We start from the raw sequence: 72,089 nt of genomic DNA, 5'->3' as shown, positions 1-72,089 counted from the left end.
AGATAGCCCCTCCCTACAGCCCCTAGCACCAGGGACGCATGCGCTCTGTAACTGGCAGCCTGAAGGAGGAGGATGGGAAGACCTGAAATATTTCACTGACTCTGATTTCAGGTTTGTCCTCTGCAGCTCCCGAGAGGGGTGAACTGGATAAAGACCGGAGAAACAAATCAGGACACCTGCTGGCTATTGTACCCGTGCCCATGGGTTTTCTGAATGGAAGCTCATCCTGGCAGCTATACACAAGCCAAAACACAGCCTTTGGAAGTAGTTTAAATAGATATCTTCCTGATTTTATATTCGTAAACTGGGGCTAAATTAATTTTAAAGAAAGGAAATACTCAAGCATTTGCGATCCTGCTACCAAGAGATAGATGCCACCAACATCTTGTCAATTCTTGGCTTAATATTTTAACTTCATGTTTTCTTCCAGGTTTTCACCTAAAATAAATATGCAAATGTACATTAATGCTGGTGTGTGTGTGTGTGTGTGTGTGTGTGTGTGTGTGTGTGTGTGTGTTGAGAGAGACAGAGAAGGGGAGAGAATAGTTTTACATCCTTCTCAAATAAGATTATATAGTGAGTAATTTTCCATGACAATATTTTTTTGCGGGGGCGGGATGGGGGTGGGGACTTAAAATCAGGACCTCGCTGGGTGCCGTAGATCATGCCTGTAATTGTAGAAATCTGAGAATCACAGTTCAAAGCCAAACTGGGCAGAAAAATCCCCAATAGTCTTTTATCTCCAATTAACCACTCAAAAAACTAGAAGTGGAGTTGTGGCTCAAAGTTGTAGAGTGCTAGCCTTGAGCAAAATGAATTCAAGCCTCATGCTGACAAACAAGTAAATAAATAAGTCGGGGCCTCACATCTGCTAGGCAAGCATTCTACCACTTGAGCCATGCTCTCAGTACTCTTCCCCTTCAATAATTTTTCAGGCTGGCCTGGACCTCAATCTTCCCACTTACAGCTTTCTGTGTTTGGGATGACACACACAATCACCAAGCCCAGGTTATTGATTGATATGGGGGTCTCACTAATTTTTCCCCCAGGTTAGCCTAGAACCACCAACCTTCCGAGCTTTACCTTCTAAGTAGCTGGATATACAGGAATAGGCTACCATGTTAGGCCTGGAAACATTTTTATGACTTTTTTTTGTAAACATTTCACCATATGGCCCCACCATCTTTTATTGACAAGTTCCCTATAATTGGACCTTTTCAATATTGTATTTATACTAAGTTCAGATCTGATATAAATAATGTGTTGTAAACAGCACTAGATGTCCATCTTGAAGAATGTTTGGTGAGATGCTTTAAGATAGAATGTCTGGAGGTAGAATGGCTAAGTTACACTATGGGATCATGTGTAAGTTCTCTGATAGATGCATCACGAAAATACTCTTCTGGAAAGCTCGCCAATTTACACATCGATCAGCACTGTGGTGTCTATAAACAGCAGCTGTGAGAAATTATAAATGTAGGAATGACAGAGAGGATGCCTCCTGCTGAGGTACAGCCCTTGCTTGAGAAATTGGACTCCATCATCACTTTTCAAGCTTTGAAAGCTTGTGAAGCCAGGCTTTTATGGCCCAGTTCTGACCACAGAGTTGTTTGTTTGTTTGTCCCTCCTCCCCTCCCTCTCTTCCTTGTTAAGTTGTAGCATTGGTTTTAATTACCATACTAAGGCATTCTGCTAAAATCCACCTTAGTTACAGGACCTGGCTTATGATTGGAGATGCAAAAAACCATACAGGGAAAAGAGAAATCGCATTTATACTAACATTTAGATGTTTGTGGCAACATTGTGGGTTTATGAGACACAGATAGGTCTTTGCTTGAGACCCAATAGTTACATGCATGTATCTATATCTATATCTACATCTACATCTAGCTATGGTTTTATCAAAGAGATCTTTCTTGGTCAGATGCTGGTGGCTTATGCCTATTATCCCAGCAGGCTGAGATCTGAGAATGGCAATGCAAAGCCAGACCAGGTAGGAAACTCTGTGAGACTCTTATCTCCAATTAACCATCAGAAAACTGGAAGTAGGGCTATGGCTGAAAGTGGTAGAGCTCTAGCCTTGAGTGAAAAAGCTCAGGGCCAGTGCCCAGGCCTTGAGTTCAAGCCCCACAACAGAAAGACAAAAAAAAAAAAAAAAAAGAAAGAAAGAAAAATAAGAAGAAAAAAAAAAATCTTTCTCAGGATTCTGTTTTCACTTTCTTATACCATTTAACATCCCCCCTTTTAGTAAGCTTAATGAGTTTCATTATTCTATATCTACATCAGTCATATTCATACCCAATATCCTCATTTTGCCCCACAGGTTCCTTCCCCCATGATTTCATTTTCATATTTATTATTTTTTATTTATTTTGGGTCCAGCATCCACAGGTAAGGGAAAACCTATTCATCCTTCTGAGTCTGGAGTTGTTCACTTAACAGGATAGTCTCTCCCTCCATCCATTTTTCTGCAAACCACACAATTACAGTTTTCTTTATAGCTGAATAATGCTCCACGGTATGTTTTTACCACCTTCTCTTTATTCATCCACAGATAGGCCCCTCTGGATACCTGGCTACCACAAATAGTGCTGCAACCAACACAGGTCCCCGGGAGTCTCTGTTGGGTGATTCTGATGCCTTTGAGTCCATACCAGGAGGAATAGGGCAGGCTCACATAGCGGTGGTAAAACAGATCATCAGCTCTAGCTTTACCTTCTCGAGGAGCCTCCGTACTGAGTTCCACCGTGGCAACAACAGCCGTTCTGACTGGGGTAATGGCGTCTCAGGGTTGTTTTGATTTGCATTTTCCTCAGAGCTGAAGTTGTTGGAGATTTTTCATGTATTTATGGACAGGTTCACCTTCGTTTGAGAAGTGTCTGTCTAGTTCAGTTGCTCATTTGCTGGCTTGCTTGTTCTATGGGCGTAAAACAAATTTCAATCATTTAAATTCTCTGGATCTACATCTGACGCTACACTGACTGACGTTCTGCTTCTCCACAAGGCCTGGACGTGCAGCTGACAGGAACGCTTCTGACGCCCTCCTCAGCCTGCTTTCCCAGAGAGCCACAAACCTGATCATGCCTTCCTGCCTCAGGATCGTGTCCACACTGGAGCCTTGCTTGACAAGCAGCGACCTGGATCCTTCTATCCCATCCTCCAGTGTGTCATTCTCTTTTTTTCTCTCCAGTTCCATTGCTCCTTCTGCTATCCTCTCTAGATCCATGTTCATCTTCCTGTGTCTACAGCTGCTCGGCTGTGCGCCCTGAAAAGTCTTCCTTCTGTGTGTGCGGCTGAGAAGTTTGAGCCCTCAGTCAGAGTTACTTATCCTTCCAGCTCACAAATACTGATGACTTAGAAATAAGAAAAAAATAAATAAAATCTGATCATGTGTCAATGTAGCACTTGGAAATGCACGGTAAATTGTGAACTATAAGAACTTTGATTCAAGATTCACATTCTGCTAGGTCCTTTTGATTCTAAGGAATGACACTTCAGCTATTCAAGTAATGGAGTTTGCTATTAACATGTCTGTGGTGGTAATAAAGAAGTAAAGAAAGACAGGCACCAGTGGCTCACTCCTGTAATCCTAGCTACTCAGGAGACTGAGATCTGAGGATTATGGTTCAAAGCAAACCTGGGCAGCAAAAAACCAAGAGACTCATCTCCAATTAACCATAAAAAAAAGCCAGAAATGGATGTGTGGCTCAGGTGGTAGAGCAAAAGAACTCAGTGCCTGGGCCTCCAGTCGAGCCCTAGGACTGGCAGAAAGAAAAGGAAAGAAAGAAGGGGGGGGGGGGGGAGGGAAGGGAAAGGGGGAGGGGGAGGGGGCAGGGGGAGGGGAGAGGGAGAGGGAGAGGAAAGGAAGGAGTAAAGGAAGGGAGGGAGGGAAGGAAGGGAAGGAAGGAAAGGAAGGAAGGAAGGAAGGAAGGAATGGGGTAGAGAGTCCCAGGGAAACAAGAAATAGACTTTGATCAAGAGCTGAAACAGGCTGAGGACATAAATAGTTAGCTACCCACTTTAGTTCCAAAACCTAATGATCTCCATTTTCCTCCTCTTGTTGTTTTGGTAACTACTGGTCTCTAGGATCTTGTGCCTCTCTGTATCCCTCCGTATACTTGGCTCTTTTCATAACTGCTCCTACTGAAGTGGCTTCCTGGGAAGAACTTCTCAGACAAGACCATCTCACAACTACGTCACCAACTCCCAGCCTGGCTAGCCCAGCTACCCCACACTGATCCAGTCCACTGGCCACCTTCTTTCAACACCAACTTTGCCAGACACAGCACTCTAGATTGCCGATTGTTTTCATTCAGGACATTCTATGCCCTTGGGGCTTTTACAATGACTGCTGAGAATTCTGCTGTTGATCTGATGGATTTGCTTTTTAAAATGGCTTGGTGATCTCTCTGGTAATGTTCAATTTGTGTGTGTGTGTGTATGTGTGTGTGTGTGTGTGTGTGTGTGTGTGTGTGTGTGTGTGTGAGTCCTGGGGCTTGAATTCTGGACTCTATCCCTGAGAATTTTTTGCTCAAAGCTAGTGTTCTACCACTCCACTTCTGGCTTTTTTTGGTAGTTAATTGGAGGTACAAGTCTCATGGATTTCTTCCTGGGCTGGCTTTGAACCTTGATTCTCAGATCTCAGCCTCCTGAACAGTAAGGATTTCAGGCCTGAGCCACTGGTGCCTAGCTCAATACTCTTTGTTCTATAGTTTTGGTGGTTTAACTCGAATATGTCATGGAAAAGTTCTTTTCTGGCTATATCTATTTGGGGGTTCTCCCCTATCTGTGTGTCCATATCTTTCCCAAGATTTGGGAAATTTTTCTTAGAATATTTCACTAATAGGCTTCCTGTGTACCTCTCTGCTTCTCTTTGTGTGGCATAGTTCTTGTATGTGAGCTAGTGAGCAATGTAATGAATTTCTTCTCTAAAGCTAGCTTACCATGCATGTGCATGCAGCTATTTTCAGACCAAATCACCAGACTGGATTTAAAGCTTATAAACCCATATGACAATGGGTTTCTTTTGGAGGTGAATCTGGTTCTCTCCATCGTTACCCTGTTGGTGCTGGCTAGAAAAACTCTGTCCAGAGCTGAAGCCCAACCATCATGACCCCATGAAGGCAGAGGTCTTCCTGTACTGGTAGAGGGAGCTAGGGGAACACAGGCTCTGACAAACACTGATCAGCCCAAGGGATGGCAACATGGCCTCAAGTCTTCGGTGAGCATGAAAGTTCTTTCACATATATGCAATCGGAGTCCACATAGTAGAGGCCAATTTTACCCCAAATGAACTGATTTCTGTTGAATCCAATCTCTTCTTAATTCAGTAGGATGTTTCAAAAGGAATGTGGTAGCAACTCTCTTAAACTACCATGGTTCCAGGCTGGTCAGACATTTTATTAACACTTGTAAACACTTAGAATGCCCTAGGAGTGGAGCAGAGGATCAATGAGGACACATTGACTAAAGGTTAATTTAACAGAGATCTGAGCTGAAGCTCCTCCTGTCCTTCCAGCTCCAAGGACTAACAAGCTGAGCTACTTTGACTGTATAAACAGCATGAAAGGATACCTGATCATTGGCCCACCCTTCCATTAGAGGAGAGTTTAAAGAAGCCGATTCAAGGAAGCCATTGGGTGTGAGCATGGGCAGCCGAGGGGAGGGTGGATCTTTGAGTTACTGAACTCTAATTGAACTAGAAACAAGGGTTTATGATAATCCCAGTACTCTTCCCATGCGACCCTCTTGGGGAGTTTCAATTGAAGCAGAATTTAATCGCACACCTGTCTTTCCTGGGCAGGGTGCCATTCCACTTGCCTTTGGTTCAAGTGACGGAAAGGTGCACATGACAGGCTTTGCAGTCATGGTGCTCTGAAGATGGATTATGGATTTGGCACTCAAGCAGCCAAGACTGAGACTTCTCCAAAGGCGTCCCAGAATTCAGGACTCAGTTGGGGAGGCAGGCCCAATCCCAGGAGATCCTCTGCAGCACTGGCAGCCATCCAGATGAAGGACAGCCAGGGGGATTTCTCAAGGATTCATTGCCTGGATCTCCTCTTGTCCCCAAAGAGGTAGAGTAAGCCCCAGAAGCACCTGGGTCCTCCTAGCCACCTATCAGAATCCCACGGGGATCTCTTGCAAAACTTGAGGCCTTTAAGGAACTGGCTGGGTGGACTAATGCACAGTCTGAGAACAGGGCCCGCCCTTCACCAGGAGATGGCTAGTTCACCACTAAATACCCTGGATATGGGAACAAGGACAGAGGTGAGCCTGAAAACCTTCAACCATGACTAAGCCGTGTTTGGATGGGCTTACTGTGCCCCACACTTTGAAATGAACAGAGAAGGAGCTCTAATCACAAGCTGTTAGCTCTCAACACAAATCCTCTATCATCTACCATCGATCTATTTTATTTTTTGTGCTCCTCCTGGGGCTTGAACTCAGGGCCTGTGCACTGTCCCTGGGCTTTTTGCTCAAGGCTGGTACTCTACCACTTAAGCCACAGTTCCACTTCTGGCTTTTTGGTGGTTAGTTGGAGATAAGAGTCTCACAGACTTTCCTGCCAGGGCAGGGTTTGAAACATGATTCTCAGATCTCAGCCTCCTGAGTAGATATGATTACAAGTGTGAATCACCTGCGCCTGCCAAATCTTTTTGCTTCTTCCTGCTACATGGCCTTCTTGCCACACAACAATTTGATGACTATTTATATAATATTTTCTATATGTCAGGAATGAACTGGGGCCTGCAGGAGAAAGGAAAGGAGAGAGAAGCATGGATCTTTTCCTAAAAGCACTTTTACCATCTTTGTTCCAAGGAAGCAAAAGCCAAAGTGTGGAAATTAGTGCCTTAACAGTTCTTATTAAAGATTTCATGGGGTGAGATTAAAAATGTACAATTTTTAAAAGTGTTTTGGAGGTTTTTGATGCTTTTCCCATTGCAGAGCTAGTTAACAGTTGTCAATGTCTTTTATTTTGGATACCAGTCACAGACCTGCTACCTTTTATTTTTATTTTGTCAGTCATGGAGCTTGAACTCAGGGCCTGGGCACTGTCTCTGAGCTCTTTTTGCTCAAAGTTCACTCTCTACCACTTTGGGCCACAGCACTACTTCTAGTTCTCTGGGGTTCATTGGAAAGAAGAATTTCACGGACTTTTCTGTCTGGGCTGGCTTTGAACCCACAATCCTCAGATCCTGAGTAGCTAGGATTACAGGTGTGACCACAAGCACCTGGCTTGTTGCTTTTTTTATATGGATCCTATTTGTAAGAAAACCTGAGGGCTGGGAAGATGGCTCAGTGACAGAGTGCTCGCCTCGCATGCATGGGGTCCTGGGTTGGATTCCTCAGCACCACAAAAGCAGAAAAAGCTGGAAGTGGTGCTATGGCTCAAGTGGTAGAGCGCTAGCCTTGAGCTGAAGAGCTGAGGGACAGCGCCCAGGCCCAGAGTTCAAGCCCCACGACTGACCAAAAAAAAAAGAAAGAAAACCTGAGTGAGCAAAGACTCAAGGCAGGCCCTGGAGTCCCTCTAATTAGTCCCAAATTAACAGGAGCCCCCACCTGTATGTTAATTATGCCTTTTCACATGACAGTTTCAGACTCTTCATCCATTCAGTCAAGGAAGATTCGAATCCTATTATGTACTAGACACCATGCTGGACATTGGAAATCTAGGTCCAAAAGCCTACCCCACTCTACTGATGCTTACCACCAGGAAGATAGATGTCAATATACTATCACTATTGTGGAAGTAAAGGTGCATGTGAAATCAGGTGCTGGTGGCTCATGCCTATCATCCTAGCTACTCAGGATGTTGAGATCTGAGGATCGTGGTTCAAAGCCAGCCTGGGCAGAAAAGTCTGTGAGACTCAGCTTCAATAAACCACCAGAAAACTGGAAGTGGCTCTGTGGCTCAAGTGGTAGAGCGCTCACCTTGAGCTGAAGAGCTCAGGAACAGCACGCAGGCCCAGAGTTCAAGCCCCATGACTGACAAAAACTAAACAAACAAACAAAAAAGATGTGTGTGAGTGATGTGAGAATACTGAAGGCAGAGCATAGGAAATGGTGGAAGCACCGTGGAGAACTTGGTCATGAATCTAGGGTAGACAACACCATGTCTGCTGACCAGGAGACAGGCAGGTGCAGCCAGAAGGGAAAGAGGTTTGTGGTTCACAGACACATAGCCCACTGGAGCACCAGAGATCCCTCTAGGGGTTCTGATAAGTCAGAACCATTTGTGGGATGATACTAAGATGTGATTGCCCTTTTCAATGATTGACGTTTGCATTGATGATAGGAAAAGCAGTGGAAGGTAAACTTCTGGTGCCTTAGCACAGATCAAAGCAGTGTTACACCACTACATTCACCATCATTATATTGATATTCTTCACTGCAGGCTCATGCATGGGGAAAAAACTAAACAAAACCTGTCACTTAAAAATGCCTTTGATGAAGCAGTACAAGTTATTTCTCTTATTAAATCACTACCCCGGTGTATACCTTTTTAATATTCTGTGTGGCAGAGAGGAAGTATGCATAAAACACTTCTGTTGCACACAGAGGAATGGCAGTTGTCTTGAAGAAAAGCACTTGTTTGATTTTTTTTTTCTGGTTTGAGTTGCAGACAGAACTAGCTACTTTTATTGTGAAACATTGTCTTTTACTTAAAAAAAAAAAACCCTGACAAAATATGGTTATTCAAACTTGGGTCATTGGCTGATACATTTTCTTGAAAATGAATAAATTGAACTTGTCACTTCAAAGAAAACAACTGGCAGTGTTTGTTGGCAAAGATAAAATTCAAACAAAAAAATTATAATGGAAAGCTATCCCCACACCATGGATCTGACAATTTCCAAGCACTTGAGATTCTAATGAGATTAATGGTATTATAATTAATTTTTTTTTGTCTGGTCGTGGGGCCTGAACTCTGGGCCTGGGCACTGTCCCTCAGCTCTTCAGCTCAAGGCTAGCACTCTACCACTTGAGCCACAGCGCCACTTCCGGCTTTTTCTTTTTGCTTATGTCGTGCTAAGGAATCGAACCCAGGGCCTCAGGCATGCAAGGCAAGCGCTCTACCACTGAGCCACCTTCCCAGCCCCTAATTAATATAATTTTGAATGACTGTCAGCATTTGGAAAAATCTGTATTACTTGGCACACTACTCTTCTCCATGAGGTTACCAGATTAGGTATGGGATCCAAAAGTTGAAAAGGGCCTAATGGATTTTATTTTCTTTTTCCCGTCCTTCCTTCCTTCCTTTCTTCCTTCCTTCCTTCCTCCTTCCTTCCTTCCCTCCCTCATTCCCTCCTCCCTCCTTTCCTTCCTTCCTTCCTTCCTTCCTTTCTTTCTTTCTTTCTTTCTTTCTTTCTTTCTTTCTTTCTTTCTTTCTTTCTTTCTTTCTTTCTTTCTTTCCTTCCTTCTTTCTTTCCTTCTTTCTTTCTTCCTTGTGCCACTACTGGCACTAAAATTTGGGGCTTGGGCACTGTCCCTACACTTTTTTCCTCTCAAGACTGGTACTCTACCACTTATACCACACCTCCACTTCCAGCTTTTTGGTAGTTAATTGGAGAAAAGAGACTCTTGGAGTTTTCTGCAGAGACTGGCTTCTTGAGTAGCTAGGATTATAGGCATGAACTACCAGTGCCCAGCAAACCTAATAGATTTTAATGTAACAGAATAGGAAAAGCTCACTGACATGGCTTCAGATTCTACATCACAACTACTTTAAAAAAAGAGTTGCCATGTTTTCTTTATTTGTTTTGTTTTCTTGTGATGCTGAAGATAGGAGGCAGGACCTTGTACATGCTAAATCACGGTTCTACCACTGAGCTAAATCCCATAAGCTTACAAGTAACTTTTTAGACACTAACAGAAACTTTGGTGTAGTATCCAAAATTAATACCTATAATTACCAGAAAAGGCTTTACGCCTTGTTTGCTTAGTTTCAATGCTGCTGATGAAACCCAAGTCCTGTGCACATTGGGCAAGTGTTCTGCCCCTGAATTGCATCCCTCCAGCCATAAAATACATATCTTTTAAACTACCTTTTCTGTGTGAAGCAGATTTTCTTCACATAATGCAACGACAAAACAGATTGCAACTGATTCAATTCAGAAACAGATACGGAGATTCATCTGTCTTCAATTAACTTGAAAATTGGCAAACAAAAAAAAAAGCATGCGCCATTGCCATTCGTCTGCTATGGGAACTGTGTTTCGTAATCATATTTATATCAAAGGGCAATGGTTGTATTATTGTCATTTTTAAATGAAGTAATAAATGCACCTTTAAAATTCCTGTTGTAATTTCTGACATGATAATATTGATAGATACAATCTACTTAATCCACCTCTTCTGTCATCAACCCTTTATTTTATTTTTTAATTTAAAGGAGTCCTTTGACTCAAATCTTTGGGAACTTCTGGGATAAATCATTTTGACGTAACCCAACTGTTTTGAATTTCAGTGGCTAAACACAACAAACATCTATTTCCCTCTTCTGCATAATCAAGCAGCCCTAAAGGCAGATGGAATTCAAGAGCTGACTCAGCAATCTAGATTGATCATTTTATGCTGTGACTCTGTTGTCTCAATACCAGGCCATACCAGAGCTGCAAGATGGCAAACCAGCTATGGCACATTCTGAGTTCTGCTCTGTCACTTCTATGCCAGCTCACTCAGCAGATCAGGTCACATGACTGCACCCCACCACAGGTGACCCAGGAAAAGAAAGGTGAGAGGGTTGTTTGGAGCAGCCAAGGAGGCTCCACACATCAGGTGCAAAGAACTTGTGATGGGAATGATAATGAATGTCGGGGACAGGAGTGAAGAGAGGTGCTGGTCAGATCTTCAAGGGAAAACAAAAGCCTTGATTGGTGGTGTTGGCCAGTTTCTCCTGTGTAAATAGCCACCCCACCCCCACTCCCTAAATCCCAGCTGGCTAATTTCAGTTGTACCTGTAGGAAGGTATGTGTACCATCAGTTCTTAGGAGGCCAGAGTCAGTGGCATCAAGGCTTGAAGACTGGTTTGGGAGCTTGATCAGACCCAAGTGATTGTAGTCTAAAGTGATTATGGTAGCCTAGTTGATTGAACCCATTTCAGTAACTGAGCCGCCTGCCCATCATAGACACAGCACCAGGACTGCTGCACATCACCATGATTGGCAGGCTATGGTTGTGTCACCTGCCAGGGAGGGAAGTGGTTTGCATCTTCCATCGTGAACCCAGCTTTACCTCGGTTACAAAGCCTGGCCATCTGTCCACTAAGGACCACCAGCTTCCCAGAGCTGTGCTCCAAACCCCAGACATTCCTGCATAGCATCCTTCCCCAGCTGACCCAAGAAGGGGATAGATAACCTGCAAAGATGCTAGAAATATCCCCACTTAGGGTTGGGTGGTTTTTTTTTTTTTTCCTTTGCCACCTCTGATTGAAGTGCAAAGATTCACAAGAATCTGAACAGTTGCAGGCTCTGTAGCTCAGGTTACAGAGCCACTTGGCATGCTGGTGAAAGGAGGGAAAAGCTCAGAAACAGATGCCTCACAGGAGTAGCAGGGGTATGGGGGCGCAGTGTGTCCCCACCCTAGGGTGCCCTTGCTGAAGTAACCTCCCCTCCCCCTGCTCATACACGCAGGTTCTTTCTCCTTCTTCCTCTGCACCTGCTCTGGTTTGAAGAGCAGAATAACAGCTTGGAGTACCTGAACGGGTGCCTGACAACGATTTAAATAACTCAGCTCGTGTTCGCTTCGGCAGCACATATACTAAATAACTCAGCTCTGAACACAACAGGTGTTGCTTGGGCTCTAGTGCCCAAATTACTTTTTTTTTCCTTTCATCCCCTTTCTTTCCTTCCTCCCTTCATTTCCCCTTCTTTCCTTTATTTCCTTTCAAGCTCCTTGTTCTGTCTGAAGCTGCAGGCTGTCACCCCTTTCATTCACCTTGCCCTTTCCTCTGGCTGAGTTCAGAAGTCATCAGCCCTTGAACTGAATGAAATGTTCCAAAGTCCTCTTCTCTTGGTTCTGCTAGATGCTTCTGTGGTGCAGTGGTTATCTCTGCATCCCCATTCTAGGGACTTCCGTCGTCGTCGTCGTCGATGTCCCCAGATACCCAAATATTCAAAGAAAGGCAGCAGAGGTAGTCAAGGGGGCAAATGAAGAAGAAAATACCACAAATGCCACAAGGCTGCCTCATGCTGCCAGTGTCTCTTGAAGTGCATCAGAAACAGGAGATGGAATAGCACAAACTTAAACCTTCTGATTTACACATCTCTGATTTTATTCCTAAAGTCACTGAAACCACTCACCAAATAGAAGACCAAGAAACAAATAAGAACTCACCTCTTTGCTAGAATCGTCTGATACAAATATTCCTGGCTGCACAGGCACACATATGCATTCAATAGGTTAGAAAACCAACTTCACGTCTAGCATAGGACTTCATTGAAGAGATAATCTCTTTCTTTTTGATTTATTGGGGATGAGTCCACTGGGGATAGAACCCAAGGCTTTGTGCATGGTAAGCACACTCACTTTACCACTGAGCTCCACTCTCCATCCCAAAAGGTGACTTCTTATCAATACCTTCTCGTGAAATTGTTTGATAAGTATAGCACTAAGGGAAAAAAAGTCACTTGTTTACTTAGCAAAGGATTACCAAATATTATAGACCACTTAGCTGCTTTGAGAACCCAAATCTCTGAGCATTCATCTTCTAAGGGAGTGAGATTATACAGATATTCTCCTAAGACCTACAGAGAAATGGGGGAGAGGGGTGTCTCACAGAGGCCTTAATAGCCTTCCCTGGGAGCCCATGTCTCATGTCTATAATCCTAGCTACTCAGGAGGCTGAGCTCTGAGGATCATACAGTTCGAAACCAGCCCAGGCAGAAAAGTCAATGAGACTTTGATCTCCAATAAACTGCCAAAAACTAAAAGCCAGAAGTGCAGCTGTGGCTCAAGTGGTAGATCATTAGCCTTGAGCAAAAGAAGCTCAGGGACAGTGCCCAGGCCTTGAGTTCAAGTCCCAGAATCAGAAAGAAAAAAAAAAGAAGGTAACAGAAGATTTTCCTAGCCCTCAAATTTATATGGAATAGATTTTAGTAGGCCCCTTCTACTTCTTCTTGCTTAATTTTCTGCCCATCAGATGATCGTCCCATTGTGCTTTTATTTTCCAAGGGTGCCTATTCGAAGCTAAAGAGATTCTGGGGGAGAGGAGATTTCTGTAGTAAATGATTACCTTTGTTCTTTACAAATCGACCTCAGCAGAGTTTGATCATCTTATTTTCTAGGTCCTTGAGGCACTAATGGGGGAAAGAATAGGTTCTGTGGTATTTTTAGACTTGAAAAACCTGATTTTACAGTCTTAGGATTCAGATGCAACACACATGCTGACGAGCACCAACAGGGTTGTGTGGAATGCCCCAGTCAGGCTGCCACTAAGAAAGACAGACCCTCCACCTGCCAGTCAGATGGCTCTCCAGTAGGTATGTCTGCCAGGTGATACCAGCACCTGCCTGCAACCTTGAGCATGTCACCCCAGCCTCCAGCAAAGCCCCAGTCTCTTCCTGTAGGAATGGAAGAGACTTTAGATAAAATGATCTTGAGGGCATCTTTTGGGTTAACAAACAAAAATCCAACCACCACCACCGTTTTCTCCTGCTGAGCATAGGGATGCTGCAATGGTAGAACCAAGCTAGGCTTTGTCTCCTTCATTTTCCCCTCACATTCTCCACTTCCCACTCTCCTCATTGAGACAAACAGCAGCTCCTTTCAGAAATTTGTAGACTTAAGTGGGATGAGAAGATGGTTGTAGCTAGGTGCCAGTGGCTCATGCCTGTAATCCTAACTACTCAGGAGGCTGAGATCTGAGGCTCCTGGGTCAAAGCCAACCTGGGCAGGAAAGTCCAAGAGATTCTTATTTCCAATGAACCACCAGAAAGCTAGAAGTGGAGCTGTGGTTCAAGTGGTAGAGCACCAGCGTTGAGCAAAAGAAGCTCAGGGTCAGTGTCCAGGCCTTGACTTCAAGCCCTAGGACTCATTCACTCACACACACACACACACACACACACACACACACACACACACACACACGAGTGGTTGTAGTTCTTGTTTCACATTAGTACATGGTTTGCTGCAGCAAGCCCTTCCTAGGTGGTGATTATGACTTCCAGAGCCTATGCCTACCATTTGATTGCCTCTATTCACTTAAAAACTTGATCTCAGCCCACACTCTACAGTGTCCCCAGAAGGGATGTGTTTTATAAAGCTGGTCAGCTGCTGAGACGACACTGCCTCTTCTTGTATGTGGCATCCTTTTGTGCGGGGAGTGGGGGGGGGGAGATGAGGGGGTGTGGTTTGAACTCAGAGCTTGAACATTGTCCTAGAGCTTCTTTTGCTTAAGGCTAGCACGCTACCACTTGAGCCACAGCGCCATTTCTGGTTTTTAGGGGGTTAATTTGAGATAAGAGTCTCATGGACTTTCCTGCCCCAGCCTGCTTCAAACCTGCGATCCTCACATCTCAGCCTTCTGAGGAGCTAGGATGGCAGGCGTGAGCCACCAGCACTGGGTGTGGCATCTATTCTTGTGTTGAAGCTAGCAGCTGCATGGACTTTTGCCTTAAGATGACTCAGAGAAGCAAAGGCTAAAGTTCATCAAAAAAGGAAAGCCTGGGCACCCCCAGCCCTTCTGGTCCCAGTATGAAAACAAGGCTGGGCAGGCCTCATGATAGCTAAGGAGGAAGATGGACCCACCCAGGCCAGCCTGGCAGATATCCAGGACTTCAGTCAGCGCCTCTCAACTAGTTAGGTCACCTGGCCTTTAACTTCCTGTCCCCAGAGGGTCCAGGAAGGCCATTGCTGTTCATTTCATTGCCTCCTCAGTTCCAACACACACACACACACACACACACACACACACACACAGACTTGGGCTTTAAAAAGTTGACCTGGAAATTGAATAGTGAGCAACATAAAGGGGGAAGTTGTCACCAAGAGGGAAGGAAGAAAAGGGAGGTTGGATTTGATCAATGTATGCCATCTGTATTCCTCGAAATATCGCAGTGACTCCTTTTGATATGTACAATTAATATATGTTAATAAACAGGACCCAGGCTTCAGAATTAGTTTCAATTCCTCTATCTATCATATCCTCACTGATCTCTTTAAGCCTTAGTTTATTCATCTGCAAAATAGAGATAGTAATGTTGATCTGAAAAGGTAAAGTTTAAATAAAATGAAGTATGGATGGGCCTCAGCAATGTAACCTACACAGGGAAATAGTCTCTAAGTTGAACCTTTTTTTCTCTCTCTTTCTTTTCTTTCTTTCTTTCCTTCCTCCTTCCCTCCTTCCCTCCCTCCCTCCCCTCCTTCCCTCTCCTCCTTCCCTCCCTCCTTCCCTCCCTTCCTTCCTTCCTTCCTTCTTTCTTTCTTGCTTTGTCGTTGTGGGCTTGAACTCTGGGCCTGGGCGCTGTCCCTCAGGTCTTCAGCTCAAGGTGAGCGCTATACCACTTGAGCTACAGTGTTACTTCCAGCTTTCTCATAGTTAGAGTCTTAAGGACTTTCCTTCCTGGGCTGGCTTTGAACTGTGATCCTCAGATCTCAACCTCCATTGTAGGTAAGATTACAGGTGTGAGCCACTAGTGCCCAGCTTAAGTTCAACCTTTTTCTATTGTAATCTTTGGTGAATATATAGTAAGAAACAATACCCAGTGCTTGAAAATATGCATGTATCTTTAAAAAATCTTCATCTTTTTCTTTGTGGAGAAATTTTTATTTGCTTGTTTGGTGGTAGTAGGAATTGAACCCAGGGTCTCAGTACATGCACTCTACCATCGAGTTCTGCCTTTAACTCTCATCTGGTTATCTGGTCTTTTTTAAGAAAAAAATTTAAAATTGTTATTATGAAGGTATTGTACAGAAGGTTACAGTTTCATTAGTCAGGTAATAAGTACATTTCTTTTGGGGCCATGTCATCCTTTCCTTCACTCTCTTGCAAGTTTTCCCTCCCTCCTCTAATCTTTTTTGTTGTTGGTGGTGGTCATGGGGCTTGAACACAGGGCCTGGCTCTGTCCCTGAGCTCGTCGCTCAAGGCTAGTTCCTTACCACTTTGATCCACAGCTCCACTTGCAATTTTCTGGTGGTTAATTGGAGATAAAAGTCTCACAGACTGTGTTGCCTGGGCTGGCTTTGAACCATGATCCTCAAATCTCAGCTTCCTGGGTAGCTAGCCACCAGCGTCTACTCATCTAATATTTATAAGTGTTCTGTACCTTCTCATGCATACTTTTTTTGTCTGCTCATTACAATGCTCTTATATGAAGAAATTCACTGGAAAGGTAAGAGAGAGAATGAGAGAGAGAGAGAGAGAGAGAGAGAGAGAGAGAGAAAACACTCAAAAATTTTCTCTACAGATCTGGGGTGTGGCTCAGTGCCTAGCTTATGTGAAACCCTGGGTTCAATCCCCAAGACCACAAAGACAAAAACAAATCTACAATGGGAAGATTCTTCTATGATTCATCACCTAGTTATCACCCACAGAAAACCTTGAGATGACAGAATTGACTAGAACAGACATAATCCTTTCCCTCAATGAAATGCGGAGAGTATGAAAATCCAAGCCTGGTTTGGGCTGAAACTCCTTTGTTTTCTCAGACTCAGAGACTGGCAAGAAATCGTGCCCCTCCATCCTCAATTCCTCTTAAGTTTGGGTTGAGTGTATGCCAACAGGAAGAGGGGAAATAACCCAGTTGGGTAAATTACAGGATTATAGTATGCTTGACAGTTGTGGAAGGACAGCCATACATTTAAGAATTAATCTCTGCCTGGTGTTGGTGGCTCATGCCTGTAATCCTAGATACTCAGGATGCTGAGATTTGACGATTGGGGGTTCAAAGCCAACCTGGGCCGGAAAGTCTATAAGACTCTTATCTCCAATTAGCCACTCAAAAGCTGGAGGTGGGGCTGGAGCTCAAGTGACAAAGCACCAATCTCGAGCAAAATAGTTCAGGGGCAGAGTTCAGGCCATGAGTTCAAACCAACAAGAAAAATAATGAGTACAGTCATTTTGAAGGCCATTGGGCAAAAATAGCTGAGAAGTTTACAGCAAACCAAAGGAGTGGCATCAAATAACTCTGAACAGAGGGAAGGATGGAATGTTGGTTCTGCATTTTTTAATATGTAACTCACTTGGCACACATGCTAAAGGAAAACTGGATTTTCTAAACCCCAACCCAATGTTCTCTCATAGTGCCTTTATCACCTCTGTCATATCACTTTTGTTTGTGATTTGTAGCTTTTGGGGAATTACAACATCGGTTCATTGTTTACTGAGTTTCACAATTCACAAGAACATACCAAGAGGCACATATAATAATTGCTTTTTGCATGAAGAATTTAAGTTGCATTTTGGTTTGCAAACTTTATGACACCTCCTTGGAGATAACTGGAAACACCTGTTGTGAAAAAGGCCTCTGTGGCTTCATCTTACAGACAGGTCCTTGCTCCAAAGGGTTCTCCTTCATCCCTGCCGCTTCTCCATGTTCAGCTCAGTCAGAACCTAAGGACAAGTAGCACCAATAGTCCAAATTCCCAATGAGTCACAGGTCTATCCAGAAATAGTCCTCCAAAACAGTCCAACATTTAGGCAAAGATTTTTTGACTTGAATTATCACACTGCTTCTCTTCCTTACTTGGCTTTGTGTTGTACTTTGTGGTTTAATACCGTAGCCATGGGTTACTTCTGGCTACCAAACACTTGATGGGTGTCACTTTTGAAGACTTAGTACAAAGAGAAAATGGAAAATATCACAGTCACAATTTTTACTTTGATTACATTTTCAATATAGAATATCAATATATTGGTAAGGCCGAATATGCCATTGACATTCATCTAGGCTTTCCTTGACCTTTCTTAAATGTAGATACTAGAAAAATTGATATTCCATGTGTGGCTTGCATTATATTTCCATTAGATGGGTACACACAATGCCTATTCATACTTAGTAGACGACTGCAGCAAAAGTCATAAAGAGGGGCTGGGAAGGTGGCTCAGTGGTAGAGTGCTTGCCTTGCATGCATGAGGCCCTGAGTTCGATTCCTCAGCACCACATAAGCAGAAAAAGATGGAAGTGGTGCTGTGGCTCAAGTGGTAGAGCACTAGCCTTGAGCTGAAGAGCTGAGGGACAGTGCCTAGGCCCAGAGTTCAGGCACCAAGACTGGCAAAAAAAAAAAAAATGAAGTCATAAAGACTGGTCTACCGCCAGTGTGAAGGGAAAATGCATTCCAGAGGGGGGAGAGTTTATTTCAGATGTTGAGGGGGAGAAAACAAAACAAAACTGTTCTTCAATCTTACTTTTGTAGATTTAAGACAGTTTGATCATGGAGAAGCATACAAATATTAAATATAAATTGTATATTACCTAGGAATCTTAGGAAATGCAGGGTAAGGGTTGCTGAAAGGAGACCGCAACATGTTTCAGGCAGAAAAGAGTTTATTGGGAGAGCCAAATTGCTGGGCTTCCCACTAGAGCAGGATGTAGCAGCAAAGAGAAATTAGATAGCAAACAGCGGGAAGGAGGTGTGACCTCACAGGATGAGGAAGTGACCTCCCACTGCCCCCAGGTATACCAGTTACCTGGGTCACAGGTGCTGGGCAGGGTCTTCTAGGGAGGGCCATATGCAGCCTCACATGGAGAGAAAACAAAGAGAAGGGGTCATTGCCTGGAAGACATAACATGTAGAACTAAAGAAAAAGTGTAACTTGCCTGTTTATTTAAAGGAGTAGATAGTCATGTAATTGGAGAAAGAGGATCTTATCAAAAGTGATCATAGGTGAGGAGAGCTTAGCAAGGCCTCAGACTCCCTCTTCATACCTGTGTGATATTCTTTTGTTGTTGTTGTTGTATAGTTAGTTAGTTAGTTAGTTAATAGGGCTTGAACTCAGGGCCTCAACACTATCCCTGAGCTTTTTTGCTCAAGGCTAGCACTCTACCACTTTGAGCCACAGCTGCTCTTCAGGTTTTCTGGTGGTGAATTGGAGGTAAGTTTCATGGATTTCCCTGCTGGGCTGGCTTCAAACTGCAATCTTCAGATCTCAGTCTCCTGAAAAGCTAGGATTGCAGGCATGAGCTACCAGTGTCTGACTTTCTTCTTCCCTCCTCTTCCTCCTCCTCTTCTTCCTCCTCCTCCTCCTCCCCCTTCTTTGTCTCCTTCTTGGTATGGGAGGGGTGGGTTGTCACCTCTGCAAGAGCTTATGATGAAGTTCAGAGGAAGAACAGAGAATTCTTTTCATGGTCTGCTTCAGGAGAGGGTCAAGGAGAAGGTGACACTTATGCTCCTGTCTCTGCTGTTTCTTCAGCTGCCAATGCATCACATATTGGGTTTGCATTGCTGCGTTCCATTTTAATATTAATGGCTAAGCCAGGCAAGCACCTTCAGAGGAAAACTCCTACACTCCCACACGGGAGAAACCTGCTGTTTCTTAAAAAATTATTCAAATGATTTTATAGCCAGGCACCCACAGCTCATGCCTGTAATCCAGCTACTCAGTAGGCTGAGATCCAAGGAACTGTGGCTCAGAGCCAACCGGGGCAGGAAAGTTTGTGAGACTCTTATCTCCAATTGTCCACTCAAAAATACTGGAAGTGGAACTGTGGCTCAAGTGATAGAATGCTAGCCTTGAGCACAAAGAGGCTCAGGGACAGCTCCCAGGCCCTAAGTTCAAGCCCCATAACCACCACCACCAAACAACAACAAAAGGATTTTTAATCATTATTCTTTCTTTTTGTCTCAACTAAGACTCTTTGAAGAAACTTACCTTCCTTCCCAAAGAGCTGATTTAGAACATTGTTCTGTGTTTGTGCAGGAAAGTGTGCTTTCTATGTGAGTATATATGTATGTACATAATGTTCTCCATTATAACTCCCTTGTTTTCTTTGGCCCTAGGGGAGCCCTGATTTGCAAAGAGCTCCAGTGTTCTTCTCACTTGATACAAGTAAACCACTTTTATCTCTGTTTTTGCTCACTGGCTTGGCATTGGCCAACTTGCAAACCCATTGCATGCAATTACAAGAGGTTATTCTGAAGAACAATGAACTGAGGGAGATAAAGTCCTTCATGCTATTCCTGAACAGGAGAAATGCTAGCTGTGAATGACAAAAAGAATGACTTATCCTGCCCATCCATTACAATCAAGAGGGAAAGTGGGCACAAGGAAAAATTATGGGCTTTGGTGTCCGACCTAGAAATATTGTGGCTCAAATCCATACACTGTGGTCTTAGACAAGTAATTTAATCTTTCAGTGCATCTGTTTACACATTCTCCAGTTAGACTTCCACCTTGTAGGATTGTTCTGGAAGTTTAATGAGATAACAGGACTATGAACTGCTGTAGTTGAACATGAAATGACCCCCACAGACTCACTTTCTGACTACTTAGGAGGTGGGACCTAGCTTGAGAAAGTAGTTCACAAGGTCTGTGTTCTGGAATTTGCCCCCCCTGACCCTTCTTCCTCCCCTAGGAGAGAGGAAAGAGTCCCTGCTCTACCACCAGCGAACCAAACGATCATGGATTGAAACCTCTGAAAAGTTTAGCCAAATTAAACATTTCTTCCCTTGAAGTTGTTCCTCTCGGGTACTTACTAACACAAAGTCTAATACATGGTGATCAATTCTGATTAGGGCTACTAAAACCTCTGTCTTCAGATCAACTCTCCAAACTGAGTCTGCCAGATCCACCAGGTTTACTGTTTTTTAGCTCCCTGTGCATGCCACCGGCTTCCAGGCCTGTGATCCTCCTATCTCACCTTTAGCCAATGACTGCAAAAGGATCAAATTCTGCCTTACATTCTGGATCTTGCTCCTGAAACATCCTGTCCACTTCCCACAGAAAAAAGGTGGCTCGCTCTTTGTCACTCATTGTCTTCTCGTTCCATCCATTTTTTTTTTTTTTTTTTTTTTTTATTTCAAGTGATCTTTAATATGGTAAATTATAGATTATCTTTTTTTTTTTTTTTTTTTTGTTTTCCCCCTACCATCCCCTCCCTCCCTCCTTTCCCCGAGGTTCTTTTTTTTTTTGATTGTGATTAAATGATTACATAATTTCAAAGTCACAAGTTCATTCTAACTTCCCTGGAGCAAATTGTCTACCACAGTCTGTAATATATAACAGTGTTCACATGTTATATACCATATTTGTGATCAGCAGCATGAGGATATTTAGTAGTGGTTCAACCAGATGAGCGGGAGTTCTTTGTTTCTTAAGTCCTGTTAGTTTTGTCGTATCACTAACCTTTTGGATTTAGCATCCACTTATGAGGGAGACCATGTACCGTTTGTCTCTTCGTTCTTGGCTTACCTCGCTCAACATGATTCCTTCTAGCTCCATCCATTTCCCTGCAAATGCCATTATTTTGTCATTTCTAATGGCTGCATAATATTCCATTGTGTATAGATACCACAATTTTTGGATCCATTCATCTGTGGTGGGGCACCTAGGTTGTTTCCATATCCTAGCTATTGCGAACAGTGCTGCAATAAACATGGAGGTGCACGTGTCCTTGTATATTGGTTCCTGTTGTTCAGGGTAGATGCCTAGAAGTGGTATGACTGGGTCGTAAGGGAGGTCAATCTTTAGCTTTCTAAGGACCCTCCAGACTGCTTTCCAAAGTGGTTGTATAAGTGTACATTCCCACCAGCAGTGTAATAGGGTTCCTCTTTCTCCACATCCCCTCCAGCATTTGTCGTTGGCTGATTTGTGGATGTGGGACATTCTGACTGGGGTAAGGTGGTATCTCAGGGTTGTCTTTATTTGCATTTCCTTCACCACCAGGGATGATGAACATTTCCTCATGTGTTTCTTTGCCATTTTTATTTCTTCATTTGAGAAGTCCCTCTTTAGTTCCCTTGCCCATTTAGTAATTGGTTTGTTAGGTTTGGGAGGGATTAGTTTCTTGAGTTCCCTGTATATACAGGATGTTAACCCCTTGTCTGATATATTGCTGGTAAATATTTTTTCCCAATTAGTTGGTTGTCTTTCTAGCTTAGTTGCGATAGATTTAGCTGTGCAGAAGCTTTTTATTTTAAGGTAGTCCCATTTGTCGAGTCTCTCTCCAACTTGTTGTGACCCTGGGACTCTGTTCAGGAAGTTCCTTCCTGTGCCTATTAGTTCAAGTGTCTCTCCTACTCTGTCCTGCAGTAGTTTCAGAGATTCAGGTTTAATGTTAAGGTCTTTAATCCATTTTGAGTTGATGTTGGTGCATGGTGATAGGCTGGGGTCCACTTTTAGTTTTCTGCATGTGGCTGCCCAGTTTTCCCAGCACCAGCGGTTGAAGAGGCTGTGTTTCTTCCATTGTATGTCTTTGGCTCCTTTGTCGAATATCAGCTGGCTGTAGGCCTGTGGATTTATATCTGGATCTTCTATTCTGTTCCATTGGTCTTCGGGTCTGTTTTTGTGCCAGTACCATGCTGTCTTTGTGATTATAGCTCTGTAGTAGAGTTTGAAGTTCGGCATGGATAGCCCTCCCATATTGTCTTTATCCCCTAGAATTGTTTTGGCTATTCTAGGTCTTTTGTTGTTCCATATAAATTTTTGGACTGTTTTCTGTATTTCAGTGATGTACGTCATTGGGATTTTAATAGGAATTGCATTGAATTTGTATATTAATTTTGGAAGTATCACCATCTTTACTATATTAAGTCGGCCTATCCAGGAGCATGGGAGGTCTTTCCATTTCCTAGTGTCTTCTGCAATTTCTTTCTTTAACTTTTTATAGTTCTCATTAAATAGTTCTTTTACATCTTTGGTTAGGTTAATTCCTAAATATTTTATTTTTTGGGAGGTTATTGTGAATGGGGTTGCTCCCTTTATTTCCCTCTCTTCCTGTGCGTTATCAGTGTATAGGAAGGCAACTGATTTTTGTGGGTTTATTTTGTATCCTGCTATTTTGCCGAAGTGACTTATGATTTCTAAAAGTTTGGGGATGGAGTTTTTGGGATCGTGGAGGTATAGTATCATGTCGTCTGCAAAAAGGGATAGTTTCACTTCTTCTTTCCCTATGCGGATCCCTTTAATGTCTTTTTCTTGCCTTATTGCCCTGGCTAAGGGTTCTAGGACTATGTTGAAGAGGAGTGGAGACAGTGGACATCCTTGCCTTGTTCCTGTTTTTAGGAGGATTGGTTGTAGCTTTTCCCCATTAAGTATAATATTGGCTATTGGTCTGTCATAAATGGCTTTTATTGTTTTTAGAAATGTTCCTTCTATTCCTATTTTCTCCAGAGCTTTTAGCATGAATGAATGTTGAATTTTATCAAAGGCCTTTTCTGCATCTGTGGCGATAATCATGTGATTCTTGACCTTGGCTCTGTTGATATGCTGGATTACATTTATTGACTTACGTATGTTAAACCATCCCTGTGTCTCTGGGATGAAGCCTACCTGATCATAGTGTATTATTTTTTTTATGTGTTTCTGGATTCTGTTAGCTAGAATCTTGTTAAGGATCTTTGCATCTGTGTTCATCAAGGAGATTGGCCTGTAATTCTCCTTTTTGGTTGGGTCTTTGCCTGGTTTGGGGATGAGTGTGATATTGGCTTCGTAGAATGAGTTTGGGATAGCTCCCTCCTTCTCTGTTTCTCTGAAGAGCTTGAGGAGTATGGGTATTAGTTCTTCTTTAAAGGTCTTATAGAATTCTGCTGTGAATCCATCTGGTCCTGGGCTTTTTTTTGTTGGAAGACTTTTGATAGCTTCCTGTATCTCATTATAGGATATTGGCTTATTTAATTGGTTAACTTCTTCTTTGCTCAGTTTGGGTAACTTGTATTTCTCTAAAAATGCATCCATTTCCGCCAGATTTTCTTCCTTTAGAGAGTATAGCTTTTGAAAGTAGTCTGTTAGAATTGTTTTCGTTCCATCCATTTTAAAGAATCAAGTCACATTACCTTTGGATACAGTTGGCATTCTACACCAATAGTTCTGAGAAAACAGTAACCTAATGAAAAATAATGATAATATCATGAACTTACTCAGTCAGATCACATATCCTTCCTTCTTTTTAATATTAATGATAAAAAATCTTCTTCCTTTTATATTGCTGTAGTATTAATAGAGGAGAATTGCTATCTTTTCAATGTGCTTGAAAAAAACAAAGTACATAGCCCTCTGTTAATGACTGAAAAGTGTTTTGGTTTACTGATGATATATATATATATATATACACACACATATATATCATGTATACACATATGTATTCTATATATATATGTATTCTATGTATATACATATGTGTTCTGTTTATACACATAAATTCTACATATACTTAATATACCTAATATGTATATATGCATGTAATGCATTATGTATACGGACATATATTATATATGTAAATCATCTACAAATCACTTCTCACAGTGTACAGCAAGAGAGAAGGAGATAGAGGAGGAGAAGAAGGACAGATGTAAGAGGATTTGGGCAGAATCCAGAATCTCAGAGTGTCCACCTTCTGCTGACACATTCTGTAGGGAGGTGAAGCAGAAGCAGGCACCCGCAGGAAACAAGGCTGTGGTTGATACATTCATTTGTTAAAACCAACGACTCCTAGTTGAAACAGGCAAGACTTGCTCCACCAGTTCAAAAACAATGATTTCCAAACTTCCAGGTGAATGAGAACAGCTGAGCTCAGAGCCACCCCCTGAGATTGATTCAGGAGAACTGGGGCTTCTGCATTTTAAGGGAGTCTCTGCGGAAGGAGGTGGCCTCCTGTTTGGCAGGTGGCCAGCCAACCATTGGAAACACTGCTGAATGGCCAACACTGTCCATTCTGCTCGCCCATGTATCCAAAGGCTCGTCCCAGCCTTGCTTTCCCAGTATCATCAGTCCAGTCAGATATGCAACTCTGACCCTCACACTTTTTTCTTTTTTTCTTGGCACCTTCACAATAAAAAGGCTGTCGCAATCCTAGATGACTAGGTCTTCTGAATGAACGGGGGTGGTGTGCTTATGTCTGTTTTGGACAGCTTGTTGAAAACTCACACATACTGAGTCTTGAGACAAAGCATCGTCTGGGTGACTTCCACCTCCCATGGTGACCTCCACCTCCTATAGCTAGTCTTTTCCTTTTGAGAGGCAAATACTTTTCCCCAGCGCTGGTGATCTTGTGCAGGTGGTAAGGTTCCTTTGGTTAGAGCAAATCTACTCATGTTTGTGTCTGATCAGCTACTTGAGTTTAGTATACCCAGGTTCCCAGAAGCCATGGGACTGAAGATGTGGCCAAAACCCTGAATCTGTCCCATTTAGAAAATGGAGAAAGAAGCTCATGCTGTTGAGTTGTTATGAAAATCACCTAGGTGCACTGACTTTAGCTTCTGCTCATGGCACCCATCCATTTCCTTGTTTTCACCATCTCAGAGTGTTGCTGTCGGGTTTTAATCCCCCCTTTGCAAATACCCAGGCCAATATTCATGCAAACAGGCTGAAAGAAGGGGAAAACAACTGATCCTGAGGCCCCTCAGCTGTTTGCTTCCTGGGGCTGATACAGAATCGGGAAGACTTTTGAAAAGGCTTTGCAGGTAGATAAAGCCCTCAAAAAGATTAACTTACAAAATGCCAGCTCGGGGGCCAACCACACTTCCTAAACACTTGAGCTTCTGGAGGAGTGAGTTTTAACTGTCTAGGAACAAAGCCTAGATTTGGCATGCTTAGGAAGGAAAACTGCAGCACAGAATTTCTTTGCTTATAAAATAATTGGAAAAAAATAGAGGTGTGTGAGTGAGGTATGTGGGGGAACTGTGCTGAAAGAAGAAAAAAAGGGAAAATATTTTGCTTTAAAAAAATTTCTGTGAGGCAGATAAGTATTGGTCTTTACTAAATCCTGGAATAAATGAATCTCTCTAGCAACAGGGATGGGTAGAAGCAGAGGGAGCTTGGGATAGTGGGAGGGTCTTCTGCATATGGAACAAATAACTTGAAAAGGAAAAAGGAGATTAAAAACAAGAACCTTAGGGCATTTAATAACTGTGGCATTATATTCTTGCTTCAGGTGGATTATTAGGGATTATCTGATAAAAGCCCAGTGTAATGTTATCTTTGGTTAGTCCTTCATTTTCTCTCATTTAAAAAAATCTCTCCTCCGCTCCATGTTTTTCATTTGGTTATTGATAGATAAACCTTGAAAGCAAAAAGTATTTCATTTATTTTTAGAGAGTGGTTGTTGAGGATGGAAATCAAGGCCATGAGCACACTAAAGTACCCCACTCTATCATTGACCTATATTCCAGCTATGCACAAATATTGTCCCGATGGGAATGTGGCTTAGTGGTAGAGTGCTTGCCTAGCAAGCATGTAGCCCTGGGCTCAAATCCTCAGTACCACATATACAGAAAAAGCCGGAAGTGGCGCTGTGGCTCAAGCGGTAGAGTACTAGCCTTGAGCAAAAGAAGCTCAGGGACAGTGCTCAGGCACTAAGTTCAAGCCCCAGGACTGGCACAAAAAAGAAAAGAAAAAGATTGTCCTGATAAATGGTAGACTGTATACACCAACCTCTGGTATAGAAGAGAAACAGGCTTTACTGTCAGAAACCTTTATAAAAATCAAAATGGTCGGGCGCTGGGGGCTTGCACCTGTAATCCTAGCTACTCAGGAGGTTGAGATCTGAAGATCATGGTTCCAGCCTAGGCAGGAAAGTCTGTGAGACATTTATCTCCAATTAACCACCCCCAAATCCAGAAGTGAAGCTGTGGCTCAAAGTGGTACAGCATTAGTAGCCCTGAACAAAAGAGCTCAGGGACAGCACCCAGGCCCTACTGTCACCAGACAGAGATGAAGGTTAATGAAGTTTTCCTTCTAAATGTAGGAACTCTTCACTTCCTTGACTTGGATCAAATAAGAATATCTGGACAAGCAAAAGGGCAGGGACACCCTCTAACAGAGTGTGAGTGCTTTCACAGGGAGAGACAGAGACAGAGAGACAGAAATAGAGACAGAGAGACCCAGCTCCTTGGGCTGTTGAAGTGTTTATAGGGTAAAGGCAGGTTGTTTGGCTTCAAAGTTAGGTAAAGATAGGTGCTTTGTCTTTGCTCTAATCACACGTGGTATTACTTCTGAGTTTCCAAGTAAGAATGTGTCCTGCCACAAAACAGATCCTTATGCCTGAGGTAAGAAAGGTGCTTAAGTTTGGGGGAAACATTTTTTTTTCTCAGGAAAGTATATGTCCTGCCAGGCAAATATTACTTCTTGGGGTGAGGAATGCATCCCTCAGGAAGGAACACATCCTGTTGTCTCTCTTTGAAGCAAATATGGCATACCATATTTCTTCATACCGTATTTCTGAGTTGCCTTCACCAGGCCTCAGTTTCCTTAAGTTATCCTTTTTCATTTTCCCCTAAATGACTTTGGAGCACTGAAGATGGCTGGAGATGCACTGAAGTGTTGTCTTCCCGTGGCTATCATGTAATAAGTCTCCTTTCTCTCCCCTTCATTAGGTCCATTTGTCATATGGGAAAGAGTGCCTACATCTCATTTGGGACTCTTGGACTCTGGACCTGGGGTCTAAAACCTCAGTTTCACCCAAAATTTCTATAGCAGTGGTTTGAAAACAGAAATTTGTTTTTTTAAAGGTGTTTTGAAGCTCTGTTCACAAAGCACAAATTTTTTAAAGACACAAAGTCAGACCCAACAAAGATGGTAGAAGGAAGAAGAATGGAGTTTAATGGGAATGAGTGGCCAAGCAGCTGAAGTGCTGGAGAGGAGGAGAAAAGTTCACTAACTACTAAGAATGGAGATGGGGGAAAGGAAACTGAGCTGGTCCAGTAAGTGGCACAGGGGATTGGGGCCTTGAGTACCTGAAGAAGTCTGGCCTAAGAGTATGTAGTGGTGTGTGTGCGTGCACACATGCCTTGGAACTTGAACTCAGGGCCTTGGTGCTGTCTCTGAGCTTTTTTGCTCAAGGCTAACACTTTCCTACTTGAGCTCCACTTATGGCTTTTTTTGAGTAGGTTATTGGTGAAAAGAGTCTCCATGGAGTTTCCTACCTGGGCTAGCTTTGAACCACAGTCCTCAACTCTCATCCTCTTGAGTAGCTAGGGCTATAGGTGTGAGCCACTGGAACCTGGCAAGTCTGTAGGTTTTTTTTGTTTGTTTGTTTTTGAGTCCAGTCGTGGGGCCTGAACTCTGGGCCTGGGCCCTGTCCCTCAGCTCTTCAGCTCAAGGCTAGCGCTCTACCACTTGAGCCACAGCGCCACTTCTGGCTTTTTTCTTTTTGCTTATGTGGTGCTGGGGAATTGAACCCAGGGCCTCATGCATGCAAGGCAAGCACTCTACCACTGAGCCACCTTCCCAGCCCAAGTCTGTAGTTTTAAATGCTTCCCCAAAGATTTCAAATTGCCTCTCAATTCAGAAGTTCCTCTATTAGGGTGTCATGTTTTGTTAGCCAGCATAACCATCTGCCCAGGCTAGATTCTTTCCTTCATTGTTCATGGTTTTATCTTCTGCAGAGACATGAACTAGACATTACAGGCACAGTTGCCAAGGACCTACGCAAATATTTCACAGATGAAAAAAAAAAAAAAAGACTCTAACCGGGGCTCACTAAACAATACCTCAGCAGGGTGCATAGGTGCTGACCACTAATCCCAAAACTGGGAAAGCTGAGGAAGAGGTAAGGAGATAGAGTTCAAGACCAGCCTGGGCTGTGATGTAGCAAGTTTAAGACCAACCTAAGCAACTTAGCAAGACCGTGTCTCAGAATAAAGAGAAAAACACTATCCCACAGTACTTTGGCATGCTGAATATGGGATGGGACTGTATTTAGGATGAGATTATGTCGTATCAGAAATCAAAAATATCACATCAGAAATTCATTTGATGTCATTTAATCTAGTAAATATCATAGTTTAGCATAACCTGTCTTGAACATGATCCAAAAATGCTTGCATTGTCTTGCCATGGGTCATCATGAGAGAATGTCTTGCTGCATGTCATGAGCTAACCCAGAGACAGATCAAAGTTCAAAATTTAAAGTATAATTTCTATAGAATGCATGCTACTTTCTCATCATTGTAAAGTTAAAAAAAATAAATAAAAAACCTTGTAAGGTGAACAATCAGAAACCAAGTTTCTTCTGATCTCCTGACCTACTTTCTTCTATTCCCATTACTCCCCAAAGGCAGTCCATGGAAACTAGAACCCCTCTTTCTGTTTTTTGGTGGCTCCTTAAGGGCTTTGTTGGCCAGAGCGAGAATGAAGGTATCACCTCAATCTAGGTCCATTTGTTATGACTGGTGAGTTTAACTGTATCCTTACACCCTTCCAGGACCAAGGACACTGGTGAGTGACCTTGATGAATATCAGAACAAACCTGTTTTGGAGACAGGCCTACGGTTGATCTTGGGGTCTAGGGTCACTATTGTTGAACCTCAGGTAACTGACTTTGAGCTTCTTGGGGTAGAACTAGGGTACCATAGGGAAAGTGTTGGATAAGCTTGGATTTGGCACGATCCACATCATTGCACCTTGGCTTCCTCTGAGTTACAGGTTGTAAGCTCATAGCTTTTGTTTTATTTATTTATTTCTCAGTCATGAGTTCAAACTCAGGGCCTGGGCACTGTCCCTGAGCAATTTTTTTTTGTCAGTCATGGGTCTTGAACTCAGGGCCTGGGCACTGTCCCTGAGCTTCTTTTATTCAAGACTAGTGCTCTACCACTTGAGCCATAGCTCTACTTCCAGTTTTCTGGTGGTTAATTGGACATAAGAGTCTCATAGACTTTCCTGCCTGGGCTGGCTTTGAACTGCAATCCTCAGAACTCAGCCTCCTGAGTGGCTAGGATTACAGCTGTGAGCAACCAGTACTTGGCTCATAGGTATTTTTTGAATCCTTACTAAGGGCTGGGGAAAATTGTAAAATGGCACAAGGCCCGCCCCTCCCCCCTATAGTATTTTAGGACAATATCATCAATGACATTGTGTATAAAGGTAAGACAACAAATATGAGGATAAAAATATACCTTAACTGTATCATGTGCTCAAGGCCTGTCAGTATGCTAAATAAACCCTTACAACTGAGTATTCTCCTTGAGAGGCAGAAAGTGACACATTGGACCACACCATTGATAGACTTCTATCCTTTTGTTCTGGGCTGGCTGAGAAGGATGTGGCTTGTTGCTTTCAAATCCCACAGTGCACAGCTTATATAACCACATCCATAATCTCGTACAGCCCTCTCAGTGACCCTACAAGGGTTAGGCAATGTAATCAGTGGAGCACTAGACAAGAGTCAACCTGGAGTTCCGCACTCACCTTGTGGTTTTGATAGAGTCCCTTGCTATTTTACTATTTCTTGGCTCACCCGTGAGTCAGGATAGAATTCTTGTTTTGTGGAATTCATACTCCTGTGTGAATCCGAAGGGAGGCTATGCAGCCAAGTGTTAAACCACAATGCCCTTATTACCAATATCTGATCTGCCCTTATTTGGAGAGATTAAATTAAAAAAAAACCCCAAAAACTAAAATTGGCAGAAATGGCCTGCCATGTGTAAGATCTCTCCGCTTACCAGAGGGAGACTGAGACAGGAAAGTGGGTCAGTGTGCTTTCCTTCCCACAGCCCTGCTTCCTGGACTGCTGACCTCTGCAAATCCTCACCACAAAGGCAAAGTGAGAGAAAGCTGGGTCAAACAGACCCCTGTGGTCAGGGTTCTGTGGAGCCAGAGCCGACCTGGGCTCCAGGCACTGTACCACATCCCCATAGGCAAAGTCATGGCCTCTCTGTGGGAAGTGTCCATACCAAGCCAAAGCCCTTGGAGGACAATCTAACCCTTTGCTACATCCAAGTTTGTACTAGGGGGAGGAGCGGGGGTAGAGGGGGGTAGGGAAAGGAGGTGGGGGGAGGGAGACAGGGTTTGAGGTGTCTGTTAATGTACTTGGCAGCCATTATTGGTTGGATAATATAGCTTGGCTCGAACTCTAGGTGATGCTCATTACCATGTCTTAAGAGCTTCATTATCTGGTTCAATTCTCACTACAGACCTCTAAGGATCTAGATGTTATTATTATCACCATTTCTCAGGAGAAAAAGGTTAGGCCTTAGGTTATGCTTCTGAAATCAGGCAGCAAAATAGTCTGTCTTGCAAATCTGGGTTCTTCATTATTACAGTGTTTCTTTGAAAAGAATGTGGGGGGGGAAGGGGAGGGCTGCAGGACAAATATGTCAAAATCCCTTCCTGTTCCATTCCCTCCCCCAAATCTCACCCTCTTCCATCGATGGGAACGGGAGGAACTGTAACAGTGGGAACGCAGAAAGCTGCCTTTCAATAAGGCTAACAGCTGATTCCTATGAATCAAGAATCACAACTTGGAGCCAGATACATTCTGCCAAAAGATAAGAAAGAAAAGTGCACTTTAACCTTCCATACTGAATGTTTTGGCATCGTTGTAGGCAACAAAAACCCAAACCCTCCCCACCTTACAATTCACCAAATAACCTACGCAGCCTCTCTTTCATATCTCTGTGAGGGACAAGGTTGTTCCTGTTGATTGACAGGGATTTTAGCATGAATATTTAATGGGCAGGGCAGCGGGTACACTTGACTAATGTAATATTTCAAGCTTTACTTTCACACTGAAGGGATTAGGCCTCCCTTAATGCATGTCTACATCCTGCCTCAGCCCTTCCAACATTTTCCACATAGATAATGCCAGTTCTGGGAGCCTGTATTTCCCAGCCCTCAGTAAGCTAGCACTTACTCTCTTCTTGAGATGAGGTCCTTCGTGCTGATGGAATGGCACTGGGCCATTGTCTTATCATTTCCTTTCCCATTCCTCTATGCCCTCTTGGTTACAATGCACTGATGAAATCAATTGGTTAATTGTCATTCATATGAATCATTTTGCCTTTACCATTAACCATTATCTATCCTCTCTCTCCCCCCCTCTATATGTATGTGTATATATGTATATATATATATATTTCATTCAACTCATGTTATGAAACTTTAATGAAAGACTAAATACTTTCACCCCTAAGAACAGAAACCAGGCAAGAATGTTTCTTTTTGCCTTACTCTAATGCAAATAAACGCATTCAGATTGGTAAGGAACAGAAAAAGTTTTCATACACAGATCACACCATACAGTAGGTGGAAGGTCTCAAAAGAATTTACAACAGACTACTTGAACAAATAGGTAGGTTGTGAGGTCACAATGCACATTCAGTTGCCAATACAGAAAGCAAGCAAGAAAGCAAGCAAGCAAGCAAGCAAGCAAGCAAGCAAGAAAGAAAGAAAGCTATACACAAACCCATTTTTATACATTAGCAGCAACAATAAAATTAAGAAAATGGTGTCAATCATTGAACCAGAAATATAAGTAGTGATAAACTTAATAAAAGAAATAGAAAATGTACATGAAAAGCTATAAAATAGCTGGGTGCCTATGGCTCTTGCCTGTAATCCTAGCTACACAAGAGACTGAGATCTAAGCATTGCAGTTCAAAGCCAGCCTCAGCAGGAAAGCCTGCAAAACTCTTATTTCCAATTAAATACCAAAAACTCCAGAAGTGAAGCTGTGGCTCTAGTGGTAGAGCTAGCCTTTAGCCAAAAAGCTCAGGAACAGAGCCCAGTCCCTGAGTTCAAGCTCCAGGAATACCCCAACACAGACACACACACATACAAACAAATAAAAATAAACTATAAAACATAGATGAAATACATTTAAAAAAGCATCTAAATGGAAAGGCATTCCATGCCCATGAACTTTCTACTATTGAGGTTGCAATTTCCCCCAATTGATTTATGAATCCAATGTGTTCCCACCAAAAGCAGAGCATCTTTCTCCCTTCTTTAAAAAATTGACAGATTAATCCTAACATTTGTAGAAATTCAGTAGACCTAGAAAATCAAAATGTCAGAAAAGAAAGCAAAGTAGGAGGACCTATCTTTATAAATATAAAATTTTATTGTAAGTTCACCATACTCAGCACAATATTGTATTAGTGCAAAGGTGGACATGTAAATCACTAGACAGAATCAGAGTCCAGGAATAAAGCTTACATTTAGGGTGAGTTAATTTTCAACAAACATGTCAAACCTTTCCACCAAATAATACTGAAATAATTCATTATCCAGATGCAGAGAAGTGAATTTACCTCATAACAAGATTATCTTGCAGACCAAGATAAGATCTCAGACTTAAGAACAATAGCTAAAACTATGAAACAGGGAGAAAATATTTGTGACTTCAGATAAGGCAAAGATTTCTTAGATATGATATCAAATGTAAACTTGTTTCAAACAAAAGTTTATCAAACTTTATAATTTTAGTACTTCAGAAAAACCCATAAATCTAATCAGGCACTTGTAACAATAATATGAAACAGCTTTTATAGCTTTAGAATGAAAGTAGAAAATATATAAAGGATTTGAATGGACATTTCTCTAAGGATACACCCCCCCCCGCCCCCCCCCATCACTACTTATTAGGGAAATGCAAATTATATCCAATTAGAGGCTTGTGTGTTGGCCCATGCCTGTAATCCTAGTTGTTTAGAAGCTAGAAATTGAGAGGACAGTAGTTCAAGGCCGCAAAACGTTAGTGAGATTCCCACCTCCATCTTAATAAATAAATCTAGCCAGTATAGCATGTGCTTATGATCTCAGCTATGAGGTAGGCTGTAGGTAGAAAAATCTTGTTCCCAAGTCTGGCCTAGGGAAAAAATGATAGGCTGAAAAGTCTATTTTAAAAGGGCTTTCTAAAAATTAAATCCATGTCTTTGTGTGGTGTGGTGTGGTGTGGGATTGTGTGTGTGTGTGCTGGTTCTAGGTCTTGAACTCAGGGCCTAAGCACTGTCCCTGAGCTTCTTTTGCCCAAGGCTAGCACTCTATCACTTAAGCCCCCATTTCCACTTCAGTGGGGTAGTTGATTGGAGATAAGAGTCTAACTGATTTCCCTGCCTTTGCCAGCTTTGAACTAAAATCCTCAGATCTCAGCCTCCTGAGTAGCTAGGGTTATGGCGTGAGCACTTGGCAAAACCATATCTTTTACTTTTCAATGAAAAAAGTCAAAGAACAACCAAAATCATGTTTAGGAGTTTGTCTGTTTTCAGTAATCAATTGTTTGAGATATACTAGTATAGATAGCTAAGAGTTGTATAAGATTGAGTTTTAGGAATGCTTAAGTTTATCTGATTTCCCACCCCCCAGGTTATCCCTTAGCCAAAGAAATTTCCAAATAATTTTCTCATTTCAGCAGTAATAGGCAAGAAAAGAAGACTAAATCCTTGAACTATTTACTTAGATGAACAGAAATACCTTTTTTTGAGATAATGGATATATGAGATTTAGCCATTAAAGGGTTAGGGTGAAATGAAAATCCTTCTAGTAATAGTTGAATCTGAGAAAATCTTTCAAGGAAATTAAATACTTGATCAAAAAGAGGAAAGGGTTATTGGTGAGAGCTGAGATTAAGCAAAATAATTGTCTGAGAAGAGGTCTCAATTAAAGAAATAAGTAGCTAATAATATCTGCTCAGGGATCTGCTTTTCCTTGAGGTGTCACTTTGGGAAAATGCAGTAAGGTTTCATTTTCTTTTAGTGAAGTCAGGGCAAGGTGCCTTCCCTCTACAAAATGTAAAGCTTACATGTTTTACATTAGGAAAAAATTCAAACCAAGAAGGGATGGAAAAACCTAACCCCAAATTGGAGTCAAAGACATTTGGAAAGCATGCTCCCACTAAATTGTCTTTTGTAAACTGGAATGTAAAACATATCAAAAGAAAGATAGTCAAATACAGTTGCCTTATGCCTGTAATGCTAGCTACTCAGCAGGCTGAGATCTGAGGATCATGGTTTGAGGGTACTCTGGTCAGAAAATGTGAGACTCTTTATCTTTAACCAGCAAAAGCCTGTAAGTAGACGTGTGTTTCAAGTGGAAGAGCTCCAGCATTGAGCAAAAAAACTAAGGAGCAGCAAAGAGTAGTGCTCATACCCTGAGTTCATGTCCCAGTAATGGTACAAACACAGAAAAAAAGTAAAATAGTATTGATTCACACCTGTAATCATGAAACTACACACCTCTATCATTGAGTACATTAGCTCATGGGAGCCACAGAAATCTTCAAAATGATCCGATTGTTTGAATCTTGTCATTGTGACTGATTCATGACATGGTCTTGAATAAAGAGGAGAAAGAGGGAAATGGGAAGAGAGAGAGACTTTCCTAACAATATTTTTCTACCAAACAGTATGAGAATATTTTACCATCATCATAATCACCACAACTAATACATATTCATTGCCAACCAGAAATTGTAGGTGTACCATGTGCCGAGTACATCAGACCAAGTACTTCATTGAATTTAATTCTCATGAAAGTACTATGGGTTGAAATATTATTAGTCTCACTTAAAATTTTAACAATTAAGAGAGATACATGAAAGTACATCACACAGGCTCTGGACATTGCTAGCATTCAATAGAAGTTTGCTGGGTTTTAATCATCTTCCTTGTTGGAAGTGAAAAAAGTTTTCAATTTCAGTTAACATTATATGCTGTGGTTCCTCTAAAAAAAAAAACAATAGTTTTCTGGACTTATCAGAGTTTCTTACGCACAGGTTTTGCGCCAGGAGAGGCAGCTGAAAGAATATGGAATGCGATGGAGAGTTTGAGGAACCTCAATTCACATCTTGGCTCTGCTGAAATTAACTGAAATCATTTTCAGTTCTCTAGGCCTCCGTTTCCTAACAGGTAAAACTGAGATGCAGCTACCTCTCTCCCAATAACGTAGTTGGAGGGAAATTAAGTCAGGCAACATATAACTGACATGTCAAACATTGAAATAATGTGAATTTCTTTCTTTCACAATTACATTATGTCATGCCTTAGAACATCATAAGATTTGGTTGAAGAGTGGCTTCTGATTGAAGATTTTGCATGGTGCCAGGTAGTTATGGTTATTTTTTTCAGGCAGGCAGAAACTGTATAAATTTGCCAAATTATTAGTTGTGAATATATTGACTACTTTAGTGGGAAAAATGATTTCAGATTTGGGTTTATATGTGTGCTTATGATTTGACACTGTGAAGAGCTACTGATTCATGAGCTTTATTCTAAATATCTATTCGCCAAACAATGGAGCACCCAAATTTATCAAAGAAACACTACTTTCCCTCAAATCCCATATAGATCCAAAGACATTAATTGTTGGGGATTTTAACACACCACTCTCCCCACTAGATAGATCAACTCGGCAAAAACTCAACAGAGAAACCGCAGATCTAAACAGCTGCATAGATCAACTAGACTTAACAGACATCTACCGAACATTTCACCCAGCAGCATCAGAATACACGTTTTTCTCAGCAGCACATGGAACGTTTTCTAAAATAGACCACATTTTAGGCCACAAAGCAAACTTGTCTAAATTCAGAAACATTGAAGTTATACCTTGCATTCTCTCTGACCACAAGGGAATAAAATTAGAACTCAACACCAAAAGCCACCAAAGAAAGTCCAGTATCACATGGAGGCTGAACAACACACTGCTGAATCAAGAGTGGGTCATGGAAGAGATTAGAAAGGAAATTCAAATGTTCATGCTATTCAACAAAAATGAACACACAAATTACCAGCTCCTCTGGGACACAGCAAAGGCAGTACTCAGAGGCAAGTTTATAGCTCTGAGCTCCCATATCAACAAATTGGAGAAATCTGAAACTAGCAATTTAATGACACATCTAAACCTCCTTGAAAAAGAGCAGCAAGATAAACCCCAATCCAGTAGACGGAAAGAAATAATCAAAATTAAATCAGAATTAAATGCATTAGAATCCAAAAAAACTATAGAAAGAATCAACAAAACAAAGAGTTGGTTCTTCGAAAAACTTAACAAAATTGACAGACCCTTAGCAAATCTTATCAGAAAAAGAAGAGAACACACCCAAATTAATAAACTCAGAGATGAAAATGGAAACATCACCACGGAAACAACCAAGATTCAGAACATTATAAGGGAATACTTCTCAAAACTTTATGCTAATAAGTTTGAGAACTTGACAGAAATGGACCTTTTCCTAGCAAATATTGACATGCCAAAACTAAACCAAGATGAGTTAAACCAGCTTAACAGGCCCATATCAAGCATTGAAATAGAAACAGCAATAAGAGACCTCCCAGCTAAGAAAAGTCCAGGACCAGATGGTTTTACAGCGGAATTTTACAAGGCCTTCAAAGCAGAGCTCACGCCAATACTCCTCCAACTCTTCAATGAAATTGAAAGAGAAAGCTCACTACCGAACACATTCTATGAAGCCATCATAACCCTCATCCCAAAACCAGGCAGGGACTCATCAAAGAAAGAGAACTATCGACCCATTTCTTTGATGAACATTGATGCAAAACTTCTCAACAAAATTTTGGCCAATCGACTTCAACAATTCATCCAAAAAATCATACACCACGATCAAACAGGATTCATTTCAGGGATGCAAAGCTGGTTCAATATACGCAAATCAATTAATATTATTCATCACATCAACAGGAGCAAGAATAAGAACCACATGGTTATCTCAATAGATGCAGAAAAAGCATTCGACAAGATCCAACACCCCTTTATGATGAAGGTTTTGGAAAAATTAGGAATCCATGGAACATTCCTCAATACGATAAAGGCTGTATATGACAAACCTACAGCCAGCATTATACTCAATGGTGAAAAACTAAAGCCATTTCCTCTTAACTCAGGAACAAGACAAGGATGCCCACTCTCTCCACTTCTCTTCAATCTAGTATTAGAATGCCTAGCTACAGCAATAAGACAAGATGCAGACATAAAGGGGATCCAAATAGGGAAAGAAGAAATAAAACTCTCCCTCTTTGCAGATGACATGATCTTGTATTTAAAGAATCCCATAGACTCCACTCCCAAATTACTCAAGCTGATTCAAAACTTCGGCAAAGTAGCAGGTTATAAAATTAACCCCCAAAAATCAATGGCTTTTCTGTATGCCAACAATGAGAAACGTGTGGCTGAAATTAGGAAAGCAACTCCATTTGTAATAGCCCCACAAAAAATAAAATACCTAGGAATTAACTTAACTAAAGAAGTGAAGGACCTCTATGATGAAAACTTTAAAATCTTGAAAAAGGAAATCAACACAGAACTTAAAAAATGGCAAAACCTCCCATGCTCCTGGATTGGAAAGATTAACATCGTGAAAATGGCAATACTTCCCAAGGCTATCTACAAATTCAACGCAATACCTATCAAAATCCCACCCTCATTCTTCAAGGAAATAGAAGAGGCAATCCAAAAATTCATATGGAACAATAAAAGACCCTGAATAGCAAAAACGCTCCTGAATGGAAAGAACACTGCTGGAGGAATATCAATACCAAACTTCAAACTCTACTATAAAGCCATAGTAATCAAAACAGCTTGGTATTGGCATAAGAACAGACCTCAGGACCAATGGAATAGAATTGAAAACCCAGAAATGAACCCACAGACCTATAGCCATCTAATCTTCGATAAGGGAGCTAAAACAATAGAATGGAAGAAAGACAACCTCTTCAGTAAATGGTGCTGGCAAAATTGGTTAACTACATGTAGAAAACTTAAGCTAGATCCTTATATATCACCCTGCACCAGAATCAACTCCAAATGGATCAAAGACCTTGAACTCAAAGCAGACACTCTGAAAACATTACAGGATGGAATAGGAGAAACCCTAGGTCTCCTTGGCTCAGGCCGAAATTTTCTGAATAGAGACCTGGAAACACACCAAATCAAAGAAAGGTTGGACAAATGGGATTGCATAAAGTTGCAGAGCTTCTGCAGGGCAAATGACATAGCTAGCAAGATCAATAGAAAGCCCACGGATTGGGAGAAGATCTTTACTAGCCATACAACGGACAAGGGTCTCATATCTAAAATATACTTGGAACTCAAAAAATTAAACCCCCCAACAACAAATCCTCAATGAAAGGCCTTCTGGGCATACTGTATATATGTGTCACAATTTGATCTGGAAATAAATGTTTGTTTGTTTTTGGTGCTGATCCTGGGGCTTGAACTTAAGGCCTGAGTGCTGTTCCTGAGCAAAAGAAGGCTTGTGCTCTATCACTTGAGCCATAGGGCTACTTCCAGCTTTTTCTGAGTATGATATTGGAGGTAAGAGTCTCATGGACTTCCCTACCTGGATGGACTAGTTTCAAATTATGATTCTCAGATCTCAGGCTCCTGAGTACCCAGGATTACAAGCGAGAGCCACCAGCACCCTGCATAAATAGCTTCTTTGTTTTGTTTTCTTTTGTATAATTTACAGCTGCCAATGACTATAGACATTTGAAAAGACAAGCTCAGTTTGTCCTCTTATAATCGCATCTCACAGAACAGTTCTGGGATCCCTGATAGGGGTGGATTTCCTTTCTCTCACCCCTAATTCTCCAGTAGATGCCAGATGGGGATCCTCTAATCCAATACAGTCTTGATGCCACCTACCTGGAGCTAGCCACAAACCTCACAGGCTGAAGGCCCAGTCCTGGGCCCACCTCTGACCTGAGATGCTTGTTGCATGTTCGGGTTGAAGCATGTACTTCTGACTAGCCCGATTGACTATCATAGAGATCCCCATAGCCCGCTCATGTTTGATTAAGTGGCTAGAGAAATAAATTTGCCCATTTATTATACATACTAGTACAGAGGATACAGATGAATGGATGCGATAACCAGAGTTAGGTCCAGGAGAAAGAACAAGGCACTTCCATGCCCTTTCTGGGTGCTTTACCTTCCAGGTACCTCTCTCTATATAAAGCTATCTGGGAGCCTCCTCCCTCACACTTCAATCTTTTTGTCTGTCTACATATGGAAGTTTCATTATGTTAGCACAACTGATGAGATCATTGGTCAATAGTTTGTCAACTCAATTATTAACCCTTCTCCCCTCCCCACAGGTCTAGGACTGGGACTGGTTCTCTACTATCTGTTTTGTTTCCCTGGCAATCAGCCTCCATCCTAGCTAGGAAACCCCAGCCAGCAGTCATCTCATTAGGATACAAAAGACACTTATCACTTGATAGATTCTAAGGACTTAGGAGCTATATATCAGGAAATTGGAGAATAGATCAAATATATGGATTTCATAATATCACACAATTGGACTTATTTTCCCTTTCTCAATACTGTCCTCATTAATTGCTGTAAACTAGCTGTTATTCTTCACAATAGCATAACTCATGTGTATTTGCTTAATATGTGCTACATTTCTTTGGAGCCCTTGCGCTCCACAGAAACCCAGAGACCCAGATATGGCAAAAAAAAAAATATTCCTAACACATTACTTCTAGAACTAACTGGTCTGGAGATCTAAACCAACATGGGATTGATTGGATGTAATTCGATCTCCTGGAAAGATTTTCTAATATAATTGCTTAGCATTACATTTACTGATTGGGTTAATTTGGATAGAAGTGAGAGGGTTCCCCCCTCCCCACTCACCCCTGTGATAAGTGTGAATTAGAATCCCAGGCTGATTTTACAGAGGAGATTAGGTTATTCATTTCACTTTAATGGCCTTCTAGGGCTCCAGTTCCATTGTTGGTGAAATATAGTATTGCCCGGTAAGTTGATACCCAAGCTTAATGAGTTTCTTGGGAGAATTATTATTAAATGGGGTAGACCTAAGCAGCAAACCCCACTAAACATACACACACATATCATATGATATTTATTTTCTTGGGTCATGAATTCCCTACCATTGTATCTTCTTTCTGGGACACCCATTTCACGGGAACAAATAAAATGTCCATGATCATGAAATATGTTCCACATAACCCGTACTAGAACAAGATTCATCATAGACATCCAGTGCCCAGCAGAAGATGGCTTGGTACATACAAATGCAGACATTTGATTGTAGACCCAGCAAAAAAAAAATACACCAGAAGCTAGGGCAAGAACATGAAGCTGTATTGACAACTGTAGTAGGCAGAAAACGTGGAATTTCACTGGAGCCCAAATTTAGCCATTAAAACTCTAGATCCCTTTATCTCATGCAGGAACTATGAGAACACCAAGTGATGCCTAATTCCTTGGTCAGGATGAGAGTGATAGAGGAAAGCAGGGGAGGAAAGAAGGAAGACAAATCATCACACAGAGACCTAGAGATGAGAGAGAGCATGCGTGAGGGGGCCATGGAAGTGACTACAAGGCTGCAGGAGAAGAAAGAGCAGCCCAGAGGAAGAGTAATGAGAGGGACAGCCCATGGAGAACAGGTCACAGCCTGTGGAGTTGAGGGCTGATTCATTATAAGGGCAGTGGGAAGCTTCTATGTTAAATGAGGAAGTCGCCCGATCAGATTTGCATTTTTATAAGTTTTTGTCTAGTAGCAAGATAGAGAATAGGGGGGTCTGAAGAAAGGAAGGGAAGGAAAAGAAAGAGACAAGAAGGATTTCCCAGGTTTTCTACTTGAGCAACTGAGGGTCTGGGGTTAATTTATGAGGCAAGACAATGCTGGAAGTGTTTATTTTATTGTCTTTGGGAGCCAAACAGAACAAATTGGAAGGTGGGAGCGAACGAGAACGTCTGCACAGGCTTCCATCTGTGTCTCGGAGCTTTGGATAGAAAGCAGTTACTGAATACTGATTAGCCGTCTCTGTTTTGAAGCAATTTACATTCAGTGCTTTGGGGCCCTCAACTCAAATGTTCAGAAGAGTAAGGCAGACTCGCCATGCTTCTAAGATAAGAAAAGGAAAAAGTGGAGGTGCGGAACATTTGCCCTTGTCAGGCCTTGACCCTTCAGAAGCAGCCAGACCTTGCTTAGCAAACAACTGGTTGTAATCACCAGCGGATGCAACTCCAAAACTGCAACTTCCAGTTTTAGAACGGAAGTGAAGAACTGTATTTTTAGTGTTTCATTTTTCAACTTTAACATGCTGGCAATTAATTCAATTAAAAAAATATGGCATGAGATATAGGTCACAGAGGGTTTTGTTTGTTTGTTTTTCTGTCTATTTGTATGTTTATGTCAGACTTAGGGTGTAAATTCAAGGATTGGGAACTCTCCCTTAGCTTTTTCAATCAAGGCTGATGTTCTTGATCTCTACTTTTGAGTGGTTAATTGTAGATAAGAATCTCACCTATTTTCCTGTCTGGGCTGGCTTCTAACCTCAATCCTTGGATCTCAGGCTCCTGAGCAGCTAAGGTTATAGGCAAGAGCGACTGATTATAAATGTTTTTAATAAGACCTTTTAGAATTAATTATGTTTTCCTATAATTTCTCAGTTTTATACAAGTATGTTCAAAACAGCCAAGGAGGAAATTTGTAACCAGCACCCTGCGTAGGGAACAACTGGTAGAAGTACTTAGCAGTATTGCCACCTGTCTTGGTTCCGAGTGTTGATTATTACGATGAAGTGGGCTATAAAGAGGATGGCAGGGTAGACAGAGCAAGAGGAGAAACTAAGAGAAAAGAATTCCATTGCCACCCGTGCTTTTATGAGTGTCTGTCACTTTAAACCTATCGTTATGGCTGAAACTTCCTGAGAGGAGACCTCAGTATCAGCAGCCTGCTGCTGGTGGCCCATCCGTGATTGTCATTGGAAATAGTTTTGCACCACAATCTAGTTTAATGTCTTGCCTATTTTTACATTCTAGCACTAAAAAGTTAAACTGCCCACCTAGCAAGGCCAGAGCAGGTTATTTTCCAAAAAAAACCCATATATTTTACAAGTAGTTTCCTAGCCCAGTTTCCTTTTTATATGGGATAGTATCCATTGTACAGAGATCCCATTGATTGTCAGAAAGTAGAGAGGTGAAAAAGGTTTTCATGACTTGGAAACCAGCTGAAATTACTCTGAAATGATAGTGGAAATTACTGTCAGTATTTACATAGCATCTCAGTTAGCCTTTTCCTTTTTGTGGAAATAGTATTGAGTTATAAAACAAACAGCAATGTGGTTCATGCCTATAATCATAGCTACTCAGAAGGCTGAGATCTGAGGATCTTGGTTCAAAGCCAACCTGGGCAGGAAAGTCTGTGAGATTTCTTTTTTCAACTAAACACCAAAATGCTGGAAGTAGATCTGTGACTCAAATGGTAGAGATCCAGCCTTGAGTGGAATAAACTAAGGGAAACCATCCAGGCTCTGGCTTCAAGCCCCAGTATCAGCACTTAAAAAAAAAAAACAGATCACTAACAATCTCAGGAATAAACAGGGACATAATGTCCATCTTAGCAGTAGGAGTTCTCTCTTTAGGCACCTTCTAAGACATTATTCACTCTCTTTGCATCTCTATGACAAGAATCTTCTAGATTGTGATTGGTCTACACCCCAGAAAATATAGGGCAGCAGCTCACATTTATCTAAGCTTGCCTAAAATCCTCCCAATCCTGACTGAAGTAAAAAAAAGGAAACTGAAGCTGGGCACTGTGGCTCACGCCTGTAATCCTAACTACTCAGGAGGCTGAGATCTGAAGATCGCAGTTCAAAGACAGCCCACACAGGAAAGTCCATGAGACTTTTATCTCCAATAAACCACTCTGGAAATGGTGCTGTGGCTCAAGTGGTAGAATGTTAGCCTTGAGCTGAAGAGCTGAAGGACAGCACCCAGGCCCAGAGTTCAAGCCCAACAACCGACCAAAAATAAAAGGAAACTGATGTCACATTACATAAAATTAGTTGAACAAAATAGAAAGTTTCTATGAGCTACTGACTTCAAATTCTCTGATATTGTTTCCTTTATCCAAATAATCTGACTCTTTGGACAGAACAGGCTTTCTGTAGTTTTTTTGTTTCCCAGGCCATGTTTCTCTTTACTATTTTTAATAGTACACATGGTTAATACAAGGGAGTTTCACTATAATAATCCCATAGCTACATCAAACAATTCACTGCTCTATTATATCTATTCATAAAAATAAAATAATAATTTAGGTCTTCCTTTCCATTTAACCATATTTGCTTTGCTGAAACTCACACTGGTTGACATTATTATCTCGTTTGGAGAAATAAGCCATATAAGGGTTAGCAACAGTTAAGAAATCTCCAGCAAAACCCTACAACAAGGCAAGAGCAATCATGTTCATCCCAATATGAAAAAAAGCCATGTGACCCCTTTAGAGTAGGAATTCTATCTTAGGCTTTCTGTGTGTTCTTCTCCACACCAAAGGTTTCATGAACAATATCAGTATCCAACTAATATGATGACCCATTTATGTCATTAATATTTACAGTGTGGAGTATTATATTCTCTTGACTCAGAGTAATATATATTTGCACATATCTGGAATATGCTTAATAATTTACATGTCATGTGGGTGTAATTTATGCCAATGTTTTTATTTTAAGGGCAACTTACATACCTCAAAGCAGCAGAAGACATTGGACTAGAACTTAGGACATTAGCATTTGAATCAAAGACTATCCATAACTATTTATTTGGTCCAATAAGTAATATTTATCCTCCCTATCATGTTCTATCTTCCCTTAATTGTTTTCTTTGGTTCCTAACACTAACCTTGGCTCTTGCTAATACCAGCTCCAGTGAGCCCAAACATCTTCATCTCATATTTAAACATAATTTAGAATAAAATGACTCCTAAGGTCTTTGAATGCAAAGACATTATAATGGCCAGAACAAAAGCAAGTTGCTAATTTTAGTTACCAGTTCAATCTTTTTATCTCTTTTGAAAGCAGGCTTTTTAATTATAGTACCTTTTAATAAATTCAATGATCAATAATATCATGTGAAACTTTAAGATGAAAGTCCTTCTTCTTTAAAGTAGATTTCTTAGAAGGAAACAATATGTGTTTTTATGTATTTGTATGGGAATATTAGCCTCCCAAAGACTTATTCCTGTATTTACAATTATGATGACTACCAGGCAAAAACACTCAATAGTTTATAATAATATAATTCTTAAGTTCTAGTACCCAAGCAATGGAGATACAGCGCCAATATCATGGAAACTACTTTGAAAGGAACATGCAAATTGTTGCATTAAATATGACTGTAATTTTAAACATAAAATTGGTGCAACTTAGAATTAAAATATAATAATGAAGATGCTGGAGGGGATGTAGACAGAAGGGAACCCTACTGCATTGTTGGTGGGAGTGTAAACTTATTCAACCACTTTGGAAAGCAGTATGGAGGTTCCTCAAAAGACTCTACATAGAGCTCCCCTATGACTCAGCAATCCCACTTTTGGGCATTTACCCATATGTTTACAAACAAGACCACACTAAAGTTACCAGCACAACTATGTTTATCGCAGCATTATTTACCATAGCTAAGATATGGAACCAATCTAGATGCCCCTCAGTAGATGAATGGATCAAGAAAGTGTGGTGTATATATACACAATGGAATTCTACGCCTCCATCAGAAAGAATGACATTGCCCCATTTGTTAGGAAATGGAAAGGCTTGGAAAAGATTATATTAAGTGAAGTAAGCCAGGGCCAAAAAAACATAGGTCCCATGGTTTCCCTTATTTGCAATAACTAGTATATGTCTGAGACAAGCAGAAATGGTCAGATAAGTCAATGTTAAGGAAAATGAACCCCAAGATAAGGACTCAAATGTTTTTTCTTTCTTGCGATTGTTTCTAACATATTTATAAGATATTTCTTTGTTATACCCCATGCCCCTGTTTTCACTGTATTTGATGCTGGTATAATTTGTGGAGGGGAAGGGAAAAAACGAATTGTTTAAATAGGGATACTGGTGGACCCATTGCAACAATGAGATGTACAAGATGTTATGTTGAAATTTAGCAAAGAAAAATTGAAACAATACATCTCCCCCAAACCAGCCCTACAAAAGATTCTTAAAGATGTCCTACACATAGAAAACCAACAAGACCGCAATAAAGGCCAAGAAACTGCACCCAAACTGAGAATCCAAGAACCATAGGAAGAACCCAGTTTTCGCAGCCCCCAAGAAGGTAGATAACGTGGCAGGAACTCCCAAATACCTCTCAGTCCTATCTCTTAATGTTAACGGACTGAACTCTCCAATTAAGCGACATAGACTGTCTAGTTGGATTAAAAAACAAGACCCTTCTATCTGCTGCCTGCAGGAGTCACATCTTGCCCGTAAAAACAAACACATTTTCAATGTTAAAGGCTGGAACAAAATCTACCAAGCAAATGGCCCCCATAAACAGGCGGGAATTGCAATCCTAATATCAGATAAAATAGACTTCAAATTAAAATTCGTGAGAAGAGATAAAGAAGGTCGCTACATACTAATTAAAGGATCTCTCCTTCAGGAGGATATTACAATTCTAAATATCTATTCGCCAAACAATGGAGCACCCAAATTTATCAAAGAAACACTACTTACCCTCAAATCCCATATAGATCCAAAGACATTAATTGTTGGGGATTTTAACACACCACTCTCCCCACTAGATAGATCAACTCGGCAAAAACTCAACAGAGAAACCGCAGATCTAAACAGCTGCATAGATCAACTAGACTTAACAGACATTTACCGAACATTTCACCCAGCAGCATCAGAATACACGTTTTTCTCAGCAGCACATGGAACGTTTTCTAAAATAGACCACATTTTAGGCCACAAAGCAAACTTGTCTAAATTCAGAAACATTGAAGTTATACCTTGCATTCTCTCTGACCACAAGGGAATAAAATTAGAACTCAACACCAAAAGCCACCAAAGAAAGTCCGGTATCAAATGGAGGCTGAACAACACACTGCTGAATCATGAGTGGGTCATGGAAGAGATTAGAAAGGAAATTCAAATGTTCATGCTATTCAACAAAAATGAACACACAAAATACCAGCTCCTCTGGGACACAGCAAAGGCAGTACTCAGAGGCAAGTTTATAGCTCTGAGCTCCTACATCAACATATTGGAGAGATCTGAAACTAACAATTTAATGACACATCTAAACCTCCTTGAAAAAGAGCAGCAAGATAAACCCCAATCCAGTAGACGGAAAGAAATAATCAAAATTAAATCAGAATTAAATGAATTAGAATCCAAAAAAACTATAGAAAGAATCAACAAAACAAAGAGTTGGTTCTTCGAAAAACTTAACAAAATTGACAGACCCTTAGCAAATCTTATCAGAAAAAGAAGAGAACACACCCAAATTAATAAACTCAGAGATAAGAATGGAAACATCACCACGGAAACAACCAAGATTCAGAACATTATAACGGAATACTTCTCAAAACTTTATGCTAATAAGTTTGAGAACTTGACAGAAATGGACCTCTTCCTAGCGAATATTGACATGCCAAAACTAAACCAAGATGAGGTAAACTATCTTAACAGGCCCATATCAAGCATTGAAATAGAAACAGCAATAAGAGACCTCCCAGCTAAGAAAAGTCCAGGACCAGATGGTTTTACAGTGGAATTTTGCAAGGCCTTCAAAGCAGAGCTCACACCAATTCTCCTCCAACTCTTCAATGAAATTGAAAGAGAAAGTTCACTACTCATACATTCTATGAAGCCATCATAACCCTCATCCCAAAACCAGGCAGGGACTCATCAAAGAAAGAGAACTATCGACCCATTTCTTTGATGAACATTGATGCAAAACTTCTCAACAAAATTTTGGCCAAACGACTTCAACAATTCATCCAAAAAATCATACACCACGATCAAACAGGATTCATTTCAGGGATGCAAAGCTGGTTCAATATAGGTAAATCAATTAATATTATTCATCACATCAACAGGAGCAAGAATAAGAACCACATGGTTATCTCAATAGACGCAGAAAAAGCATTCGACAAGATCCAACACCCCTTTATGATGAAGGTTTTGGAAAAATTAGGAATCCATGGAACATTCCTCAATACAATAAAGGCTGTATATGACAAACCTACAGCCAGCATTATACTCAATGGTGAAAAACTAAAGCCATTTGCTCTTAACTCAGGAACAAGACAAGGATGCCCACTCTCTCCACTTCTCTTCAATCTAGTATTAGAAAGGCTAGCTACAGCAATAAGACAAGATGCAGACATAAAGGGGATCCAAATAGGGAAAGAAGAAATAAAACTCTCCCTCTTTGCAGATGACATGATCTTGTATTTAAAGAATCCCATAGACTCCACTCCCAAATTACTCAAGCTGATTCAAAACTTTGGCAAAGTAGCAGGTTATAAAATTAACCCCCAAAAATCAATGGCTTTTCTGTATGCCAACAATGAGAAAAGTGTGGCTGAAATTAGGAAAGCAACTCCATTTGTAATAGCCCCACAAAAAATAAAATACCTAGGAATTAACTTAACTAAAGAAGCGAAGGACCTCAATAATGAAAACTTTAATACCTTGAAAAAGGAAATCAACACAGAACTTAAAAAATGGCAAAACCTCCCATGCTCCTGGATTGGAAAGATTAACATCGTGAAAATGGCAATACTTCCCAAGGCTATCTACAAATTCAACGCAATACCTATCAAAATTCCACCCTCATTCTTCTAGGAAATAGAAGAGGCAATCCAAAAATTCATATGGAACAATAAAAGACCCCGAATAGCAAAAACGCTCCTCAACGGAAAGAACACTGCTGGAGGAATATCAATACCAAATTTCAAACTCTACTATAAAGCCATAGTAATCAAAACAGCTTGGTATTGGCATAAGAACAGACCTCAGGACCAATGGAATAGAATTGAAAACCCAGAAATGAACCTATAGACCTATAGCCATCTAATCTTCGACAAGGGAGCTAAAATAATAGAATGGAAGACAGACAGCCTCTTCAGTAAATGGTGCTGGCAAAACTAGTTAACTACATGTAGAAAACTAAAGCTAGATCCTTATATATCACCCTGCACCAGAATCAACTCGAAATGGATCAAAGACCTTGAACTCAAAGCAGACACTCTGAAAACATTACAGGATGGAATAGGAGAAACCCTATGTCTCCTTGGCTCAGGCCGAAATTTTCTGAATAGAGACCCGGAAACACAACAAATCAAAGAAAGGTTGGACAAATGGGATTGCATAAGGTTGCAGAGCTTCTGCAGGGCAAATGACATAGCTAGCAAGATCAATAGAAAGCCCACGGATTGGGAGAAGATCTTTACTAGCCATACAACGGACAAGGGTCTCATATCTAAAATATACTTGGAACTCAAAAAATTAAACCACCCAACAACAAATCCTCAAAGAAACAACTGCCCAATAAGTAAGTGGGCAAAAGACTTAAAGAGAAGCTTCTCTGAAGAAGAAAGGATGGCCAATAGACACATGAAGAAATGTTCAACATCCCTAGCCATAAAAGAAATGCAAATCAAAACAACATTGAGATATCACCTCACTCCAGTCAGAACAGCAAAAATCAAGAACTCTAACAACAACAGATGCTGGAGGGGATGTGGACAGAAAGGAACCTTACTTCATTGTTGGTGGGAATGTAAACTTGTTCAACCACTTTGGAAAGCAGTATGGAGGTTCCTCAAAAGACTTCACATAGAACTCCCCTATGACCCAACAATCCCACTTTTGGGCATTTACCCTAATGTTTACAAAAAAGACCACACTAAAGCTACCAGCACAACTATGTTTATTGCAGCATTATTTACCATAGCTAAGATATGGAACCAACCCAGATGCCCCTCAGTAGATGAATGGATCAAGAACATGTGGTATATATACACAATGGAATTCTATGCCTCCATCAGAAAGAATGACATTGCCCCATTTGTTAGGAAATGGAAAGGCTTGGAAAAGATTATATTAAGTGAAGTAAGCCAGGCCCAAAGAAACATAGGTCCCATGGTTTCCCTTATTTGCAATATCTAGTATAGGTATGAGTCAAGCGGAAAAAGTCAGATAATGTGATGTTAGGAAAACGAACCCTCAAATATGTATTTTAATGTTTTTGTTTCTTTCATACATGTGTTTCTAATGAATTTATAAGATTATTTCTTTGTTGCTTTGTATGTCCCTCCCCCACAGTGTAACCCCCGCTTTCACTATATTTGATGTCAGTATAACATGTGGAGGAAAAGGGGACAAACAAGTCGTTTAAGGATTCAGGTGGACCTGTTGCAACAATGAGAAGTACAAAATGTCATGTCAAGGGGCTGGGAAGGTGGCTCAGTGGTAGAGTGCTTGCCTTGCATGCATGAGGCCCTGGGTTCGATTCCTCAGCACCACATAAGCAGAAAAAGGCTGGAAGTGGCGCTGTGGCTCAAGTGGTAGAGCACTAGCCTTGAGCTGAAGAGCTGAGGGACAGTGCCTAGGCCCAGAGTTCGGGCCCCACGATGGCAAAAATAAATAAATAGTATCCAAAATGTCATGTCAAAACCAGCTTTACAATGTCGGAGTGGGGGGGTGAGGGGGGGTTTGATTGGGTGTGGGGGAGGGAGGAGGGTGGGAAGGGAGGTGAAGGGTAAACAAAGGAGGAGGCTGCAATGCTTGGTAAGAAATGTACGCATTATCCTGCCCATGTAATTGTAACCCCTCTGTACAGTATGTTCTCAAATAAAATAAAATTAAATTAAAAAAAAAAAAAAAAGAAAATGAACTTTACAACTTTGGCGCGGGGAGGGCAGTGTAGGTGGTGGTGGGGATGGGGGGAGATGGGAAGGGATGGTAAGGGGAAACAAAGGAGGCAATAATGCTTGATAAGAAATGCACTCATATGTGATGTCAGGAAAACGAACCCTTAGATATGTATTTTAATGTTATTTTCTTTCATACATGTGTTTCTAACGCATTTATAAGGTTATCTCTTTGTTGCTTTGTATGTCCCTCCCCCACAGTATAACCCCTGCTTTCACTATATTTGATGTCAGTATAACTTGTGGAGGAGATGGGGAAAAACCAGTTGTTTAAGGACACAGGTGGACCTGTTTCAACAATGAGAAGTACAAGTTGTCATGTCCAAAATGAGCTTTACAATGTCGGTGCGGGGGGGGGGGGGAGGGAAGGGGGGGAAGGAGAAGGATTGCGATTGGGGGGGAGGGTGGAGGCTGGGAAGGGATGTGAAGGGTAAACCAAAGGAGGAGGCTGCAATGCTTGATAAGAAATGTATGCATTATCCTGCCCATGTAATTGTAACCCCTCTGTACAGTATGTTCACTAATAAAATTAAATTAAATTAAAAAAAAAAGAAATGCACTCATTACCTTGCCCATGTAATTATAACCCCTCTCTACAGTATTTTCACAATAATATATATATATATATATATATATATATATATATATTAATGAACAGTATTTTTTGTAGACTAGAGGGTTCACCATTCTGTATTTAAGTGTATGCTTTATTGAATATACCCAGTAAATCAAGCAAACGCACCTCATGGGTGTGTGATCACAGAAGCTATGACAAGCAGTTTGCCCCTGCTTGTGCCTAGAGGATATAAAACATTAAACCACTTAAAGCCCTAAGCATTATGTCAACTCTGTAGTTAAAAGTCCAGCTTCAGGGCTGGGAAGGTGGCTCAGTGGTAGAGTGCTTGCCTCGCATGCATGAGGCCCTGGGTTCAATTCCTCAGCACCACATAAGCAGAAAAAAAGCTGGAAATGGTGCTCAAGTGGTAGAGCGCTAGCCTTGAGCTGGGAGACAGCTCCCAGGCCCAGAGTTCAGACCCCACCACCGGACCCAAAAAAAAAAAGTCCAGCTTCATATCCTACCCAAAAGCTTCAGGTTGTAATTTCTCTTCTCCATCAGCTAGCTCTGGCTAGTGGGGGACAAGGTCAAATAGAAGGAAAAAAGAAGAGAAGTAAGAAAAGATTTTACATTTTTAAGTTAGCTTCACATACACTGAGCCTGACAGATGTTAAAATTTGATTCTTTTGCTCTTAATTGATTCCGTGCCCTTCCTCAGAGATTTCCCACTGGGAACAATCTCTTGTTCTTCTCAAGACCCAGGAGATGCATCTTCCTGCTGCCCCTTTGTCCTTGTTTCCTAGCCATTTGAGAAAGACTATTGCTAAGGAGTCCAAAGACTTGGCTGGCTGCATTCCAAATGGTTGCAGGTGGGTTTATCCATGTGTGCCTCCTCTGATCCACAGATAAAACTCATTCACCCTTAACTCAGAGACATTCTGAGCTGCACAGACCAATTCAAACCCAGCTACAGAAACTCCACTGGCAAACAATTTATGGATGAAATGGCCTCTGTCCACACCTGTGACCGCTAAGCAACTCCTCAAAATGCCCCTGGTCTTGATGCCGTGCCTCTCTCCAGGTGCTGTCCCAGGACCCTGCTGTTTGGTCCATGGAAGGAATCACTGCACAACTCACACCAAAGAAATCTGGACATGAAATCCTGCTAGATCTCCAAGAACCTCATTCTTTTATCACCCTTGGGCTAATCATTATTGACTTGTTTACATTTCTCTTGATTTGCCTTTAAAATGAAAACAGAAGCCTCTCTTTGTTCTATCCACTGGAATCTCATATAGCAATTTTACCTATGGAGTTGATTGACATAAAAAAATAATAAAACAAGGGGGCTGGGAAGATGGCTCAGTGGTAGAGCACTTGCCTTGCATGCCTGAGGCCCTGGGTTGGATTCCTCAGCACCACATAAGCAAAATGAAAAAAGCCGGAAGTGGCGCTGTGGCTCAAGTGGTAGAGTGCTAGCCTTGAGCTGAAGAGCTGAGGGACAGCACCCAGGCCCAGAGTTCAGGCCCCACGACCGTACCCAAAAAAAAATAAATAAATAAAACAATCCACATATCTAGGAACAAACTGTTTTAATTCGCTCCAGATACCAGAATAATTATTAATTGCAGTAAAGATTCTATCACGTGCAGAAATCCCAATTTCTGTGTAACCTAAACTTATAAACCAACAAAATATTTTCTTCTAAAAAGACAAAAATCCAACAAAACATACCTGTTATCCAAATACTAGGGCTTCCTCCCCTCCTGACTATTGTCAATTTTAAGAAGACTCTAAAATATACAGTATTACAACCATGTTATAACACTGCCACCTAAATTCTGGTGAATTACATCAAAATCATTTTATTATAATCTATATTGGAAGACACCAACTAATTCTAGTATATCACTAATTATATAATGTAGAACTGACAAAAAAACATGAAAGAAACTGGGCACCAGTGGCCATGCTTGTAATCCTAGCTACTCAAAAGGGTGAAATCTGAGGATAGGGGTTTCAAGTCAGTCCCATCGGGAAAGTCCATGAGAGTCTTATTTCCAATTAACTTCCAAAAGTAAAAATAAAAACAAACCCAACCTGTAGCTGTGGCTTGAGCAGTAGCATGCTAGCCCTGCGCAAAGCTTCTTAGGAACACTGTCCAGGCCCTGAGTTCTAGTGCCAGGACCAGCAAAAAATAAAAATGAAAATAAATGAGATAGTATCTCATTCAATGCAAGTTTCCCTTTCTGCTCCATCTCTGTTTAAACAGCAGTTATAAGAATTGTTATTTGGGAGGGGAAGGAGATGCACAAAAATATTGTAACAAAGGTTGAAGTAATTCAGAAGTGGTACTTACTAGACACTATGTTGAAAATGCAGGAGAGGAAATCAGGAGGGGAAAAATGGAGAAAATGAGGGAGGGATGACACTGTTCAAAAAGAAAGGTACTCAATACATGACTTATGTAACTGTAACCTTCTGTACAGCATATTTACAATTAAATAAAGTAAATAAAAATAAAAGGTATTTGATATCCAAAAACTTACAAAATAATTAATCTTGTTGGGCTTCAATGGCTCACACCTGTAAACCTAGCGACTTAGGAGACTGAGATCTGAGATTGCAGTTTGAAGCCATCCTGACAGAAAAGTCCAAGAGACTTATCTCTTACTAACCAGACAAAATCTGGAAGTGGAAATGTGGCTCAAGTAGTAGGGTGACAGCTTTGAGGAAAAATGCCAAGTGAAAGCATGATGCTGAGTTCAAACCCCAGCACTGGCACATACACACAAAGAGAAATAATCCTTTGCACAGCTTTACCTTCTAACTATAAATAATGGATATTTGTTGACTCTGTCACTTCTTTGCCATTAGCTAAACACTCAAATTTCATTTATGAAACAGGAAATATTGGCTTTATTGTCCATCATATTTCTTAGCACAGTGTCTGAAAATGTTTAAGTTGAAATGAGATTATTTGGATTAAAGACTAGATCCATTATTTATAAATTGAATGACATTGAACAGATTATGTCACATTTCTGTCTCACTGCCTTCTCTCCTATGGGAAACGGGAATGATTATAGTAGCTAGTTCATAGATGGTAATAGAAAATAAAAGAAATAATATGCTAGTTCATAGATGGCAATAGAAAATAAAAGAAATAATACATTGTACATGTATCAATAGGCTAATAGATGTCAAACATTGCTTATTGTTATAACTATTCTTATTGTATACCTAGCAAAGTCTGGTTTCCAAATTTTCCCTCAAAATGATTCCCCCAGGTCTTGTATTTTCATGTTACTAAAATCCTAAGAGTTATAATTTGAAGATCTTTAAAGGTTTTTAAGAAATTTGAAGATTCTAAGAAATAAAAAATATCAAGAAATTAGGTGTGAACTTAAGTATAGTCATTCACAGGTTTTCTAAACAGAATTCTGTATGTACGTTTATCTGATTTGGGGAAGGGAAGGGAAATAACAAATGGTGAGACAAAGGACAAAGGGTGAACCAATGCAACAAGACACTGTGTTGGAAATGAACTTCACAACTTGGGGGTGGGAAGGGAAAGCAAGAAAAAGATGAGGGAGAGACTAATAATGTTTGTAAGAAATGTACTCATTGCCTTGCTTATGTAACTGTGACCCCTCTGTACATCACCTTTACAATAAAATAAAATTAAATTTTAAAAACTTAATTCCTTCACTATATTTGACGTCAGTATAACTTGTGGAGGAGATGGGGAAAAACAAGTCGTTTAAGGATTCAGGTGGACCTGTTGCAACAATGAGAAGTACAAGTTGTCATGTCAAAAACGAGCTTTACAATGTTGGTGGGGGGGGGGAAGCAGGGAGGATTGGGGGGGGGGGGGGAGGGGGGAGGCTGGGAAGGGATGTGAAAGGTAAACAAAGGAGGAGGCTGCAATGCTTGATAAGAAATGTACGCATTAACCTGCCCATATAATTGTAACCCCTCTGTACAGTGTGTTCACAAAAAATTAAAATTAAAATTAAAAAAAACTTAATTCCTCTCCTTCCCCTTGTCTTTCTCCCCCTCCCTGTACTTAATTCCCTCAATCTCCCTACAAAATTTTACAAATAGAATTCGTCTGCATTAAATCTTAATTTTCTATGGGAGGATTGTGTACTTTTCCAATTTACTTAGCTAGTTAAATGTATATATGCATACGCATATATATGTATATTTGTGTATAGGTGTGTAGATGTGCATGGATGCATATATTTATATAATATATACAAATAAAATGAAATGTCAGCAAAATAATTAATGAACACTTCGTCAGAGTCACTGTATGTAATGTCAGCATATGAAAAAGATATTCAACACCATTACTCAGTAAGGAAATCCTGAGAGAATCCACATAATAACACTACACACTTTGAAAAATGAATTTTTAAAAAAATGTGACAATATATGCAGAACAATTATTTTCATATATTGTTGTGGGAATGTAAAATGAACACAGTGTAGCAATGTGGCAGGTGGAGAGGGGCAATGTGTATACATGCCAGTCCTAGGGTTTGGCTCAGTATCTGAGCACTGCCCCTGAGCGTCTTCGCTCAAGGCTAGACCTCTACCCCTTACGTCACAGCACCATTACCAGTTTTTATGGTAGTTAATTGGAAATCAGATTCTCATGGACTTTATTGCCTGGGCTGGCTTCAAACCATGATCCTCAAAACTCAGCATTCTGAGTAGCTAGGATTACAGGCATGAGTGATTAGCTACTGGCAGTAATTTTTCAAAATATAGTTACCATCTGATACAGAACTAAAATGAGATTTTCTTCTCCACACAGGAAGACAAATACTCTGAGTATATCTTTGACATTAACTATACAACTTGAATATATTATTTAACATGCCAAATTGTTCATCATATTTGTCTTGTACCATTTAATGTAAATGTTTATATATGTGAGTATAATTTATGTTTTGTGTACATTTGTGTTAGGGTGATATAGTCTAAAGCAAACCCCCATTGTTTTTTCCAGAGCTGAGAACCAAACTCAGGGCCTTGCACTTGCTTGGCAAATGCTCTTCCACTGAGCTAAATCCCCAACTCCCAAACCCAAATTTTGCATCACCCCTAAAAATGTGTCAACCCCAAGAATCTCATAACAATTGGGTCAGAAGGGATGGGGTGAGCAGCTGAGACACTCGGATTTTCTTAAAGCTTCCCAGAGAGTCTGCTATGCATCCAAGCATTGAAACCACTATCGCAGTGATTCAAACACAACCCCCCCCCCACACACACACAAATGTCTAGGTTACTTTATCATTTCCTATTCCTTCCAAGTACTCCTAAAAGGTAGGAAAAGTTTAAACAAGTGCAGTTTCCCACTTCACTCTTCAGGCTTTATGGCAAAATGTGTGTACTACTTCAAACTCATCTGTATCTTAGTAGTTTCTATTCTGACCCTGTCTTCCTCCCATAGCATGGCTTTAGGACCTGTCTGTGCAGCTACACAGGGCTTCATACCTCTACCAGGTCTGTGGCTTTTGTGTTGTCGTCTTGAAATGAAGAATTATTTAACAAGGACCCTTGTGTGGTCATTTTGAGTGGTTATTTTATCTTAAAGTTGCCTCTATCTAGATATGTTCACTAAGCCCCACAAAGTGTTACCAGCCCTGATTCCAGGCTAAATCACGCAGTACAAATATATACATTTTGAGGATAGGACAGAGTTCATAGGGGCCTGTTATACAGAAAGAGACCCTCCGTGTCTCTTTTCTAGTTTCCAAAAGGAATCCCTCCTACTAAAAACTTCAAGCCACGATTTGTAACCTCTTCACTCCCACAAACTTCTACCAATGCCCTAGGTTCTTTTAGCTGATAAGAATGATAGAAAGGGATTCTGACAGTAGAAGGCCCAAGAAGGAGATGATGCATCCAAGTTAGGATTATTTGAAATGGGTTCACAAATGTGTGGCAGGGTCCACAACAAATCAGGGTGCTAGTGGTTTAACCCAGAGTACAGCCAATTGCTCCTGCTATAAAGAATCTTATGGAGGCATCTACTATCAGCAACACGTTACAATCTAGTCAAAGGGCATACAGGGAGCAAGGCAACATCAGCTCAGAGACAGCTATTCAGACCACTTTCTTCCTTTTACTAACGTACACTCTCTCAATGAGAAGGGGAAGGGCAAAGAAGGCCATACACTGAAATGGGACAAGTCATTTTCCTGGAGCAGAAAAAATTAGAAAGTAGTCGTAGAAATGAAGAATGAAATTACATATCATAATCAACTCCCTTTCCCGGTACTTTTCCTTCTTGCCCTTTGCCTACGTGAAAAGTTCCCCAACACAGGAAATATTTGACTTCCCACTAACAACGGTATCATAGAGCAATGCCATCTGTGACCAACTCTCTTCTCAGGCCTTGGATGCTAGCCCATACTGTGGTTCTTCATATCAACATCACAAAGAAAAGTGTACAGATAAATAATTCAGTGCCATACAGTGTTACAGCTTCAGTAGTTAATGTCCGTACTAGGTTCATAAAAATGAAGTTTGTTGGTTATGACTTGTTTTCTTCTACACCACAAACTTCATCCCCATGGGAACAGTCAGTGTCCTTGTCCTGATAGGGTGGCCACCGGGTTTTATTAGCTAGCACTATGGGGGAAGGTAGCATAAAAGACAGTCAGTTCCTTGGACCTCAGACATAGTCCTAGCATGGAGATGCAATTCAATTTCTCTCTGACAATCATAGTCAGCATTCCCTGAAAATACAGTGATTTATTCTCTGCCTCTTGATTCAGTGGCAGGAAAGGTCCCATAAGTACCAGAGGAGTAAGGGAACCAGAGTTTCCAATCACAGGAACCGTATATGTGTGTTCCCTGACAGAAGCATGACTCTCTAGAGCACAAGGACCTTCAAATGCACAGAAACTACCAAAGAAAAAACAAAAATACTCTCTCTCATTCTCCCTCTTTCCCTCCCCTCCACTTCCTCTTGGTATATTCATGTATGCACGTGCATGTGTGCCTGGATCTACTTCTGTTCCCTCCTCCTTATTTTAGGTAAAGGAACCTTTATTATCGAATTCTATAAGGGATTTAACAACTAATGTATTTTCTACCTCTGTGAGTTTGTATATGTATATATCTATAAGAGAGATATATACATATGAACATATATAAGAGAGATATATACATATGAATATATATATGAATATATATTCTTTTCCATATATATGTGTGTGTATGAAAAACAGATAAGAACTCAAGTTCATCACGGCCACCTAATATTAATGCATGTACCTAATTACTCCTAATGTTATAGTTAATTCACAGATTTTATGCCCAACACACTGCACAATCAACAGGAAGTTCAATAAGTTCTATTATATAGAGAGAAATGAATAAATTAAGCGAGGAAAATGAAAATACAACAGACAATGCACAGACTCTATTAAAAAGATTACAAGTTCAATAGAATTTTATGTAGAGGAAATTTATCAAGTCACTAACGTAATAAGACTGCCTAAAATATCAGCTTTTGATATACATGCCTACAAAAGCCCCAAACCGACATACATTTTCTTTCTTTCAAAATTAAGTATTTGATTATTTGCAAGAGTGATGATTATACTTAAGACTCTTTTCTCTACTTTTTACTGAATTTTGCTAAGTCTGATTCCCTTATGGCCTTTAGCTTTCCATCCTACTTTGCATATCAGACTAGTTTTAGTACATTGTAATGGAAATGTCTAGTTTTGAAAAGAAACATTAAGAAACTTGTTCAAAGCTATAGTCCAACAATCATATCTCTTTGTCTTTCAAATAGATAGAAATACATTGGACTTTAAATTATAATTTCATTTCTGTTTGAACAATGGAATGCCAGATGCAGGAATGAAAGTATCTCAGATGGCTTACTTCTATATTAATTTAACCAATATTTTTAGAAATGTGAACTATAGCTGTATACTATGGAGAGAAATATAACCCTATACCATAGCATCCAACAAATATCTGACCAAAAATATGTGACAATGATAACATCAGAACAACATGTTAGCAGAGTTCAAAATCAGAGAAGGTTCATGGAGATATACCCTTGGGAACAACTTTGCCTCTTAAGGATATAAAGCAGAAGATGACCTCTGAAGGAAAGGACTAGTAAGACAAGAAGATGGATTTTAAAGCCATTTGCTTTGAATTACTAGGTAAAACTAAAAGTACATAAAATCATCTATGGGAAGAACATAAAAATAAAAGTCCTAATAAGGAAGGAAGGGATGGTAGGGGAAAAACAAAGGAGAAGGCAACAATTCAGGATAAGAAATGTACTCATTACCTTGCTCATGTAACTGTAACCCCTCTGTACAGTATTTTCACAATAAAAATCTTATATTTTTTTTAAAAAGAGGTCTAATAGCCCACGTCTTAATTAGGATATTTTTTGATGTGGAGAGAGGAGAATGTCACTCAGGACTGAATGATTGAGTGATGAGCACTACATATTGAAGATGTAAAGACAATTAAGATGGTCTGCTGTTTTAAAGATTAAAGTTGCATAGGATGCAATTAATCAGCCCCAACCTCATGCCTTTAAAAGGAAGCACCAGCCTTACATGCAATCAGAGCTCTGAACAATGCAGCCTTCGTCATGGAAAATGTCCTGGGCCTTGTAAACCCTTTCCACTTTGAAGTTCATTTCATAATCTCTTCACACTTATTATCACTTCTGCCTTCAGACTTCTGCCTTCCTCTCCCTTTTGGCCCCAAATTCAGCACTCAACCCTGACTTGTTACTGAGCTCAAAATTTTTGTGAGATGAAACGTCTGTAAAGCATTTATTGGGCAACTGGCACTCACATAGAAAATCGATTTCAGATTGCTTTAAATTCCCTTTAAGAACAATAAAGTGATATTAAAGCTGTTACTATTACCAGGAGCTTAATAGTGACGAAGTGTAAAGTTTACTTTCACAAACGTTCTAAAACAATTGCATAAGGATGCAATTCTACATAGTCTGAAATTCAGATTCGATTTTATATCCAGGAAGTTTCCACTTCTTTTTATTCTTCTTATTTCTTCTAAATATAAAACTTTAAATATATGCATATTATAATCAATGGAAGCAGTGGCCTAACAGTATGACAGTTTTTTTCTTAACAAATTACTTTAAAAGCACCATCAAATACTAAGTTAATAAACATAACACACGCTATTGCCTATTTAAATTTATAAAATCACGAAAGCCAGCTTGTAAAGATGCTCAATGTGTCATTTCTGCATTTTTCACTGAAAGAGTATCAACTCAACAATCAAAAAGTTTGGGAGTTTGTTATCATTATATGATTCAACACATATTCTGCATTTCAGGAGGTATTGTACACACTGAAATGAAAGAAAATTGATTTGTTTTTAATGATATTATCATCATAAAATTAAATGATTTCCCACTTTATAAACTCAAGTTTTAGGAAAGGAAACTTAGGTCAAAACAAATACCTGCACAGAGATGTTTAAGAACTTTACTCATGAACGCCCAAAACTTAGGAACAAATAAGATACCTTTCAGTAGGTAAATGGATAAACTATGGTACATCCAGATAATGGAATATTCTTCAGTACTTGAAAGAAATGAGCCATCCATCCATAAAAAGACGGGAGGAAACTTACATACAATATACATGAATAAACATAATCTAAAAGGCTGTATACTGTTTGATTCAAGCTATACAAAATGATAAGTAGTTTCAAGAGCTAAAAGTTAGGAGGGATGAATAAGTGGGAAACAAAATTTTTACCATAGGAAAGTATTCCCTGCAACTCTAGTGTTGAAACCATGTTCTTATACATTCATGCAAACCCATAAAATGAGTAAAACCAAGAGCAAATCTTGTATGATCTATGGATTCTGGATAATAATACTGTATCCATGTAGGATCATCATTATAGAATATATCAGTTTTAGAATACAATGAGTTTTATTTTGACATATCTATGCGTGTATATAACATGTTGTGATCAGAGTCAACCCTTCCCTTCACCCTATCTTTGGCAATACCCACTCCCACTCTTCCTCTCCTCATCCCAAATGGTCACTTTTCTATATTCATGTCCTTTTTTAAAATCTAGATTCTGTACATGAGAGAAAACACATGATATCTACCTTTTCTGGATTTGTCATATTTGACTTAACATATTGATCTCCAGTTCCATCCATTCTCCTTAAAAAAAATGACACAATTTTATCTTCTATATAGCTGGATAATACTTCTTTGTGTAAATGCCATATCATCTTCATTCATCTGCTGATGAGTACCTAAGTTAATTTCATCATTTGTGCTGTGGCAAATGTGCCACAACAGAGATGCAGGAATCTCCAATGTAGCTTGAACATGAATCTTTCAGGTGTGTTCCCAAGAGTACCTCAAGCCTGGATTTTTGCTAATTAATTGGACATCAAGTTTTTCATAGGCTTTACTGTCTGAGATGACTTTGCACCATAATCCTCCAAGTCTCAGCTTCCTGAATAACTGGGATTCACATAGAAGAAGTCACTGGCACTAGGTTTTGGTTATGGTTTTAATTATATAGGGAACTTTTTTTTTTGGCAGTTTTACGGCTTGAACTCTGGGCCTGGGCACTGTCCCTGAGCTCTTCAGCTCAAGGTAAGCATTCTACCGCTTGAGCCACAGCCCCACTTCTGGTTTTCTGGTGGTTAAATGGAGATATGTGTCTCACAGACTTTTCTGCCCATCTGACTTTGAACCTTAATCCTCAGGTCTCAGCCTCCAGAGTAGCTAGGATTATAGGCACTAGCCACTGGCACCTGGCATATGGGAAAGTTTTTAGTGGGTATTTTCTTCTAGGGTTACAATATCTTCTATCATCCAGGAAAGAAAGCAGAGAGCATTACAAAAACAACAATTAAAAGCTGCCTAGATATTTAAATATAGTAAAAAGAAATTTTGAAACATCATCTATACTCCCAACAAGGCTAGAAAAATAAAAGAAATAGGATGATTATAGAATAAACCAACAATTTAAAAGTTGTTAAAGATAACTGTATCATAAAAAACCATGAGAGAAATGGAGAAAAGAAAAAGAAGCAAGACAGGAAAGTAAGGAAAATTATGAGACAAAGGTATAAGAAATAGTAGTGAGGGAGAATACAATAAAATAAGCACAGAGAAAGACAAAACACACACAAAAAAGCAACTCATTTGTCAATATGTTTTCCTTACTGTAGAGAAGAGGGCGGATATTATTTCCCAGCATTGCATTTTGCAGCTTCCTTGGGTGTGGGAGGCAGGAAGGGGACCACTATTTTTTCTCTTAAGTCCAAAAAATACCAGAAATTGCTGTTTGCAGTCTAAATCCTGTGTTACCTTCCCTGACGGCTTTACTTCCTGTTCAGGAGCTTTCCAAAACTTCTACTGGCTGAGCTAGAGAATTCATGGTCGCATGTCTCTTGGTTCTAGAGGTGTTATGGCTGTGCAGGATTAGCATGGGAAATGTCTGAACCTACACTGCTTTCTATCAACCTCTTTGGCCTTCAGGTAGTGCACAGAGCTGCCAGATAATTGCAGTCTGCACTGCCTAGGTAAGGCTCAGGGCTGTGAACGGATCCCGTGTAGAATGCATAGCATTGCATCACAGTTCCCTGTCCTCACAGCCCAGCGCACGTTCACTGATGTCTGGTCTCTCCTCTGACCTGCATTCAGGCTTTTCAGCTCTGCCAATGTGTCTGCCCTCAGCTTCCCTCCATAGCACGGCTTCTGGATTACATTTCCCACCCGAGTCAATATTCATCTATGAATCTGAGAGCGAGTCTTAATCAGTTGCCTACACTGACATTGATTCTTGAGGTGGTCTCTTGTTTTGTCTGTGTGTTGGGGGAAGGAGTCTAGTGCATGGAACTATAAACAATGTTTTCTGTTGCCCTTCCTTTCCTATCTTTATAACCATGTATCTGTTGCTTGATTTCAGATTCCTGGAGATTCAGGAAATCACTGGATGTCTATATCTTCCACCTCCCCTCCATCTGAATGTAGGTTTACTGATTGCAACAAATATACCACTGTGGCAAGGGATGACTGTAGAAGAAAGGCTCTAAGTTTGTAGTGTAAAGGCTATGTGAGAACTCTGTATTTTCCACTCAAATTTGCAGTGAATCTAAAACAGTTATCAATGAGTAGCATATCTGAAACAAACAACTAAAAACTCACATGTGCTCTATTTCTCTCCAAGCTGAGATATTCTTGTATCCACATCAGAAGCAAAGTATACTTCTTAAAAACAACCATTTCCTTCAAGGTTTGTTCCACAATCAGAACAAGTACTTTCTTTGCCAACAAATCTCTATAAATAGATTGTTCCTTTACATACAACAGTTACTTACTACCCTTTCTTTGGGTAGTAGCAGTTTTCTTTCTCTGCACACAGCTAATGCTTTATGTAGTCTAATACCAGCAAAAAAAACTTACAATTTACAAAGCAGTTCAAATAAAATGAAGAAAGAAAACTAAACCATTAACTACTTGGACCAAAGTATTTTACTGAAAACTAAACAGCAAAACACTGATGTGAGGCAGCAGCCATTCCCTACTGCCCAAAGCTGGGATTTCACCCACCTGGAAATATCTGCTATTACATACAGAAGAGTGATGGAACTTATGGAGTTCAATGTCATTTAGCATCTAACAATGCTATTTGAAGAGGATCTTTCCATTTCTCTAACACTTACTTTGAACATCATATTTTACCATTGTCTGGTTTTATTCTCCAAAACTGATGCACATTTTAACTGACTTTCTATGAAGAGAGATAATTGGATAGATGCTGTTGTAGTTTGACATTTTCTACATAAAGGACTAATTGGTTAATTTTAGGCTAATAATTATTTTGTTCCTGTTTTGAGAGGAAAAATAGTCACTTGGTCTAACAAAATACTTAATTGGATGAATGCTTTAGTTGTGAATGCTGTTAAATATTTTAGACAATGACAGCAACAGTCTTAAACAAAGAAAAATTGCTAGCAGATCAGTCAAAACAAGGTGAACATGCTCATTGTCACATTTCCCAATTATAGCCCATATCTGTGGGGGAAATAAATCTTCAGCAATTCTTCTTTGTCCTCACATTACTTGGTCAGATCAACTTCTTTGGAATCTGTAACTTCCTTTATCCTCTCCACTTTAGATTATCTTCCCTTAATTTTTATCTTTGGTTCCCAAAAGCAATCTTGGAACAGCTCGCACTTTGCATTAGCTGAAGTTCAGCACATAGTCTATGACAGTTTTGAAATCAGTTCCTGTCTCCAGAGAACTGCAGATGAAGGCGTGAAGCTCAACACCCCTCAGGGACTCCTTACTAGACCTCTACTAAGGAAAAAGAGTTGGAAGGCTTTCTCCTCTGTGTTGGCTCATCTATATTTTTCTGCAGTATTTGAAGAGGTTCTTTTCCAGATACTAAACCCAGCCTGGATGTGATGACACCATTCCAGCAAATAACTATGTCTTTCTTAATCTTTGGAAATAGTTTTCCTGCATATGTTACTCCACTTGAACTGTGTCCATGCTGATACCCCTGCCATGCCCAATCTCTTTTTCACCTTTCACAGTTCATGCAATTTTCAAAATTATGACACACTAATGCTCGTCGGTGAAAAGTGTTTGTAGAATGCATAACGAATATTTCAAAGAATGAAGTGAATATCTAGTGTCCTGAGAAGGTGATTGGTATCTTAGTTTTGTGGGTCTTGATACATGTAGATTATATCTAAAGAAAAGAGAAAAGAAAAACACAAAACTTACCATGCATTACTTCTCTTTGGACATGTCTCTTGTTTCCTAGAAGGAGTTTATCTATCAACTCCTATTGCAGTTACCTTTTCCCTAGAAATTGGACATAACTTATTCAAAGGCTCCAGAGCAGAATAGTCATTAGAAAGTCCAATTGAAAAAGTTGTCTAGCCAGACAATATTTCTTTATCAGCCACTTAATCATCTGTCCTGATTGAGTAGACCAATTCATGGGTCAACTCACTATTCACTAAACGACAATATTTTCTCACATAGAAGGACTAGACAAATAGCCTCAATGTATGAAGTGACTTACATGGATAAAAATAGAAGTGAAGGACAATTTCTAATTGAAGGTATCAGGCAAAAAGACAGCCACCGTTCCAGTCTTGTGAAATTTAACACTAGCTTTGCCATACACATGGATTCTTCAAAAGCCAGAAATCTAATGATCAAGCAAAAAAAATCTAAAAATGTTTCAGTAGTTAATAAATTGGTAATTTCTCAAATCGTGTCATTGTTCAGCAAAGAAATGAATTTTAGATCACATGTGCTTATCAGGCCACTGGTGTCTGGAGATAGTCTCTGGGAGTGTTCATAAGTGTCTTGCCAGTATACAAGATAACAGTGTATATTTTCAACAATGCCTCCCTCCACAGGCATACAGAAATTTCCATCATAAAGAATGTATTTCCTGGCTGGGAAGGTGGTTCAGTGGTAGAGTGCTTGCCTTGCATGCATGAGGCCCTGGGTTCAATTCCTCAGTACCACATAAGCAGAAAAAGCCAGAAGTGGCACGGTGGCTCAAGTAGTAGAGTGCTAGCCTTGAGCTGGAGAGCTGAGAGACAGCACCCAGGCCCAGAGTTCAGGCCCCACGATCGACAAAAAAAAAAAAAAAGAATGCATTTCCTGAGAATAAAATATGCATTCCAACACACACATGGATATATACTCACATACATGTATACATGCTGCACATACATACATTGAATACATACGTTTAACTATTAAAGTATATGTATAGTCTTTCCCTACTCAAAGGCAGAAATAGAAGAATACAGAGGTGTTCCTAATAGAAATAAATATGGTTCTTACTGAATAATCAAATGACCTTCCAAACTTTGGTCAGTTTTAAGGATGTTCATTAGGTACACCATATTCCAAACTTCCTGGACACAGTATTTTATTCCTATTTGCCCTTCATTTCTGTCTTTTTTCCTATGAAAGGAATGGCAAGTTACTCTTTTGTGGAACCAAGACAGCAGTGCAGAAGATGGCAGCTATTTTCTCTCTGAAGTCCAAACAAGAGCAGAATTGGCTGTTTGTGTGCTGAAACTTATACTGTTTGAGCTGATTGCTTTAATTCCTATTCAGGAGTTGAACCAGAGACAATAAACATCTGAGTATTTAGTAGCTAGCTGATTCTATGAAGAAAAATTGGTACTGGGAGTGGCAAGGGAAAAGTGCGAATAAAGAGAAAAGTTGAGTTATTTAAACATGAAAGCCAGTATGTTCACAAATAAAATAAAATTAAAAAAAAAAACATGAAAGCCCCTGGTAAGTTAGCAGATGAGAGACTTGAAACAAAGTAGCAAGGTATGTAGATACAGGAGGGAAAAAAAGAGCTTTCTGGGCAGATCCAAGAGCAAGTGAAATAGATGTAAGAAACGTCTGTTTGGTGACTGTTGTAGAAACACCAAAGGAGAAGAGTGTGATTGGACCAAAGTGAGCAAAGGAGAAGCTAGAGAGAGATGGTTACCGAGACAACAGGGGCCAGCCAGGTCCTAGGAAACACTGCTAGCCTCTGAAGGATTTAAGGATGGAATTAGACGTCATTGAATGTTTGAACCAGCAGTTGACAGGATCTAAGATATCTGAATAGATTTCTCTACTGTAAAAGTAGGATATAATGTAAATATGAGAAAACATTGAAACAGACTAACTAGGGAAGCTATGGTAAAAATCCTAGAGGAGAGGGTAGTAGATTGAGTTAGATGGTAGCCGTGATGGTTGATGAAAGAGGTAAAATTCTTAGTGTCTTCAGAACACAGCCATCTGGACTTACCAATGGACTAAATGTGGGGGAAAGGGCGAACATCAGTTAGCAACTGGTGGCTCACATCTGTAGTTCTAGCTACTTAGGAGGCTTGATACAAGGACCACAATTCCAAGCCAGCCCAAGAAGATTCTTTTCTCCAAAAGCCATCAAAAAGCTGGAAGTGAAGCTGTGAGTCAAGCAGCAGGGCACTGTCCTTGAGCAAAAAAGCTCAGAGACAGTATTCAAGCACTGAGCTCAAGCCCCAGAACTGGCACCAAATAAAAAAAGAGGGCCATCAAGATAATTCTACATCTTGTCTAATGCAATAGGCAGGCTACAGCTACCACTGATGTAGTTAAGCAGAATTAAATGGAAAACAAGGAATCAGTTGGAATGGATTTAATTGTAACTCATTTAAACGTAACTATCTGACACACAAGTAGAGATTTTCATGAACAAATGATTTTATAATAGCTCAGTGAGAATCCAACTGAATATGGAACTTGGGCACTATCATCACGTGAATTATATGGGAAGTCAGTGAACTGGATGTTATTACCTGGTCTTTATTGAAAAGAAATGCAGGGATGATATTAGGTAATACAACATTAAGAATGCAAGGACATAAAAGGAGAAGGGAGGCCCAGCAAAAATACAGTGAACAGTCAGTGAGCTGGAAGGAAGGAAAATGATGACACAGAGGGCCAGGCATACTGTAAGATTGGCAATATGCAACATATTGCTACATATTGCAATCAGATACCAAGGTAAGGACTTCAGGACACAGTTTAGCTCTCTGATGTGTGCTCTTGTATTTCTCATGTTTGTAAATATTGAGTAAAGATGACTGCTATGCTTCTTGACTTCAAAAAAATCTCCTGAATTTTATCTTCACTAAGCAGGTCCAATTCAAAGTAGTAAAGTGTACTAGTCTTCAGTAGCTTCTAAATAATGGTGTTCTAGTCACTAGTCATCAATAGACAGCCTGTCTAGTAGCAACAGCACATTTTCCCACTGCCTAAGATGTTGAGGGAGTGACTGCAGAGGCCTAGCCATGAACACAGTGGAGTCAGATGCTGACATGACCGACAGTTGTCCAACTCCGCATCATCCACACAACAAGCATTTTTTCTTAGAATATTGTTCACTGGTGCAAATGGCTTTGAAAATATAAAGGGACAAAATAATTAAATTTAATTTTATGCTTTCAGATTCCTAAAAGCCATTTATGTCCTTTTGTACAATTGGAAACTTCCATTAAAGGGTGGAAGAAAAAAAATCTGAGAAAAAATTTACCCTTCTTTTTTTAATATATATATATTTTATTGTAAAGATACTGTACAGAGGGGTTATAGTTACATGAGTAAGGTAATGAGCACATTTCCTGTAGAGCATTGTTACCCCCTCCTTCATTTTTCCCCTATCATCCCTTCCCTCCCCACTTCCCCAACTCCTTCCTCCCCTCCGAAGTTGTAAAGCTCATTTTCAACGTAGTGTCCTGTACATCTCATTGTTTGAAACAGAGAGAGAGAGAGATTATGACACAATTCCAATGGATATTTGCTATTAAAAAAGGTCTGAAATGATTCTGTATAGCTTATGTGGGTACAAACCATTTAGAAGAGAAGTGGACCCTAATTCAGCTAGAAGACTGACACATAATTTCTTTCTTAATATCACTACAAGTTGGACAAAGTTACTTCATAAAAAAAAATTATCTATTTTTGGATTCACTTTACAGCTCACAATATGTAACACTGGAATTTGAATGTGTAAGAATAAGCCCCGAGTGGGAGGTGGAGAAAAAGGAAACCTAATGCACTGTTGGTGTGAATGTAATCTAGCATGACCACTCTGGATGGTGGTTTGGAGATTCCTTAAAAAGTAGCTTCAGATCTTCCCCATGAACCAGCCATACCACTCTTAGGTATCTACCCAAAACATTGTAAGGCAGGATACTGTAATGACACTGGTACCTCCATGTTTATTGCTGCACCTTTCTTAATAGCCAAGTTAAGGAAACAGCTCAGATGCCCTACAATCCTACAACAGATGAGTGGATTTAAAAAGTGGGGATGGGAAGGGGAAACAAAGGAGGAGGCTACAATGCTTGATAAGAAATGTACTCATTATCTTGCCCTTGTAATTGTAACCTCTCTGTACAGTATTTTCACAACAAAAAAAGTGGTACATACACCCAATGGAATTTTACTCACCCATTATAAATAATATTATGTCATTTGCAGGGAAATGAATTGACCTAGAACAAATCATGTTAAGTGAGGTAAGCCAAGCTCAGAGAGACAAAAGGTGTAAAATTCCCCACTTGTACAGAAGCTAGATCTAAAGGACATGATAAATGATACAGGACTGTAAGAGTCATACACCAGCAGTAAGACTAATGGAATATTCTCTGGGGGAGGAATCCAAAGACATAACACCTGTGAATATTCAATGTGCTATTTATTGAAACAAATTCCAGGAAATGAAAACATGAGCTTTTATTCTTTTTGGTGGTGGTGGTGGCAGTGTTTGTTTTTGCTTTTTTGTTTGTTCTTTTTTCTCTTTTGAGAAGGGTCAACAGGGAGTGCAGAAATAGAGGGAGGAAAATGAACACATTCAGGTATGGTATTCAGTGAATACTAAGTGGTAAATGAACTATGCAAGGGCAGGCGCGGGAAACACTGGGGAAAAGGAAGGAAGGGGTGACATTGTCCAAACAGAGAGACACTCATTATCTGACTTATGAAACAGTAACCCTCTGTTCAACACCTTAATAATAACAATAAGGACTGGGAATGTGGCTTGGTGGTAGAGTGCTTGCCTAGCATGTATGAAGCCCTGGGTTCAAATCCTCAGTACTATATATATAGAAAAAGCCAGAAGTGGCGCTGTGGCTCAAGTGGTAGAGTAAGTAGCCTTGAGCTCAAAAGAAGCTCAGGGTCGGTACACAGGCCCTGAGTTCAAACCCAGGACTGACAATTAATAATAATAATAATAATTATTATTATTATTATATTTAAAAAAGAAAAGATTGAGCCAAGAGATATAGTAACAATACATTGATTAGAGACCTCAAATGACCCACGACTAACCTTTCTTTGTTTCTGTTTCCATTCCCATAGGAATGCTCAAGTAGATTTTAAGAGGGCATATAGCTTTCAAACTCATGGATGGACAGGAGATCACCATGATAAGGGAGATAAACCAAATTCACAAAGAGAAATACTGGATAGTTTTGTCTAAGTGGAATCAGACCTAAAATAGTAATAATAATAATAACAATAATAACAGCAACAACAAGGCGTGATTACAAAAGGGAATTGGGAGGAAGTCAGCGGGAGGGAGAAGGGAAAAGAGGATGGTAAGGGTTAATATGATATGAACATGACCGAAGTTGATATATATGTGTGTGTGTGTGTGTGTGTGTGTGTGTGTGTGTGTGTGTGTGTGTGTGTGTGTGTGTGTGTGTGTGTGTGTGTGAGCCATAGCATAATGAAGCTTACTAAACCCTATTGAAAGGAGGAGGATAAAAAGTTAAGAAAAAGCAAAAGGGTAAACGATCAAAGTATATTATATGCATATATGGAAGTATCACATGAAACCCTTGTGTACAATATATTTCTGCTAGTAAAAATATTTCTCATTTATCTGTAACAGGCAATCAGGTATTTTCCTCAGCCTGAAATATACCTTCCTCTGAAGATTCTCTTTTTTCTTCCTATGGAAATTATTCTGATCATACCTCATAGAGATCATTCTCCCTTCCCTCCAATTGGAATTAATCACCATTCTGTATGTTTTCATATCAATTTTATACTTAATTTTTGCAATGTATTCTACATTTTCATAACATTATAAATACATCATATCTACACACTTCTGAGTAAAGGATTAAAGTAAGTATTTCTTCTGTTCTATGGATGAATTTGACCCTGTGCTAACTTTCTGAATTTGATCCCTTAGAAACTTGGTGAAAATATAATATTATATTGGTTATAGAAAAAAATGACTCCTGGTTGATTAAATATGTTATTACTTAGAAGACTAAATACACGATTAGTACCTAGAAGGAATGCATGGCTTTGGACTTTCCTGACAGTGCGGCAATTTATAATTGGATATTCTCTTCACACAGAAGCATATGTGAGGCATTAGACACCATATTGTATTATTTTTCCCAGTATCAACCTTTTATAAATGATAGATATTCTCTTTCATAACCATTAAATAATCAGCAATTATTTTTTCTCTATGTTCCCAGCAGAGTCTGGAACATTAATAATTTCGAAACATTCAAAGGCCTTTCTGTCCACATATAAGATGATCAATAAGTTAATCATACAGATACATACAGAGGCCACATACAACCAAGAACATCATTATTGCAAAATGACTTCAAGGAAGCCATTAAAGGAACCAACACAGCACCAACAAACAAACAGCAAAAACACATCTGGAAAGATGGGAAGAAATCTCAGATCTCCAGTTGCTGCAGTATTTAATGGCTTGATATCATGCCAAAGAAAAATACTTTTGCATCTTTAGTTGGTTATTTTCCAAATGATCAACATGTAAATAAATAATCTTTAAGAGCCAGTTCCAATGTTTTTCCTTACTATATCCTTACTATACTTGTGATTGTTACATAAGTTAGATTTCAATAGGATAGATTTTAAAACACTTAACCAAGACATTGTACCATTAAATAAAAACAGACACCTGTATTTTATCAATGACATGTTGAGAAACACTAGCCAATGTTTTAAGGGTAAAGACTTTTGTACTGCACATATTATAAAATTGAATCACATGTGAATTTTTCAATAATTTCAACTTTCTTCTTGAAATGGTTTGTCTACTCACTTGTAAATTGAGGTACAGGCTTTATCTCAAGTGAACCTGAGAGTTTGCTTTTTCTTTGGTAACAGAGTTACCAAAGGAGGTCTGAAGACATATAGTCTTTGCTTTTTTGTGTATGTCATTAGGAATTGTCGCACTTGGTTCGAATCTTCAGATTACTCTAGCAGACTAGGGTGAGGTAACACCTTCTGACAAAACCTCTGCATGCAAATTTCTGTAAAAGTAAGTTCAATTCAGCACTCAATTCCTCCAAACCCTAAAAATGGCAGAGCAGAAAAAGTTTCTTCCCTATATAAAATTGAAAA

Source organism: Dipodomys spectabilis, unplaced genomic scaffold, assembly GCF_019054845.1.
Source record: "Dipodomys spectabilis isolate Male_0828 unplaced genomic scaffold, ASM1905484v1 ptg000054l, whole genome shotgun sequence".
Taxonomy (NCBI): domain Eukaryota; kingdom Metazoa; phylum Chordata; class Mammalia; order Rodentia; family Heteromyidae; genus Dipodomys; species Dipodomys spectabilis.
The sequence above is the reverse complement of the archived record's forward strand: the minus strand, read 5'-3'. Positions refer to the sequence as shown.